The 72,089-nt window shown below is 38.1% G+C and overlaps 1 protein-coding gene across 1 annotated transcript; it reads right to left on the bottom strand.

Moving 5' to 3' along the window:
* Positions 1–18,357: 18,357 nt before the first annotated feature.
* On the bottom strand, positions 18,358–55,280 carry LOC115423553 (germ cell-specific gene 1-like protein). The gene is given in 7 exon segments (XM_030140405.1): positions 18,358–18,657; positions 18,659–18,688; positions 18,691–18,778; positions 18,780–18,824; positions 22,909–23,020; positions 34,958–35,110; positions 55,235–55,280. Coding segments are annotated over 6 exon segments (543 nt in total). The 5' UTR covers positions 35,043–35,110; positions 55,235–55,280; the 3' UTR covers positions 18,358–18,474.
* Positions 55,281–72,089: the final 16,809 nt, after the last annotated feature.

The raw sequence follows: 72,089 nt of genomic DNA, 5'->3' as shown, positions 1-72,089 counted from the left end.
AACATGGGGAACAAATTGGTAATTCCTTTTCTAAATGCTCCCAGTTCTTCCTCATTAGTGTCAGTCTGGTAGTGTCACTAAAGGCCTCTGGTGAATGAACTCCTCCCCCTGGTGGATTATCTGTGTACTGCATGTATCTGATTGTATACATCAGGTTTTTCAAGAAAAAAATGATCACACTGACCATGTAGAGGGCTTCAAAACTCCTGTGTCAAATATGATACGTTTGGTGTTAAAGGGTTACATATTAAAGGCGTTGAACTGGTTTTAGTTCAGGGATCCGATGTGATCGCAAGTAAAAAAATAATATAATATAATATAAGTAATGACATGTGTCTGTGTGTGTATATATATATATATATATATATATATAATATTTTTTTTTTTTAATAGTTGTACTGTTGTACCCAATGTGACTTGTGTCCTTCTGCAGATTCCTATCCAACTAAAGTCTCTCTTCCATAGAACAGGCATGTGTTGTATTGGAACATAATTTAATGTAAAAAGTGTGAAACTGAGGAGATACAAAATACAGAAATCCAGATAATTTCCCCTGAGATCAGATCAGGTGTACTGTCTCACATAATACATTAAAGACTGGCCTGATAGATGATAGATTTGTTGAGAAAAATCACTTTTTCTACAGTTTTGTCTGTTTCTGATATAAGAACCCTCAACTTTAATCACCGCTTTAATGAACATTCATGTGATCAGTAAATGAAATAGAGGAAAATACATGATTTTTACAGAAAAAAAACACAAACTACAGAGTATAATATTATTCTAAATCACTTAAAACGGTGAAATCCTGACAGAAATCCATTTGGGAACTACCTCAAACGCAGCACTGGGTCTTTATGGGTTAAAATAAGGCCTACATTCAGAACGCTCACCACAGACACGTCAGGAGTTAAAGGGTTAACTGTTTTTGTAGAAGAACTAAATAAATCAGATGAACCTGTATACATGCAGGGAGACATCAGAGTATTGGGGACAAATCCAGGTGTGTTAATCTGATTACTCATACTCAGATTACAGCTGTTATCTGATAAAACAGATCAGATTATCCTGTTTACATGATCACTGCAATAATCTGGAAGCTCCAGACATCTGATAATGATCAGAGTATTAGCGTGGATGTAAACAGACTCGGTGACCTGATGAAAGTGTCCCACATCTGTTCTTCTGCAGCGTCCTACTCGTCCACGTCCTCACATGAGATTCAGCTTCACTGGAACCTTTAGCACCAGGTCTGATGTCTGCCACCTGAAATGACTCAGGCCATTATTTATGACTTCCACAGTTCCGAAGCACCCCAAGTTTGTTTGTTTGTTGCTGGGACTGCGACCTGGAGGTGTGTTAGAGCACAGGTGTCAAACATGTGGCCCAGGGGCCAAATCTGGCCCACCAAAGGGTCCAGTCCGGCTCTGGGATGAATTTATGAAATGCAAAAATTACACTGAAGATATAAACAATCCTTTTAGTTCAGGTTCCACATTCAGAACACACTGTAAAAAAAAAAAAAAAAAGTAAAAAAACAGTATTATTCCAGCAGCAGGGGCACCAAAAAAACACTGTTAAATAACAGAAAATAACCATCTCATAAAAATACGGTAAGTTTCCATAATTCAAATACAGTTTTTGCTCTAACTTTACATGAGATTTTGCAGATTTGTTTGACTTTTTAATGTTTAATAAAGAATATTTACATGTATTAAAACAATCCAATTCCCTATAAATAATATAAATAATTTTCAGTGAGATAACTCAGTTGTCCAATCCACTGATAAAAACTGTATTTGGACAGTTTATCAGTGCTTATACATGTTTACATTCACAAAATACATTTATTCAACAGTTTTGTTGTGAAACCTCCTGTAATTACACAAGATATTTGTCAATGAACAAACAAGTCTGGTTCAACTGACAGAACAAATACTTCTGTTACCGTTAACTGTCAGTAATTTTATCTGGTTTTAATTTTTTTTTTTACAGTATTAAACTTTAAATTAACAGTTTAATCTCATAAATAGAAAAGAAATATTTGTGAAAATATGATACATTTGCAAATGCATTTTAACTGGATTTTTTTTTTTTTTAATTTCTTTTTTTAAAAAAATTAATTTTCTGGTTATTCAGTTACAGTTTTTTCATGTTATTTTACATTTTTCATGTAAAATCACAGTCTGTTTTTGTCATTTCATTGATATTTTCCTGTATCTGAAAAATACAGGAAAAATCTGTCAAATAAACAGTGAAAATTCTGTTAAATTACAGATTTTTCTTACGGTGCAATTCAGTCTGCAGTGGGCAGGATTCACTAAAATACTATCAGAATAACATATCAATAATGACAACTCCAAATTTTTCTCTTTGTAAATGTAAATATTTTCATGTATTTACACTAAAACAAAGTATAATTTGTAAAAAAAAAAGAAAAAAAAAGAAAAAAATGAATAACCTGAACAAATATGAACAACCAAGAGAAATAAGTCCAATTTTAACAATATTCTGCCTGTTATTAAATGTGTCTGTAGATCCACTGTGATCTGGAAGTTCTAATGTATATATGTAAATGATAAACTGAGGCTGAATAGTGTTAAAATTACACTGATTTGTTCAGTTTGTTCGTGTTATTCACATCTTTTGAAAGGACAGTTTGTAGATGGAAACCTTCTCATAATGTAAATTTACTTTTTTCACTGTCAAATATAGAGAAAAGTTTGGAGTTGACATTATGTCTATTTATTCTGTTCTTATTTTCCTGGTTCGGCCCACTGCAGATCAGATTCACAGATTTCTTTATTGTCATTTGACAGCACAGAGTACATCAAATGAGATTTCGATGGATGATTAGGGACACCGGCTGCAGCTGGTGCACCACCATAGAAGCCTTTTTAGCTGAATGTGGAACTGAACTAACATGAGTTTGACAGAAGTGTGTTAGAGAAAGAAGACAAATACTTCTGTAAAATGCTTAGAATTGCTTCTAAAAGGCCATTACAAGGAAGTGGCTCCAAACTGGCACACCCCATGAGGATCAGTGGTGAAAACCTACTGTCAGGACAGACGGATTATCTCCTACGGCTCAAGGAACATTTCTTCATAAAACACTGGAGAAAATGGAAGGACTATGAATAAAACCATGCATAATTACTACTGGGGATGCACCGACGCCCATACCAGTATCAGGTACTGGTCCAACTGTAAAGTCAAACTGGTTTTAATTCAGTGGGAAACACATGGAGGGAGGACAGAAGGTAAAAACAGTGTGTGAGCTTCAGAGGCCACAGCAGTCGGGTCAGTCCGGAGCACAGCGGGCTCAGCTGAGCGCTGTCGTCATGCACACTGCTGAACGACTGCAGGTGTGTCCAATCAGACAGCAGCAGAAACTGATGAAAGGGCGGAGCAGACGCCGCTGCAGCTCCTGTACAAACCACAGACGTGTGGACGGTGTGGAGGGGCCGCCGCTCAGACTGTCTGTGAAATGTGGAGTTTACGGCGGCACTAGAACTGTGATCTTTAATCCTAATGACAGTCTGACGTCAGTGTGCTGTTGTGTGTGAGCGCAGACAGGCTTTAAAGGGTCCAACTTAAAGCTGCGGTGTGGAACTGCAGCGGGGGTTCTGGTGAACAGGGGGTGATCTGGGCTTTAGATTCCACATAATCATGTATTTGAAATGGAACCAGCCTGGGCACAGGGTTTCAGTCGTCTAATTATGTCGTTAATTATAGTTCTAGTGGTGAGTGTGTTGGGTCTAAATAGTGTTAAGTGAGTTTAATTAATTGGATTTTCTGTCTCTGCTTATTCTATTTATTCAGATGTGTTAAATATATTACACTGGTCAACAACAAATGTATTAAGTTTTCTGAGCTGGTGTAGGATCATTTTGGTGCTGAATCCAAAACTCACATTCATTTTGCTCACTCAGGTCAACTTTCTGAACCATGCTCCATATTGGCTTTTGAACATTTGTGCTTACATTTATGGGCATTTTCACATCATATGATACAAAATTCTTTCATATTTCTTGCAATAAACGAGTTCTGAAGATTTTACTTTTGCCAATTTATGATTAATGTTTTTTTTAATATTACAGGTGAATGAAATGGCTTCGACGAGAAGATCTGGCAAAAATAAGCCTGACGTATTCTGCTCCATCTGCGCTGAATACACCGGTGTACCTAACAGGAATCCTGTTAGAAAATGATTTTTTTTTCTCTTCAAACCTATTTTGGGTGAGAACTCTATAAAAAATCAACTGATAAAGTCACAAAAATGTAAGCAATTTTGTGAGAAGATCAAATTTTTCAAAATCAAATTAACAAAAAAACCTGACCTGACTGAGAAAACAGATGTCATTTTGGATTTAGCGCTGCAACATGGTCCTGATTCAGCTGAAAAAACCTGGACAACTTGCAAAAAACATTTGTTTGTAACCCAGTGTAATATTTCTTGTTAATCAATTTAAATTAAAAATTTTTGTGCTGTATTTTATCTATATGTAATATCTATTTTTCTATCTAATGGTGATTATGTTGTACTTATTGGTCAATTAATAGTTGTTTGTTTCTGTGTTTATTGTTAAAGGTTTTCACCCTAAAGGGTGAAAGACCAGTACTGCATTCAGTGTAGGTGCACCAAACCACCTGTGCCTCTGAACTTTAATAACATAAAAAAAAAAACTGGAAAAAGTCGTCCTGGGAATCTTTGGAGTGAAGTCCAGTTGCACAAAACCTGCCTCCAGACGTTTGTGCCTTTTTCAGAGTTGGGGCAAAAAGCAAAAAATCAAAGAAACAGAACACTTGACACCAATACTGAGAGTGTGTATTTGTACTCGTACTCATAAAAGTACTCTGATACAAACACACTGATACCACTTTACAGCAGTGCGACGTTCAGCTCATAGTGCAGCAGGTACGTACACGACAGAGGAGTAGTGTCAGCAGAGAGGAGATTAAACTGAAGAAACAACGTGACAACAGTAACGGGTAAGGTTCTAACAGTTCTGGATTTTTCATTCTAGTTTAGTTTTATTTAGTTTGGACTTTTTTCTCTAATTCAGTTCGTTTGAATTCGTTTTTACAGCAGGTTTGATAGTTTGTATTAATTTTCATTTTTTTCTAAATGTTAAGTTTTAGATTAGTTTTAGTTCAGTGGTTGTTTAGTTTTAGTGTAGTTTAGTTTTAGTTTAGTTGTAGTTTAGTTTAGTTGTAGTTCAGTTGTAGTTCAGTTGTAGTTTAGTTCAGTTGTAGTTCAGTTGTAGTTCAGTTGTAGTTTAGTTTAGTTGTAGTTCAGTTGTAGTTCAGTGTTGTTTAGTTAGTTTAGTTGTAGTTCAGTTGTAGTTCAGTTGTAGTTTAGTTGTAGTTCAGTTGTAGTTTAGTTTCAGTTTAGTTCAGTTGTAGTTCAGTTGTAGTTTAGTTGTAGTTCAGTTGTAGTTTAGTTTTAGTTTAGTTGTAGTTCAGTTGTAGTTCAGTTGTAGTTTAGTGTAGTTTAGTTGTAGTTGTAGTTCAGTTTAGTTAGTTGTAGTTTAGTTGTAGTTCAGTTGTAGTTTAGTTGTAGTTCAGTTGTAGTTTAGTTGTAGTTCAGTTGTAGTTCAGTTGTAGTTCAGTTGTAGTTTAGTTGTAGTTCAGTTGTAGTTTAGTTATAGTTCAGTTGTAGTTCAGTTGTAGTTCAGTTGTAGTTCAGTTGTAGTTTAGTTTAGTTGTAGTTCAGTTGTAGTTCAGTTGTAGTTTAGTTGTAGTTTAGTTGTAGTTCAGTTGTAGTTCAGTTGTAGTTTAGTTGTAGTTCAGTTGTAGTTTAGTTTCAGTTTAGTTCAGTTGTAGTTCAGTTGTAGTTTAGTTGTAGTTCAGTTGTAGTTTAGTTTTAGTTTAGTTGTAGTTCAGTTGTAGTTCAGTTGTAGTTTAGTTGTAGTTCAGTTGTAGTTTAGTTGTAGTTTAGTTGTAGTTCAGTTGTAGTTTAGTTATAGTTCAGTTGTAGTTTAGTTTTAGTTCAGTTGTAGTTCAGTTGTAGTTCAGTTGTAGTTCAGTTGTAGTTTAGTTATAGTTCAGTTGTAGTTCAGTTGTAGTTCAGTTGTAGTTCAGTTGTAGTTCAGTGGTCTCTTTTCTCTTCTTCTCTGTGCTCCTATTCAAATCAATCCCAGACAGGACTCTGCTGCTTTAGTCTCCATGTTTCCAGGTAGAGTGGGGACCAGAAGACGACTGGAAACCACAAGTGAACACAAGTGACGGAGCAAAAAGTGTCGTATGGAGACAGCACAGAAAACTGAGAGAGACAAAGAAATCCATTGAACATCAATCTGACATTGACAAAGACCAAAACCAAGGGAATTAGATCCAGAATTTTTTCTGTTTTAGTTAGTTTAGTAAACACACAATACAGTTTCAGTTAGTTATGGTTTTTTCTTTTAATTCTAGTTTTTATTAATTTCAGTTAATGAAAATGTTTTTACAATTGTAGTTTTGGTCGTTTCATTAGTTTTCGTTAACGATAATAACCTTGGTAACAGTGACTGAAAGTTCCGTTAAAGACAGACGGATACAGAGCGTTCTGTCCGTCCTCTGCTCCATTCTGTACAGATTTGTCTGTTTTCCCAGGTGCTCACAGATGCCTACCCAGACGGAGGATTCCGAGGCATACCACCGAAAAATCGTGGAGGTCGTGGATCTGTTCAAAGAGTGACTGTGAGTTATGAAAAACTACTGACACATTTAGGACAACTACCCTCATCAGTACCAACATCAGTATCACAGTAGTGTTCCTCTGTCGTCTACAGGTTTGTTATTACTGACTTTCTTCTTCTTCTTCATTAAACTTTCCTCTTCTTCGTGGTATTTGTCCAGTATGGTTAATTCAGAGCGGCGCCCCCTGGTGGATTAACTGACAAACGCTCATTCCAACACATTAAATGTCAGCAGCAGCACTTTGTTCCAGTCAGACTAATGACAACGACAATAAAGCACATTTACAAAAGGAACTAACAACTGGAATGGGATTATTAAGGACTCGTATCGGTACTCAGTATCGGCAAGTACTCAAATGGAAGTACTCGTACTTGTGCTCGGTCTGGGTGCATCCCCAGTGTACGACTGTCACTGAAATACTTTGTGTTCAACCAGTGACCTCCAGTTTCTGTGTTGTATTGTCTATTGATAAAACAAATAAAGATCAAGTATAAAAAAGTCTGCGTCTGATGAGAACCCTGACGTCTATGGATCACAATCTGAAACATGAGACCAGGGTGAGCGATGGGCGGTGGAATATAAAGGGTACTGATCAGCGGGACGTCTCATTGGAAATGAAGTGCACTATAAATGTTAGCTTGTTTTTCATACAAACAGATCAGCTGTTTCCCCTTCGGCCGCAGGTTGTGTTCATTTGTTCCTATTACTGGTGTCAGTCCTGTATGAATGCGTCCGATGTCCACAGAGTTTGTGGCGCTGCAGTTCAATCTGTGGCGTCATTACGGGGAAGGTCACACACTGGGCCTGTTCACACGCACTGGAAAATGCAGCTCCACCTTGAGATGAAGCATTACTATGAGTAAGCCCCATTAAGTCCAGAGCTGCACACCCACATCCACCTAATGGATCCCCCAAGGACCGCAGTGGACTTCATTTACAACCAAACAACAGCTTCCTGTCATCGCTAAGAGCTGATGCGAAGTGTTCACTGTGACGGCGCTGACGGTAAATACACATGTGGACCACTGCACATAAACGGCACCGTTCTGCTTAGTTTAAGTCACTACTGTTCATGCACTGGCTTCTGTGGACTCTAAGGGGTCGTGTGCCCACCAGTAAACACCCCAGATAGCCCAGTCATTATGGCTTAAATCTGGCCCAAAACTGGCACGCCATTTGGCAAAGTTCTGGGCGGACGTATGGGCCCTAAACGGCCCAAAATAGGCCAGCCAAAATCCAACCAGAAGGAAGATAAAATTCACCCAAAACTAACTGTGTGGACTTCCAAAACACAGCCATAACTGTCCCAGAAAAGCCCCAAATCCCATAATCCAGCCAAAAGTACCAAAACTGACCCAAACAGAGGCCACAAGGAGAACAAAATTCACCCAAATGTGTGTTGATTGTGTTTTTAAATGAAGTGGGTTTTCTTCTGGGTAGAAACTCCCGCTCTTTGTGCAGTGTTTTGGCTTACAGAAATCTGCCAAACACAACCAGAACACATCCACATATGGAATCAGATGCCGGTGCTCTGCTCAGTCTGCTGTAAACATGCCATGCCATCCCTGTTCTGGATCTGCTCTGGGCCCAGTCTGTAGTCCACCACATGTGCCACAACTCACACTCATACTGCTGGAGGCCTCCACATCTGGTCTGGAGAACCTGAACCAGACCCCAGTTCACCCTAAAGGCTTTCAGAATGACAACAGAAAGACAAACAGGACACATTACGCCAGAATACTGCAGAAATATCTCCTATCTGGGACAGAAAATACCTGTACAAATGAACTTCAAAACATACATTTCTTATAAACTGGACTTCAGAGCCCAACACAGCACCTACTTGTATCACAGAAACCTGATCATGAGCCCGTACAGACCCCGAGCTGCTTTTGTAGAACTTCCCAAATGAAGTTTTCTGTGTTTTTTTACACTTTCTTAAAGCGCTCATATTTACCTAAACCCACTGTTCTTCGTCTGTGCTTCATTTCTTTGTGTATTTGGACTCTAATAGTTCAGCCTGTTTGAATTTGAACCCTCCAGCTGATGATAAACTATCTTTAGATTCATTTGGGCAAAATCCAGTGGATTTCTCCAACCGGTTTGAAATTCTGCTTAATTAGTTGCGTCTCTAACTGGTTCCGTCTCCACATTTGCTCATATCAGGTCCAGACTTCAGACCAACATTTCTCCAGTTCGACACAAATAGTTTATCAGCAGCAGCAGTTGGAGTAAAAACTGAAAATCTGTCCAAACTCTGAGCCCGTTACCTCAAATGTTCAGGTGTTGGTTGAACAGGACAGAGCAGCACAGCCAATAACCTGGAGGGGGCGGGGCCTGCAGTGTGTCCTGTGCATTTAAAGGGCCAGCGCTCCAAACCCCCTTTGTGGTGTCATTAGTCAGAAACAGTGTTGAAATGGACCTGTGGAGCTGATGAAAGAAGAATTCAGAGCCAAGCAGAGCATTTACAGTTTATGGAGACCACAGGGACATGAGGGAAAAGGAAGAATTCCATTTAAAACAAAACATCACTGCTTTAACTGATTTACCACCATTTATTCTAATATTACACTCTGTATTTTGTATTTTTACCTCTGCCAAGAAGGTTATGTTTTCATTGGGGTTTGTCTGTTATGAAGATAACAAAAAGTTATGGAAGGATTTGATGAAATTTTCAGGAAATGTTAATACTGGCACAAGGAATAAATGCTTACATTTTGGTGGTTAACGGGGTTGGGGGGGGGGGGGGTACTGATGTGCCTTGGCGGAGGTCTGCCCTCTACACTGTGTAAAAAAAAAAAAAAAAAAAAGGTAATATTCTGGCAGCAGGGAAAAAATACTGTAAAATAACGGAAAATAACCATCTCATAAAAATACGGTAATTTTCCAGAATTCAAATACAGTTTTTTTGCCCTAACTTTACATGAGATTTTGCATTTTTTTTTACTTTTTAATGTTTACTAAGAATATGTCCATGTATTAAAACAATCCATTCCCTATAAATATATATATATAAATAATTTCAGTCAGACTCAGTTGTCCAATCCACTGATAAAAACTGTATTTGGACAGTTTATCAGTGCTTATACATGTTCTACATTCACAAAAATACATTTATTCAACAGTTTTGTTGTGAAACCTCCTGTAATTACACAAGATATTGTCAATGAACAAACAGTCTGGTTCAACTGACAGAACTAATACTTCTGTTACTGTTAACTGTCAGTAATTTTATCTCATTTTATTATTATTATTTTTTTTACAGTATTAAACTTTAAATTAACAGTTCAATCTCACAAATAGAAAAGAAATAGTAGTGAAAGTGCGATACATTTGCAATGTATTTTTACTGTATTTTTCTGTGAAAAAAGAAAAAAAACATTCGTTTAAAAATGGAAATGTTTCGGTTATTCAGTTACAGGTTTTTTTCTGTTATTTTCCATTTGACATGTAAAATCAGTCTGTTTATGTCATTTCATTGATATTTTCCTGTATCCTAAAATAGAGGAAAAACCTGTAAAATAAACAGTGAAAATTCTGTTAAATTACAGATTTTTTTTTTTTTTTCCAGTGTAGTATAAATTATTTTGAGCTGTTCACTGATTTAGAACAATAAACCAGTGTCTTCAAATTGATAATAAACAGATAAATTTGAGCTTATCTGCAGGTGTATTTGTCCTGAGAGTCATTACTGACACCTCCTGCATATTTAATTTGTTTTAAATTGATACTGGACTTGCTTTTGTATGTGTGTGTCTTTTAACTTGACTGATTTTTTAATCCATATTTTTATTTTTGGCTGTTCTTAAAATTAACATTTTTAACACCATAGTAAAACAGTGACTCTCCATCTGTCATGTGTTAATAAATAATAATGAACGACAGAAAAGGTCTGTTATTGCTCACCCTGTGCGGGTAAATCCATGCTAACAGTAGGTTTTTAGTTTGAATTTTTCGTTTTTTGCTGAAGGTTTCAGACTTGCCAGTGTAAACCAGTCGTTTACAGTCAAAGGCTTCAGAGCTCGTGTTTGGATTACGTGGTTTTACAGACTCCAAACCGCCCTGTTTCTGCTGCGACTTCCCGGCCAATGTAATCCCAGCGTTTCCAATCCATCAGACCTTATGTAACATCCAGAGTGCTCCAGCATCTGAAGGAGCAGCGAACACGAGTGGTTTATGGTCATGACACGTTTAGGATTAGAAAACAACATCACATCAAATCCTGAAGCATTTGCTTAGTTTTGCTTTTTTTTTAAGCATGTCTGTTCTGTTTATTTCAGCCAATAAGCAAATAAACAGTGATTTATTTGATAAAAAAAATCTTTGTGTTGCTGAAATTTCATCATTAGATAATTTATGCCCCAATAAAACAAATACTCTACAATATAATTCAGTACATGTGAACTAAATTTATTTTATTGTGAATTCTTTGATTATAACTGAAATCTCAAATCTGTTATTTGTCTAAAATTTAAATGTATGGTTAAATGTATCTTAGGGAACAGTATTTTTGTTTGTAAATTCAAAGTGAACTGTTCTCCACATCCAGGCGTTCATGTCTTCTATTCTGTGTTTGACTCTGGTTCAGGTCTTTGAGGGTTGGTGGACTTGGTGCAGCCAGCTTGGATGAATGAATAATTAATATTTAAAACACCAATAAAGTTCAAATAACTGACAGTATATTAACCTTTTATCAGGCAAGTGACTATTTTTGGTCATTTCTACGCACATTACAATACAGGTGACAGCAATAGTTACAGTGAGGGAACAATCTGAGGTCCAATGTGGTCTCCAGGGTCTGTCAGGTCAAATGAGGTCTCCAGGGTCTGTCAGGTCCAATGAGGTCTCCAGGGTCTGTCAGGTCCAATGTGGTCTCCAGGGTCTGTCAGGTCCAATGTGGTCTCCAGGGTCTGTCAGGTCCAATGTGGTCTCCAGGGTCTGTCAGGTCCAATGAGGTCTCCAGGGTCTGTCAGTCCAATGTGGTCTCCAGGGTCTGTCAGGTCCATGTGGTCTCCAGGGTCTGTCAGGTCCAATGTGGTCTCCAGGGTCTGTCAGGTCCAATGTGGTCTCCAGGGTCTGTCAGGTCCAATGAGGTCCTCCAGGGTCCTGTCAGGTCCCATGTGGTCTCCAGGGTCTGTCAGGTCCAATGTGGTCTCCAGGGTCTGTCAGGTCCAATGTGGTCTCCAGGGTCTGTCAGGTCCGATGTGGTCTCCAGGGTCTGTCAGGTCCAATGTGGTCTCCAGGGTCTGTCAGGTCCAATGTGGTCTCCAGGGTCTGTCAGGTCCAATGATGTCTCCAGGGTCTGTCAGGTCCGATGTGGTCTCCAGGGTCTGTCAGGTCCAATGTGGTCTCGCAGGGTCTGTCAGGTCCAATGAGGTCTCCAGGGTCTGTCAGGTCCAGTGTGGTCTCCAGGGTCTGTCAGGTCCAATGAGGTCTCCAGGGTCTGTCAGGTCCAATGTGGTCTACAGGGTCTGTCAGGTCCAATTGGTCTCCAGGGTCTGTCAGGTCCAATGTGGTCTCCAGGGTCTGTCAGGTCCAATGTGGTCTCCAGGGTCTGTCAGGTCCAATGTGGTCTCCAGGGTCTGTCAGGTCCAATGAGGTCTCCAGGGGTCTGTCAGGTCCAATGTGGTCTCCAGGGTCTGTCAGGTCCAATGTGGTCTCCAGGGTCGGGTCTGTCAGGTCCACCTGCTTTGTTTGGTACCATGCAGTATGGAACTAATGTAAGAAATGATGTTCAAAGGGGTCATGTGGATTGGACAGGGGGTCTGGACCACAGGGTCTGGACCACAGGGGTCTGGACCACAGGGTCTGGACCACAGGGGTCTGGATCAGCACTTAGTTTGTCTAATGTTCTAAAATACATGCTCCTTTCATCTTACATGTTTTTATTGTTTTATTTTTACGTACATGTCCTGGATTTTTTTCCTGCCACTTATGGGTAAGGACTAAATATGTCACTTTGTTGACCTTGATTTTTTACATGACAATAAAAAATTTTTGAAACATTTCACATTCATAGCATTTTAATTCCTAACTGACTCAGGGCTACTATAACTGCACTGTATGTATTTATCCCGTTTTAGTTTATTTTAATTGTATTGTGCAGTGTAAAGCACTGAGTGGAAAAGTGCTCTTTAAATAAACTTTACTTACTAAAGTAATAAAGTCTTGTATGTCCTTCATAACACACTAAGGTTGAAAAGTTGAATTTCAGAGTATTTCTATGAGTGAACTATAAAGGGTTCATGTGAATATAAACTATAAAACTAACACGTACATGCCATCATTAAAGTATCAGTAGAACTAAATCCCTCTGTAGAAGACACACTGTGGTGGTTTTCTGTCCATCTTACATTTCCAGCTCTTTTTTTCTTTGTTGAATGCAGCCGTTGGACCCAGACACATTCAGAGTTTTTTCATTGTTCATATTTGCAGCACTCATTTTCTGCACACATTTCATTTTCTGCACACATTTCATTTTCTGCACACATTTCATTTTCTGCACACATTTCATTTTCTGCACACATTTCATTTTCTGCACACATTTATTTGCAGGTTTTTCCCCTCGACACTCGCAGACAGTCCATTCATTTCCAGAGGGCTCACCAGGGGACATTTCCACAAGGACACGGTGACGCTGAGCGCATTAGGGGGTTGAACCGCTGACCTGTGGGTGACGGAGCTGTCCGTCACATTTATCCTGTCAGGGAGGCGCTGCGGGTGGGATTCCTTCAAATCCGTTTCCAGTGACGGTGATGAAAACAGCTGTCAGGACGGTAAAGACGCTTCATTTAAAACAGGGGCGTTCAGGTGTCAAGTGGGTTGGACAGGAAAATATTAACATAATAGTCTATAATATGACAGTTCCAATTTTTTCTTCTTTGTTTTAGTGCAAACAGTCAAATTAATTCTGAAAGTATTTACATATAAAAACTATCCTCGCACAAACACTGAATAATGACAACAACCTGAAATTTCAGTCCATTTTAAAACCCCATTATGCCTCATCTTATTTACACGTGCATTATACCCCACAAAACTTTTACTAAAAGGCATAATATTGTTAAAATTTAGAGTTTTGGAATTTGGAGTCATCATTATTTATTCAATTCAGTTACATAAAAAAAAATGTTCTCAGGCAAAACTTTAAAAGCACATGTAAATAACATGATTGTGCAACACTTTTGTGGACACAGTTTAAGCTCACTTTCCAAAGGGCTATAAAGGTCATATTCTCCAAACCACATGGGGGCCGTCTGTATAGACCCTGAACAATACAGTGAAAAAAAGGATCATTTTCGTTTTAGAATTTGGACTGCGCTGTGATCTCATACAGTTGACCTCCTCAGACCCAAGCTGTGGGTTTCACTGTCCCTGTGTGGACAAGAGTTCCAACAAAACAAAAAAACCAACAAAAAACTGTCCCACTGCAAATGCATCTGTAAAAAACTGTTGCATCATGGTGTTTCCAACATAGGCAATTATTTCATTCAAATAAGCCAAAACTGTGTACTTTCCTGCGTCTCAGAAGGTTAAGTATCTTCTTAATAAAACCATAAAAAAAAAAAAAAACACCTCAAAATGCATTTCAACTTCAGCCTAATTTCGAGTAATTAAATTAATCTAAAAAAAAATCTAGATACTTTTTTTTTCATAATTCCTGCATGAAAGGGTTAATTAACGCATCTGCAGCAGAATGACTCAGAACGTCTGGACAACGCAGTTTGTCCAAGTAGAGTTACTGTCACACATGTGCACACGGACACAGGATCCAGTAGAGACAGGCAGCAGAACCCACCCATGAAGATGGAAGAGCAGAACCAGCAGAACCAGCAGAACCCACCCATGAAGGCAGAAGAACAGAACCAGCAGAACCAACCCATGAAGATGGAAGAGCAGAACCAGCAGAACCAGCAGAACCCACCCATGAAGATGGAAGAGCAGAACCAGCAGAACCAGCAGAACCGACCCATGAAGATGGAAGAACAGAACCAGCAGAACCAACCCATGAAGATGGAAGAACAGAACCAGCAGAACCAGCAGAACCAGCAGAACCGACCCATGAAGATGGAAGAACAGAACCAGCAGAACCAGCAGAACCGACCCATGAAGACAGAAGAACAGAACCAGCAGAACCGACCCATGAAGACCGAAGAGCAGAACCAGCAGAACCAGCAGAACCGACCCATGAAGATGGAAGAACAGAACCAGCAGAACTGACCCATGGAAGACGAAGAACAGAACCAGCAGAAACCGACCCATGAAGACGAAGAGCAGAACCAGCAGAACCAGCAGAACCAGCAGAACCGACCCATGAAGACGGAAGACAGAACCAGCAGAACCAGCAGAACCGACCCAATTGAAGACGGAAGAGCAGAACCAGCAGAACCAGCAGAACCAGCAGAACCGACCCAATGAAGACAGAAGAGCAGAACCAGCAGAACCGACCATGAAGATGGAAGAACAGAACCAGCAGAACCAGCAGAACCGACCCATGAAGACAGAAGAGCAGACCAGCAGAACCAGCAGAACCAACCCATGAAGATGGAAGAACAGAACCAGTAGAACCAGCAGAACCAGCAGAAACCGACCCATGAAGACAGAAGAGCAGAACCAGCAGAAACCGACCCATGAAGATGGAAGAACAGAACCAGCAGAACCAGCAGAACCGACCCATGAAGACAGAAGAGCAGAACCAGCAGAACCAGCGAACCAACCCATGAAAGATGAAGAACAGAAACCAGTAGAACCAGCAGAACCAGCAGAACCGACCCATGAAGATGGAAGAACAGAATCAGCAGAACCAGCAGAACCGACCCATGAAGACAGAAGAACAGAACCAGCAGAACCGACCCATGAAGACCGAAGAGCAGAACCAGCAGAACTAGCAGAACCGACCCATGAAGATGGAAGACCACTAAACAGCCTGTTGTTGCTGTGGATGGAAACATGAGGACAGAACCCAAACCAACCAGCTGACCCACATGAAACATTAGACACACTGCAGCAGGACTGTTCTTTCTCTGAAGCACTTCCATCTTAAACACCACATTAACATGAAGGCATACGTTAGTCGGGGCAGAAGTAACCACAGTGCCGAGGCTATCTAATGTTTCCACGTGTTGGCCGTGGCCACAGCGGCTCAGACTGCAGTGCACTGTGGGGTTTGGGCCGGTTTTTTCTCCATATTTCAGTTTTTTCTTAGATAATGGTGCACTACGTTTGGGCCAAACGCTGCGACCCCTGGAATAAAATGTACAGCTAGCTTTAAAAGTCCAGCCCAGCATCCACAGCCTCAGCCGCACTGCTCTGTTTTCTTCTGTCCCACTACACAGCGTGGGCGCGTACGTCCATACTAACGTGGAAACTAATCCACTGCTGAATTTGTTGACAACTTTTAAAATCTATTAATCAATTCATTGTTGCAGCACAAATCTGATAACTCTGTTTGATTTTAGTGCAACAGAGGGTCTGCACATCCGTCACTTCCCCCCCAGGCCACACCCCTCTAAACCCAGGCCACGCCCCTCTCAGTCAGACTGAGTGTCTTAAACCAACCTGCTCAACATGACAGAGTATAGCAGTAAACACAGCCAGAGCAAAGGAACATGGGAAATCTGAAATTAATGAAGGACAGTTGGACTGGACATGGATCTGTACGAGCTACCAAAGAACAAGTGGTCCATGACACTGACATGTGGACACACATGGAGGATCCAGACCTGATCCAGGGGTCCAAACTAGGGCCCAGAACCAGCTGATCCAAAGGGTCTAAAACTAGGGCCCAGAACCAGCTGATCCAAACGCTCCAAAACTAGGGCCCAGAACCAGCTGATCCAAAGGGTCTAAAACTAGGGCCCAGAACCAGCTGATCCAAAGGCTCCAAAACTAGGGCCCAGAACCAGCTGATCCAAAGGGTCTAAAACTAGGGCCCAGAACAGCTGATCCAAAGGCTCCAAAACTAGGGCCCAGAACCAGCTGATCCAAAGGCTCCAAAACTAGGGCCCAGAACCAGCTGATCCAAAGGGTCTAAAACTAGGGCCCAGAACCACTGATCCAAAGGCTCCAAAACTAGGGCCAGAACCAGCTGATCCAAAGGGTCCAAAACTAGGCCCAGAACCAGCTGATCCAAAGGCTCCAAAACTAGGGCCCAGAACCAGCTGATCCAAAGGCTCCAAAACTAGGACCCAGAACCAGCTGATCCAAAGGGTCTAAAACTAGGACCAGAACCAGCTGATCCAAAGGCTCCAAACTAGGGCCCAGAACCAGCTGATCCAAAGGATCTAAAACTAGGACCCAGAACCAGCTGATCCAAAGGGTCTAAAACTAGGACCAGAACCAGCTGATCCAAAGGTCATTTCCAGTAGGTCGTGGACTGACCCCAGTGAATCTATGCAGGATCTACTGGGACTGAGCAGATTTACTGAGTCTAGTTCAGATCCAGTCCTTTATCCAACACAGATACTACTGCTGTGGACCAGCAGGGCACCACTGCATTCTGGGAAATGAGCAGATTTACACCACCTGGTTTAAATGAACACATTATTCTGATCATATTATGGATTTATTGTCAGAATATGACGACTTTAATCTCATAAACCAATGACATTTTGTTAAATTATGAGTTTTTTTTAACTACGACTTTATTCTCATAACATTGTGATTCTTTTTGTATTCGACTTTATTCTCATTAAATTCCAGGTTTATCTCCATATTTCTGACTTTCTTCTGGTATGGCCCAGTGTTTTTCTTTTCTTCTGTGGTCCTAATACTCCGTCGTAGCTTTATTCTCCAGTTCCTCCGTATTTGTAAAACTAGGTTGGCCTCAGTTTCAGTTCGTTTACTAATCATGTAGGAGCACAAGGTTCACAATCACAAAATGAGACAAAAACCAGGAAAGATCTGATCATGAAACCAGAGCTGCACTAAGAAGGACCGTTAGCCAAAACAATAGGTCATTTCAGGTCTGATTGGACCAAAAATACAGCATCAGTGAATGTTAGCTGACACCAAACAGGATCCACAGATCTAGGTTTGGTTTCCTGGATTTGTGGATCCATCTCCTTCTGTTTTCTTTGTCTTTGGGTGTCTGTAAACGATAGCTCCCACTGCTTTAAGAACCTGAAATACAACCAACCAACAACAGCCTGCCCCAGTTTTTACTGAATACTGAACCACTCATCTTCCTCTTTCTGCCACTCAGTGGGCGGAGCCACGATGATGTCACTAGTGGTGACGTCACATGCACCCTCTACACAAACTGATAAACATTCTGAAAGAACTAACAGACTTTTTTTTCTTCTAAATGGACTGCACTTGTACCAACTCTCATAAAAGACCAACACAGCTGAAAAACTGAACAGACGTATACTTTTAATAGAGCACTAACAGTTTTCACATTCAGCGTCAAACACAGAGCCTGGACACGACCTACAGCTGAAATGCTATGTGTAGTATTTTCTGTTTGTGTTCCTGCAGGACAGGTGACGCTGTGGCCAACACATTACACATAGCACCTTTAAATATGCGAAGAACAACTGCTGTTCATCCACAAACGACTCACTAATCATACAGTTAAAGGTCCGTTTGTCACGACTTCTGTCGCTTTTCTATTCATGTACGGACAGTGAGTCAGGTCTGTTTAATTAACTGCCTCCTGTCAAGGTCCTTAACCTTCATTAAACAGAAAATAAGGACGGCTGTGCTTTTGTTTTTGGCGGGAAAACCTGAGGCCAGTCCAGACTTAAAGGTACAGTCCGCCTCTTTAACTGTCGTTAGCTCCTCCCCCTCTCAGCACTGCTCCTCCCCCAACGAGTCCGTGTTATCGCCCAGGTCTATGGAGGCCGACGTGGCTCTCATCTTCCCACGTCCCAGGCCCGGACCCGGACCCGGACCGCCGCCCCCCATCCCGGCCCTGGTCCCTCCGTGTCCCGGGTAGACCTCCACGGTGCTGGAGATGGACTGGAGGGATCGGGTCCCGGAAGTAGTGGAAGGCCTCCTGGTCCTAGGTAGTTTCTGCTCCTCGCGCAGACCCTGTTCGAACAGTTTCCGTTTGTGGCGGAACTCGATGACCGTCTTGGTGTAGGAGTTGAGGTGTGACGGAGGCGGCCATGCAGCAGGTGAAGGAGCCCCAGGCCATGCTGGAGGACACACAAGGAGGATCATGGGTGACAGTTTTTACACACAGGAGGCTCACTGGAAAAAACCAGACCCATGGCCCTGGAGCTGAGCAGCCAAATTCAAAGCTGGTGTTAAATGTATCCAGATCCATTTCTTCTGCCCCATTTCTGTGTATTTATTCTGTTACAGAAATAGTCCATGTTTTGCTCATATTCAATCAGATCTGTACAAATTCAAATTCACACTTGATATGATCGATACTGATTTATTGGATCAATCCACTTCCTATCTGTTAGAATGGGAACATTTTTCAAAGTGGCACCAATCCAGAATCAGATCCAGATCCAAATAATTTCACTACCTTTTGCTGACATCATCATACAGAAGCTGTAGACCAAGTCTGAAGGTCAATCGGAATTGTAGTTTCGGAGAAGAAGACGACTGACAGTTTTGTAACAGACGCCACATGACGACATTAGCTCCAGCCTGTGGGCCGCTAAGCTAAAGTGTGTTTAACCCTTCAAGACCCAGCGCTATTTTTGAGGCAGTTCCCAAATGATTTTTTCTCTATTTTAACTTTTCTTGAAGCGTTTATCGCCATTTATTCTAATATTTCACTCAGTATTTTGCATTCTTCGTGATCACATCTAACATTAGTCCCTTTTCCATTGGACATCTGCACAAACCTTTACCCAGATTTACTAAATGTCAAAAAAACAGAAGTGTGTAATGTCAATTTTTCCATTAAATCACAAACGCGATGATTTGTTATTTATTATCGTGAAATGACACGAGAAGTCATTCAGTAAACATGGTGACGATCGTAAATATGGTGCAGATTTACAGATGTGTTCATCATTATTATCCATGACTTCTATCCCGTCCTAAATGCAGGTTCAGGACACAGCGTTTATTAAACAGTTTGGTTCCTGTCGCCGTCACTGAGCTCAAGAAGAAACAGTGACACTGCACTGGATTTACTTATTTAGTTATTTATCCTATTTCTTCGCTCTATTTATTATTATTGTGACTTCTAATTCTTTAATTCTATGTTCTTATCCTGGTTTTTATCCCAGTCTGTTTTTATCTTCTTGGGTTTTTATTATGTTTTATTGCATCTTGTTTTTATTATTTGATTGTATTTATTGATTTTGTCCTTTTCTGCTGCTATACTGATGAATGGTGGAACACTGAACACTTTTTGTCTTGACACTTAATCCAGTTTCTGCTGAACAGGTTCAGTGTGTGTTTGTTGTGATGCCAAATGCAGTTCACTCTGTCTGCAAAACAAATGGACCCACAGGTGGAATAAAGGAACTTTGACCTTATTTGATAAATGCGTCAGTTTCCTGGTGTGTCCACACATACTGCACCGTGTTTCTTTTAAAACTCTTCTTCTTCACTTGTTGTAACGTCCGTCATCATCTGTTTTTTTTTTTTTCATTCATGTGACTCTAGTTGTGTAAAAAGGTCTTTCCGTTGCAGTTTTGCGTGGTACACCATTTCCTCTACACCTGAAAAACCACCTCCGTCCAGCGCAAAAACTTTTAATCGAACAAGAGTTTTGGTGAAATTGTCGTGTTTCCATTGGGTAACTTTTTAAACGCAAGTTATATTCATGCAATTTGAAGGTCAATGGAAAAGCGACTAATGATGGCATCTGCACTTTCCACACAGACTGAAACGGAGGTTCAGCTCCCAAACGCAGCGTGCTCTGCCATCACTGGAGCTAACAGAGTCACCTGATACGATGGAAACAACGCCACAGTCTCAGCAGGAGAACTGTTTTATCAGGCAAGATTTGAGGAAATTGTGTTCATAAAATGTAATGAGTAACAGCATAAACTGTAGTAGTGTAGTGGAGTAGAAAGTACAGAGAACTGCCAGAAAATGTAACCGAGTAAAACCAAAAGTATGCGTTATTATTTTTACTAAAGGAAAGCAGAGATACATAAAAATGTACTTAAGTACAGTGAAGAAGTACAAATACTTTGTGACATTCCACCACTGGATATAAGTTTATTTACAGAGTTAATTTCCCCAGCCTACCTCGTTATAAAAATAGACAGTTTGGGCTGTTTGACACCATTTTTCTAGTTGTTTTTTTTAGTTTTTACTGTTGTTTGCAGCATTGTGGTGATTATTTTGACCCCACCCCCCAAAGGGGAGGCAAGGGCTACTGTTTTTGGTTGGGTTTGTTTCTTTGTTTAACACTTTAGCAGCAAAACTATTGGTTGAATTCACACCAGATTGCGTTTATAGATTGCTGGTGACCCAGAGTAGATGCCAATACATTTTGGAAAAAGTAGGTCAAAGTTCAATTTTTTGATGAGTTTTTAAAATATTTTTTTTCTTCCATTTACTTATAATGGGCGAAATTTCAAACGTCTCTGAAAACATCAATTTTGTTTCAATTTACTTGAAACTTGGCACAAGTATAGAGGCAGCTGACTGTGCACAGCTCCAGTACTACCTGAACTTCAGATGGCTCCTTCATTTCCTGTCTTTCATTATTGGACACACTGTTTAATCCAGGTGTGTCTGCTGCTTCTTGTTGTGATACTGATTAATTAGACACACCTGGATTAATCAGTTAATCAGTGTGTCCAATAATGAAAGACACACTGTAAAAAAAAAAAAAAAGAAAAAAAAAAGGTATTATTCCTGCAGCAGGGGCGCCGAAAAAATACTGTAAAATAACAGAAAATAACCATCTCATAAAAATACAGTAATTTTCCATAATTCAAATACAGGTTTTTGCCCTAACTTTACATGAGATTTTGCGTATTTTTGACTTTTTAATGTTTAATAAAGAATATTTACGTGTATTAAAACAATCCAATTCCCTATAAATATATATATAAATAATTTTCAGTCAGACTCAGTTGTCCAATCCACTGATAAAAACTGTATTTGGACAGTTTATCAGTGCTTATACATGTTATACATTCACAAAAATACATTTATTCAACATTTTTGTTGTGAAACCTCCTGTAATTACACAAGATATTTGTCAATGAACAAACAAGTCTGGTTCAACTGACAGAACTAATACTTCTGTTACCGTTAACTGTCAGTAATTTTATCTGGTTTTATTTATTTTTTACAGAATTAAACTTTAAATTAACAGTTTAATCTCACAAATAGAAAAGAAATATTTGTGAAATTATGATACATTTGCAAATGTATTTTAACTGTAATTTCTGTGAAAAAAGAAAAAAAATTATTTTAAAAAATGTAAATTTTATGCTTATTCACAGTTACAGTTTTTTCCTGTTCTTTTCCATTTGACACGTTAAATCACAGTCTGTTTGTGTCATTTCATTGATATTTTTCTGTATCTTGAAAATACAGGAAAAACCTGTCAAATAAACAGTGAAAATTCTGTGAAATTACAGATTTTTTTTTTTACAGTGCAGGAAATAAAGGCTCCACCTGAAGTTCAGGTAGTAGTGGGCTGTGCATGGAGGTGATGACATCAGATGGATGGAAGCCAAACTCAGCTACAGTCCATGTGAGGGGCGGGCTTTGGAGTGAGTGGAACCACTGGTTTTACTGTTTTTACCAAGTTTGGACTGGGTTTGCAGCTCGAACACAAAAATCTGGGGTTTTTCTTTTGCTTGATATAAGTTTGTGGTCCAATTGTAATGAAATGTCTTTTTTCTTTTTGAAATAACAGAATATTTATTGACTTGTGCATCCTTTTTTCCAGACAGTCTGCAGATCGGTCCGTAAAATGACAGAAAAACACACATCCTTCCATTTATTGAGACAGATCCACCTCTCAGTTTGTCACTTCAGAGCCAGTTCACTCTTTATTTGTCCTGGAGGAGGGGTCTGGCCTTCAGCTGCAGCAGACTAATCATTCTACTAAATGTATTCCACTTTAACGATCTAAACGACTCCCTCTGGTGTTAAATGAGAGTGGAAGTGACTTTGGTCCACCTGGCCGGCAGCAAACAGCAGACAGACGGAACTAGAGATGAGCGCTGAACAAAGTGGAACATCCAGGAACTAAACAGGCATTTATCTAAGCCACTTAATGCAGCTTTAATAAGACATGTTTCATCCAAATGAGACGAGGTATCAGTCTGTGTTACTGACCAGAAAGACCAGCCATAGTCCCAGCTGTGAGGCCTCCAGTCTTCAGGACCCAGACTGACGGTGATCTGGAACACCTGAGTGTACATCATATGAGCCACCATACCCAGAAGACCTGCAACACACACAATACATATAGAAATACACACAAATACACACACAAATACACATACAGCACACAAAAATGCAGATACACTGACAATGAGAACCCGTTGTTTAAGGAAGGGTTCGGATCCCCTTTAATAAGTGTGTGTGTTAAATGCACTGTAAAAAATCTGTAATTTCACAGAATTTTTACTGTTTATTTGACAGATTTCTCCTGTATTTTTAAAATACAGGAAAATATCAATGAAATGACAAAAACAGACTGTGATTTTACATGCTTATAAAATAACAGGAAAAAACTGTAACTGTGAATAACCAGAAAATTTGCATTTAAAAAAAAAAAAAAAAATTAAAAAGAAAAATACAGTTAAAATACGTACATTTGCAAATGTATCATAATTTCACAAATATTCTTTTCTATTTATGAGATTAAACTGTTAATTTAAAGTTTAAAACTGTAAATAATAATAATAATAATAATATTAAAACCAGATGAAAATTACTGACAGTTAACTTTAACAGAAGTATTAGTTCTGTCAGTTGAACCAGACTTGTTTGTTCATTGACAAATATCTTGTGTAATTACAGGAGGTTTCACAACACAAATGTTGAATAAATGTATGTTTGTGAATGTATAACATGTATAAGCACTGATAAACTGTCCAAATACAGTTTTTATCAGTGGATTGGACAACTGAGTCTCACTGAAAAGTATTTATATATATATTTATAGGGAATTGGATTGTTTTAATACGTGGAAATATTCTTTATTAAACATTAAAAAGTCAAAAAAATATGCAAAATCTCATGTAAAGTTAGGGCAAAAAACTGTATTTGAATTCTGAAAAATTACCGTATTTTTATGAGATGGTTATTTTCTGTTATTTAACAGTATTTTTTCAGCGCCCCTGCTGCTGGAATAATACCATTTTTTCATGTTTTTTTTTTAGTAGTGTTGTAATGTTTCAAATAGTAATTAATTAAGTTACCCGTTACTGGAAAACAATAATGGCGGTAGTAACGCCGTTATTTTTAACGCCGTTATTCCCAACACTGGTGATAAATGTACTTTCACTGCATACAAACTTTTTCGTCCTCTTCAACTTGGAACCTCTGGAACTTTTGGTCTAATATTACACTTGATGCCTGGTTCTCCACTGAGGGTGTGTCTGTTGGAGCTGGACCTCCTGCTCTGGTACTGACTACTGGGAACAGGGGACACGTCTAACCCAGATTCCCCCTTCTTTCTGTCCCATATACCCCTGCCTCTGCTGGTGCCCCCAGCCCCCCCCCGGTGATTAATGGCACTCCACCAATAGAGCAGAAATACCTCAAATAAAAATTCATTCATTTTCTGTAACTGTTTAATCCTTCGTAGGCTTGTGGGGGGGTCGGAGTCTGTCCCAGCATACACTGGGGGGGGGGGGGGGGGGGGTAGACATAAGATAAAATAAGATAAGGTAAGATAAGAAAAGGTAATATAAAGATAAGATAAGGTAAGATAAGATAAAGATAAGGTAACATAAGGTAAGGTAGGTAAGATGAAGTAAGATAAAGAGAAGATGAGGTAAGATAAAGTAAAACAAAAATAAGGTAACATAAGGTAAGGTAAGGTAAGATAAAGTAAGATAAAGATAAGGTAAGGTAAGGTAAGATAAAGTAAGATAAAGATAAGGTAAGGTAAGGTAAGATAAAGATAAGGTAAGGTAAGGTAAGATAAAGTAAGATAAAGATAAGGTAACGTAAGGTAAGATAAAGTAAGATAAAGATAAGGTAATAAGATAAGATAAGGTAAGATAAAGTAAGATAAGCTAAGATAAACATAAGAAATGACTTTATTTATTCCATCATAAACTAAGACAAAATAAGTCAAATTTTACCACAAACACACTGAAAGTGGTTTCATTCAGGTTCGTTATGTGATAAATGTCCCTGTAGCTTTAAGTCCTCCACCTGTCCGTCTTCACATTCTATATTAACTCACTGTGGTTGTGATTTATTTTCATCAGTAAAACATTTCACAAACATCTCCACCTTCTTTCAGAAGTCCCAGCTCAGATGGAGCCTTTAACTGATGCTGAATAAACACATTATTTGCACAGTCATTATTTTTGCATGTGTTGAAATGATAAAGAACACAGAAGTGACAGGATGACAGAACCCTTATTTGGAAGCACTACTTCACACACGTCACCTTTTATTTTCACTGACATAAATGTAGTTCTGTTGATTTGTGGTGTCATTAGTGATCTGTGGTTGCAACACAACAGTAATAATGTGAGATAATTAACCAAACAAAACATTAATGAATCACATCGTATCTACTTCGTGGCTCAGCATATTATCAGTAATAAATCAGAACTGGTGTAATTATCATAATTAGTCATTACACTGTATCAATTGATTTAACGCGGTGGTTACAAGGCATTCGATCAATTAGAGACGGAGACGTAATCAGTCATAAAAACATTAAATCAAAGATGTGAATGATGTTCATGTGTGTGTGTGTGTGTGTGTGTGTGTGTGTGTCACATGAAGTGTGTGATGGTGGAAGCCACGTGTCGTCGTGTTGGTAATCTGTGTGTTCAGCGTCACAGCAGTAAATAAACACTGAGCGGTCCAGATTTACGACTGCCTGTGAACGCAGCATCATATCTCATCGACCTTGACTCATGACGACACAGATTTCTAGGAAATGTGTGTGTGTTGTGTTCAATGCACTGTAAAAAAAATCTGTAATTTAACTGAATTTTTACTGTTTATTTGACAGATTTTTCTGTATTTTTCAGATCCAGGAAAATATCAATGAAATGATAAAACCAGACTGTGATTTTACATGAAAAATGGAAAAGAACAGGAAAAAACTGGAACTGTGAAGAACCAGAAAATTCACATTTTTTAAAAGAATTTTTTTTTTCACAGAAAAATACAGTTAAAATACATTTGCAAATATATCATAATTTCACAAATGTTTCTTTTCTATTTATGAGATTAAACTGTTAATTTAAAGTTTAATACTGTAAAAAATATTAAAACCAGATAAAACTACTGACAGTTAACGGTAACAGAAGTATTAGTTCTGTCAGTTGAACCAGACTTGTTTGTTCATTGACAAATATCTTGTGTAATTACAGGAGGTTTCACAACAAAACTGTTGAATAAATGTATTTTTGTGAATGTATAACATGTATAAGCACTGATAAACTGTCCAAATACAGTTTTTATCAGTGGATTGGACAACTGAGTCTCACTGAAAATTATTTATATATATATTTATAGGGAATTGGATTGTTTTAATACATGTAAATATTCTTTATTAAACATTAAAAAGTAAAAAAAAAAAGAAAAAAAAAAAAAAAAGAAAATCTCATGTAAAGTTAGGGCAAAAAACTGTATTTGAATTATGGAAAATTACTGTATTTTTATGAGATGGTTATTTTCTGTTATTTAACAGTATTTTTTTGGCGTCCCTGCTGCCGGAATAATACAGTTTTTTTTATGTTTTTTTTTTTTTTTTTACAGTGTAAAATACCTAAAATAAATAAATGTGTGTGTGTGTTGTGTGTTCATGTGGACATAAATGTGTGTGTGTGTGTGTGTGTGTGTTCATGTGGACATAAATGTGTGTGTGTGTGTGTTCATGTGGACATAAATGTGTGTGTGTGTGTGTGTTCATGTGGACATAAATGTGTGTGTGTGTTCATGTGGACATAAATGTGTGTGTGTGTGTGTGTGTGTTCATGTGGACATAAATGTGTGTGTGTGTGTGTTCATGTGGACATAAATGTGTGTGTGTGTGTGTGTTCATGTGGACACAAACCTTGGTTTCACATTTCCTTGCAGACTCGACAGAAAGTACGATGTTAAGGCTTAAATGAGAGGATTAAAGTTGGACATGTACTTAAAGGACTGTCAGACCCATGAGTACAGATACTTCAGAATGTGCAAAAGTGTTTCAGTACCCCCCCCCCCATATCACACTATAAGCTAATACATTGTAAATATGTGTATAATATTTAATCCTGTAAAGAATGAACCATTAAATCCTTGACAGAACATTCCAATTCTTTAAACCGGAGCCTTTATTGGTCCTTCTGAACAACCAAAAACATTATTTTTTTCAAACATTAATTTCCATGTATGAGTTTCAATTTTGTATCATATTTGATACATCGGGTCTCAATTCTAAAATATTATTATTTTTGAACAAACAAAAAATATAATATAACACAAACCTGTTTGATAAATTGTTAATTCTTTGTCAAAATGGTCCCAGTCCTTCCTCATTAATGCCAGTCTTGTAGTGTCACTAAAGGCCTCTGGTGAATGAACTCCTCCCCCTGGTGGATGATCTGTGTGTTGTATGGATCTAATTGGATACATCAGGTTTTTCCCACTGACCATGTAGAAGGCATCAAAACTCATGTATCAAATATGATACATTTGGCGTTATAGGGTTAAATTTAAATCTAAATTGACATAAATGCTGATACAAATAGCAGATTTCTTTTTTCTCCTTATATTTTATGTTTTACACACGTATATTTTCTGTTTTTTGGGTTTTGTACACTTTAGTTTTCTATTTGTTGCTGTCAGCTGTGAAATTTCCCCATGATAGGATCAATTAAGCCTCATCTCATCTCATCTCATCTCATTTTTAGGTTAAGTCACGGACCAACTTCACATCTTCATTGGTACTTAAAAACAAAAACAAAACAAAAAAAAAAAACGGTATTATTCTGGCAGCAGGGGCTCCACAAAAACCTGTAAAATAACAGAAAATAACCATCTCATAAAAATACAGTAATTTTCCATAATTCAAATACAGTTTTTTGCCCTAACTTTACATGAGATTTTACTTTTTTTTTTTGACTTTTTAATGTTTAATAAAGAATATTTACATGTATTAAAACAATCCAATTCCCCATAAATATATATATAAATAATTTTCAGTGAGACTCAGCTGTCCAATCCACTGATAAAAACTGTATTTGGACAGTTTATCAGTGCTTATACATGTTATACATTCACAAAAATACATTTATTCAACAGTTTTGTTGTGAAACCTCCTGTAATTACACAAGATATTTGTCAATGAACAAACAAGTCTGGTTCAACTGACAGAACTAATACTTCTGTTACCGTTAACTGTCAGTAATTTTGTTTTATTTATTTATTTTTTACAGTATTAAACTTTAAATTAACAGTTTAATCTCATAAATAAAAAACAAATATTTGTGAAATTACGATACATTTGCAAATGTATTTTAACTGTATTTTTCTGTGAAAAAAGAAAAAAAATTCTTTTAAAAAATTTCAATTTGATGGTTATTCACAGTTACAGTTTTTTCGTGTTCTTTTCCATTGGACATGTAAAATCCCAGTCTGTTTTTATCATTTCATTGATATTTTCCTGTATCTGAAAAATACAGGAAAAATCTGTCAAATAAACAGTGAAAATTCAGTTAAATTACAGATTTTTTTTACAGTGCATAATGCACGCCTAGCATTAGCATTAGCACATTAGGAGCTGCCACTGAAAGCCCTCATGGACCGACTTCACATCTTCATTAGTACTTCTGTCCAGAAAAACGGAGGATTAACCTCTGTATACTGGGGGTGTACTGGTTATCCACAGCTGGGTACAGTGTTGTGGTTCTGGAGTCATGGGTTAGGGTCCGGTTCAGACGCAGAGGCCGACTGGAGCCCAGCTGTGCACCGAAATGTAACTGATGGAGGCACTTCAGCTGTTTTTTTTTTAGTATTTGAAGTTCTAGTTTCAGGATTTCCCTTCTTTTTTCTTCCAGGGGTGGTTTGAATTGTTGTGCCCTGGACACCACAGGCTGCTGCTGTGGACACTGGAGAACACTGAACTGACAGTTCTGTAAATATTCTGTCAAACTGTGGAAGCGTCTCAGGGATGTGTGTGCATATGTGGGTGGGAGGGTGGAGGCTGGGTGGATGCACTAGTGTGTTCATTTGTAATTGCTCTGTCTTGGATCCTGAACAAACGCTCTCATCTGTCTGCTCTGCTGTCGTATGAACAGCAACAAGACAATAAACTGGATCTGATTAAGGCTGCTTTCTGTTCGCTGTACGTCCTTAAATATGTGCGTCTGTTTCTAACGTCGTCATGTGGCTTCACGCTGCCACGCCTCATGTACGTTGGAATGAGTGTTTCTTAATCAATCCACCAGAGGGCGCCGCTCTTAATTACCATACTGACTGAATACCATGAGGAATAAAGAGTAAAGTTTTATGAGAAGAAGAAACTGAATAATGAGGCCAGTCATCCAGGTGAGTAAACACAGACAGAATAATGGATTACTGGTAATTAGGATATCACTATGGTTTCACACATTTGAAAAACATTGTGATGAAAGTCTTCCGCTGCTTTAAGAAACGTCTTCAGTTTGAGTGGAAAGTTAACGACCTTCCCTTCCTTTCAGTGACACGTGCACTTTGGAAGCACAGGCTGAGCTGAGCTCGCATTCATCTGTGGATGTGGTTCCGTCTTCAGTGAAGGGATGTTCTATATGCACTGAACCTCCCAGGTCTGCAGACCGGGTCAACTCACAGAAAACTCCTCCAAATGGATTTTTCTGCCTTGAATCTTTAATTCTGCTCTGCACAGTACAGGCTGAAAGATCCAAATCCCCTCTTGTTTTTCTTTGAGGATCCATCTCTCACATAATTACAGGCAAAATGTCAATACTTTACACTCAGTAGATTATTCTTTGATGGTACTTTTAGATCAAATCCTCATTAGTACCTTCAGCCGACAGCAGCTGCTTCAGATCATATTTGATGATGCTAATCTGTCCATTTCCAACCTACACTATATGGACAAAAGTATGTGGACACGTTGAATCCAGGTGTTTCTTTTCTAGCAGGAGTCTGGGATACAAAACATTACAGACTACTGTCATAGTATACATTTAAATTAGGATAAACATCATTGTATTACATTGGTTAGTTTGGATTAAATTGTTATCTTTGCTTCCAAAAGGCCTCAGAGAGTTTTTACTTAATTTCTCTCTTTTTTAAAATATCCATGACTATGATTTTAAATGTTCTACCTCTACATTTCTAAAATATTTGTCACGCTCTGTAAATAATAATTTTCTACCAAAACTAACCATCTACTTTCTTCACTTCTCACTGAAGAAGAAAAATCTTCCATTAAACTTCAAATAAATATTGATGTCAATATAAACCACAGGGACAAAAATATTGGGACACATCATGTCTACAGCTGTAAGATGTCCTGTTCATGGTGATTTGAGATAAAAACATCAATATTTTAATATTTATCACAATATAAAACTATATTATGACATTTGTCACTTCAGTTCAAAATGTCCCAATACTTTTGTCCATATAATTTATAAACATCAATATTTCCTTAGAGTTTAATGGGAGATTTTTCTTCCTGAGATGTGAAGAAGTGGTTAGTTGTGGCAGGAAATTATTGTTTAAAAATATTTTATAAATTTAGAGGCAGAAAATTTAAAATCATAGTCATGAATTTAAAAAAAAGGAAAAAAAATCAGTGTTGAGAGAAATTAAGTAAAATCCATCTCTGAAGCATTTTAGAAGCAACAATAACAATTTAAACCAAACTAACGAATGCAATGATATTTATCCCAATATAAAACTATATTATGACATTTGTCATTTCAATTCAACATGTCCCATTACTTTTGTCCATATCTTCCCAATATTGTATAATTTGATCTACAAAAACTCTAAGGAAAGATGCTAACATTAGCTCTGTTAGCATACACTCCAATTAGCCATAACATTATAACAACTGACAGGTGAAGTGGTAGTAATATTATTAAAACATCCATATTTCTAATATTTGCCGTTGTTTTGTATTTCAGACCCGTTAGAAAAGAAACACTTGAATTGAACATGTCCACATACTTTTGTCCATATAGAGTATTTTTTGATTATTAGAAATAGACAGAACATTACATACATTTCATTCTCTGTAATAAAAAAGGAATTAAAGCACATGTACACTGTAAAAAAAAAAAAAAAAAAAAAAAACGTAATAAAAACAGTATTATTCCAGCAGCAGGGGTGCCGAAAAAATACTGTTAAATAACAGAAAATAACCATCTCATAAAAATACGGTAATTTTCCATCATTAAAATGCAGTTTTTTGCCCTAACTTTACATGAGATTTTGCATATTTTTTTACTTTTTAGTGTTTAATAAAGAATATTTACATGTATTAAAACAATCCAATAATTAAATTAAGTAACAATATTTATTTTTATTTTTTTTACACACATTTTGGTTATGCAATGTAAATACTGTCAAATGAGTTGATTCTAATTTGGTTTGGGCCTGTTTTCTTCTATTTAGTTCATTGTTCTGGGTTGAAGTCGAAGGACAGGAGTGAGGATTTCAAATGTTCTTATGTTCAGGTATTGATAATGAGAATGGGGGTGGGATTAATCAGTTTTTCTTCTTCCCACTCCTTTTCGAGTATAAATGAATGATTTTTTGGGGGGGATTGTGAATTTGTTTGTATTCTATAAATCCTGGAAATAAACAAACAAAATGAAATTAATCCAATTCCCTATAAATATATATATAAATTAAAGCTGCAAGCAGCGTTGGGCGGGACCTCGCACTGGGCGATCCGCCTCCCATACGTTCTGCCTCCCCTACGTTCCGTCTTCTGTACATTCCGCCTCCTGTGAATTCCGCCTCTTGTGCATTCCGTCTCCCGTGCACTCTGCTTCCCATGAATTCTGCCTCCCGTGAGTTCCGCCTCCCGTGGGTGTTGACACCTCAGCTCCACTCACACCTCTCCGTCCAGACACCAGCCCCCTCCCTTTTGCATCCGTCCTCCTTTCATCCCTACAGAACACCTGCGCCCCTCTATTGAAACCACCATCACCTTTTAATGCGGCTTTTATTTTGAAAAGAGTGTGCAAAGCAGTCATCTGAGCTAAGGGTGGATACTTTGAAGAAACTAGAATATAAGAGATGTTTTCAGTTATTTCACACTTTTTTGGTAAGTACATAATTCCACATGTGTTCATTCATAGTTTTGATGCCTTCAGTGAGAATCTACAATGAAAATAGTCATGAAAATAAAGAAAATGCAAAGAATGAGAAGGTGTGTCCAAACTTTTTGCCTGTACTGTATATATGAGGGTTTTACTTTGAAAGGCAATTTTCTGACTTCCTCTTGGACAGAGCTCATTGCGTCCTCCTATATTTTTTGTAGTGCTGATGTAAGGAACATTTTCACATTGGTTTCATGTCTCTTGGACATTCCTGCTGGCCACTATGGTGGTTTCTGTGTTTTTTGACATCGGTGGCGCTAGAGAGTGCATTTTGGCACCTACGAGGTTAATTTTTGCATTTTATCAAAATTTTCACCGGACCTGACATATGTGCCAAATTTGGTGAGTTTTGGAGCATGTTTAGGGGTCAGAATCCAGTTCAAAGTGGCGGACAGAAAAGAATAAAAAACGAACTAAAAACAATAGGGGCCTTGGCTTCTGGCCTCTCAGCTCGGTCCCTAATAATTTTCAGTGAGACTCAGTTGTCCAATCCACTGATAAAAACTGTATTTGGACAGTTTATCAGTGCTTATACATGTTATACATTCACAAAAATACATCTATTCAACAGTTTTGTTGTGAAACCTCCTGTAATTACACAAGATATTTGTCAATGAACAAACAAGTCTGGTTCAACTGACAGAACTAATACTTCTGTTACCGTTAACTGTCAGTAATTTTATCTGGTTTTATCTTTTTTTTGTTTACAGTATTAAACTTTAAATTAACAGTTTAATCTCATAAATGGAAAAGAAATATTTGTGAAATTACGATACATTTGTAAATGTATTTTAACTGTATTTTTCTGTGGAAAAAGAAAACAAATACTTTTTAAAAAATGTAAATTTTCTGGTTCTTCACAGTTCCAGTTTTTTCCTGTTCTTTTCCATTTGACATGTAAAATCACAGTCTGTTTGTGTCATTTCATTGATATTTTCCTGGATCTGAAAAATACAGGAAAAATCCTTAAATAAACAGTGAAATTTCTGTGAAATTACAGATTTTTTTTACAGTGTGGATGCTGTTTGGATCCTGTTTCAATGCCCTTCTGCTTCGTTGTTTCAGCTCTTTGTGATTGGATGTGGGCGGGGCTTCAGTTTATCTCTGTCCTGTGACTCCACACTGCCGTAATATCGATTTCTAAAACGTCAATGCACATTTCACCTGGGAAGGATATTCATCAGCGTGTCCTGCCGATATGAAACACGCTCCAGATCCGATCCTTCACTCGTTCTGTGACGGCTGAGGAATTTATGAGCACGTCTTTGCAGCAGCAGCTAAAAACGCCTGCGAAACGTCCACAGACGAGGCCACGGGCGCCAGCGCCGCGCCAGCGCCTTGTGTAAGAGGTTTAACAGGAGTTTGGAGGAAAAGTCCCTGGCAGCCCACAGCGCCCAGGCTTCCAGGGGATAACCTCTGACCCCGGATGACCCCGGATGACCTCTGCAGCCCGTAAATCTGTTTCTGAATGTGGGGAGGTTATGAAGTGGCTCTAAATGCTGAACGAACCATTATTGTCATGATTATTAAAGCCAAAACCCACTGGGACCAGAAAACTCTCCATATATACAAGACTAAAAACACTGAAGCTGCTTCAGAATGGTCCACAATTTTATTAATTCAGTGGATTTTTAGTTTTATTTTTAGCTTATGATAGATTTTTATGAAAATTAATGTATAAAAACCCAATTATACACAGGAAGTAAGAAATAATACCCACAAATTCTTCTATTATGAACTATAAAAACACTAAAGCTGCTTCATAATGCTTAACAATTTTATTAAATCATCTGATTTTTACTTTTATTTTTAGCTTATGGGGAATTTTTATGCAAATTAATGAATTAAAACCCAATTATACACAAAAAGTAAGAAATAAAAGCCAAAAATTCTTCTACTATAAGCTAAAAATACTAAAGTTGTTTCAAAATGGTTCATACTTTTATTAATTCAGTGGATTTTTAGTTTAATTTTTTGCTTATGGCAGATTTATATGTAAATTAATGTGTAAAAACCCAATTTTACATAAGAAGCAACAAATACCAGCCGCAAATTCTTCTATTATAAGTTAAAAATAATAAAACTGCTTCAAAATCGTTCATATTTTTATTAATTCACTGGATTTTTGTTACATTTTGTGCTTTTGACAGATTTTTATGTAAATTAATGTGCAAAAACTCAATTATACATAGAAAGTAAGAAATAATAGCCATAAATTCTTCTATTATAAGCAAAAAAAAAAAATACAAAAGCTGCTTCAAAATAGTTCGTACTTTTATTAAATCATTGGATTTTTTGTTTTATTTTTAGTTTATGTGAGATTTTTTTTATATAAATTAATGTGTAAAAACCCAATTATATGTAGGAAGCAACAAATACTTGCCACAAATTCTTCTACTATAAGCTAAAAATACTAAAGTTGTTTTGAAATGGTTCATACTTTTATTAATTCAGTGGATTTTTAGTTAAATTTTTAGCTTATGGCAGATTTTTTGATGTAAATTAATGAGTAAAAACCCAATTATGCATAGAAAACAACAAATAATAGCTGTGAATTCGTCTATTATAAGATTAAAAAAAAACAACAAAAATACTGTATACAGTATATGTATATATATATATATATATATATATATATATATATATATATATATAAACCAAATGCTGAATACATCTACTCTAAAATTGAATTCAAACTAAACTGAAGTTGAAAACAAAAGGTGGAACAGAAACAGATGTTGAATCGTAGAAGAGATGAAAGGGTGAATATTCACACAAAGTCAGTGTTTGATGAACTCTGGGTCAGAGTTCAAAGTGAATTTACCGAAAAAAAAGATACAAAAGAAAGAAGAATTTACCGGAGAGGACGGTGAAGACGGCGGCGAAGGCGTTGAGTTTGAGTCCGTCGATGACGTTACTGGAGTGGAAAAGTTCCAAACACATGAGACTGAAGCCCACGACCAGCAGCAGGATGTAGAGCACCTCCGACACCACCGACAACCACAACACACCTGCACACAGAGGACACACAACTGAGACACACAACACACCTGCACACAGAGGACACACAACTGAGACACACAACACACCTGCACACAGAGGACACACAACTGAGACACACAACACACCTGCACACAGAGGACACACAACTGAGACACACAACACACCTGCACACAGAGGACACACAACTGAGACACACAACACACCTGCACACAGAGGACACACAACTGAGACACACAACACACCTGCACACAGAGGACACACAACTGAGACACACAACACACCTGCACACAGAGGACACACAACTGAGACACACAACACACCTGCACACAGAGGACACACAACTGAGACACACAACACACCTGCACACAAAGGACACACAACTGAGACACACAACACACCTGCACACAAAGGACACACAACCGAGACACACAACACACCTGCACACAAAGGACACACAACTGAGACACACAACACACCTGCACACAAAGGACACACAACCGAGACACACAACACACCTGCACACAAAGGACACACCACTGAGACACACAACACACCTGCACAAAAAAGACACACAACTGAGACACACAACACACCTGCACAAAAAAGACACACAACTGAGACACACAACACACCTGCACACAGAGGACACACAACTGAGACACACAACACACCTGCACACAGAGGATACACAACTGAGACACACAACACACCTGCACACAAAGGACACACAACTGAGACACACAACACACCTGCACACAGAGGACACACAACTGAGACACACAACACACCTGCACACAGAGGACACACAACTGAGACACACAACACACCTGCACACAAAGGACACACAACTGAGACACACAACACACCTGCACACAAAGGACACACAACTGAGACACACAACACACCTGTACACAAAGGACACACAACTGAGACACACAACACACCTGCACACAGAGGACACACAACTGAGACACACAACACACCTGCACACAAAGGACACACAACTGAGACACAAAACACACCTGCACACAGAGGACACACAACTGAGACACACAACACACCTGCACACAAAGGACACACAACTGAGACACACAACACACCTGCACACAGAGGACACACAACTGAGACCTACACACAGTCAGTAACACACTATTAAACTCTATTACATTGTGGATCTAGTTTGTTATTATCTGTGGAACCCTGGAGAACAAAAGGAACATGCACAACAGACCACTGGAACACCATCATATATTATTATTATTTTTTTTTTTTTCATAAATCTCTTAAACCACTTAATCTCTGCAAAAAACGACCAAAAGTTCCATTTTTTTCCCAGGATTTTTTCCTTTAAATGCCAGTTTGAATGCGTGATATGACTGGTAGAATGACAAAACCAACAGAAACAGGAGCTCTTTTCCATAGAACTCACACTGGGGGGATGTTCTACTGTGTATATCAGAGTCTTGGACATGTCACAGGTTATCAGTAACAGATTTCATTGCATTAGTCGTTTTTGTTCAGTTCAGAACCCTCATGGAAAAAAGGGCTCACTGACTTGCATTGAAATCACATTTTTTAATCTCACAAAAAAATGGAAATGTTTGAGAAATGTAACAGAAAAAACAGATTTATGCAGGAAAAAGCTGAAAAATACCGACAGATGATGATTTTATAGCAGAGGGTGTACAAAGTTTGCATATGAAAGTGTATAATAGAACTATGACAGCAACTGACATTAGATTCGATGCGTTTCAATTCATTCATTCATTCAATTGCAATATGTTTAAAAAGAAACATCCTTGCCATAAGCTTTAACACAACCATAATGATCAGCAAACGAACAAAGAAAAACGTAGAAAAATGGCCAAAGGGTTAGTCATTGTCAGATAAACCTGTATGCAGATGATACTCTACTGTACTTCTGTGTCCAGTTCACTCCTTAAAGGCTGCTAAATGAAAAGCCCAAATATGATTCCGTTATGAATTTACATGATGTTGCACATGAAAATAAATGCAGGTTCAAACATGATACAGATGGAGCAAATGGACGAGTTTATTTAAATGTAGTTAATGTGTAGTTTGTTTCATAATCCTGTGAAATGCTATAAACTGCTGCTCTAAAGTTAAATTAATTAGGTAATTGGATTGCTATTTCAAAACTGTAGCCTAAAAATGTGACTATTATCTGTTGCCAATTATTATTTGTTATGTTCTGTATGACAACATGATAAATAACTAATTAAATCTAAGTGTCAAAAAACATAATATGACACAATGTGAAGGTTTTGTAACAGGATGCGGTTATGAATCATTTATGTCAGTGGTTTCCAAACTTTTTTTACTCCTGACCCACTTTTAACATCACAAATTTCTGGAGACCCCAGACATTCAAAATGGAGACTTTTTTTTTGTTTTGCTAAAATTAATTAATTTATGATCATATAATAGTTTGCTATACTATGTTGCAAATAAACATAAATGTTAGAGGACATTTAGTCTGTATAATGTCTGTTACTGTGGACAGAGGCAGTAAATCCAGGTGTAGATTAAAGGTCAGGATCTGTCCAGTCAGTCCAGCTGGGATTTACAAGGAGGACAATTAATACTGAACAAACAAGAACTGAAACTATGAATGATGAAAGAGCTGCAGCATCTGAAACTGACCACAGTGAACATGTGACACAAACAGAAGCACAGAGCTGCAGTTTCACAACCACAGTTTGTCTGCTATGGATTGGGATTGTCTCTGTCAACTCACCATATGTTTTTATTAGTATGGTTTTTTTTGGGGGGGGGTTAGTAATTACTATAAATTTCAGGCGACCCCATGTGAATTCCAGGCGACCCCATGTGGGGTCCCGACCCTAAGGTTGAAAAACACTGATTTATGACACAAGTGTTCTTACAGTAAAAGGTCTGGTTTCAGGTCTCAGACAGAACACCAGGCACAGATGGAAACAGATGAAGACGGTCAGTGTCAGAATTAAAAGTGTTCACGTTCTCAGTTAAAAATCTCTTAAATTGGTCTCATGCTCGGTGAGTGTGGAGGAAACAGAGGTTGACATTCAGAGGAAACACAGACTGGGATGAAGGCCAGAGGAGGAACACCCGACCCAAGGACTCATACACAGACCCCATCCTGCATTTAGTTCTGTCTGTGGCAGACAATAGTATTTAAAATATATATATATACACTGTAAAAAAAATCTGTCATTTAACAGAATTTTCACTGTTTATTTGACAGATTTTTCCCGTATTTTTAAGATACAGGAAAATATCAATGAAATGACACAAACAGACTGTGATTTTACATGTCAAATGGAAAAGAACAGGAAAAAACTGGAACTGTGAAGAACCATAAAATTTCCATTTTTGAAAAGTATTTGTTTTCTTTTTCCACAGAAAAATACAGTTAAAATACATTTATAAATGTATCGTAATTTCACAAATATTTCTTTTCTATTTATGAGATTAAACTGTTAATTTAAAGTTTAATACTGTAAAAAGAAAAATAAAACAAGATAAATTTACTGACAATTAACGGTAACAGAAGTATTAGTTCTGTCAGTTGAACCAGACTTGTTTGTTCATTGACAAATATCTTGTGTAATTACAGGAGGTTTCACAACACAAATGTTGAATAAATGTATTTTTGTGAATGTATAACATGTATAAGCACTGATAAACTGTCCAAATACAGTTTTTATCAGTGGATTGGACAACTGAGTCTCACTGAAAATTATTTATATATATATTTATAGGGAATTGGATTGTTTTAATACATTAATTATTCTTTATTAAACATTAAAAAGTAAAAAAAAAAAAAAGTAAAAAAAAAAAAAAAAAAAAAAGCTAAATCTCATGTAAAGTTAACGCAAAAAAAAAAATTACCATATTTTTATGAGACGGTTAATTTCCATTATTTGACAGTATTTTTTTGGTGCCCCTGCTGTTAGAATAATACTGTTTTTTTTTTTTTTGTTTTTTTTTTACAGTGTGTGCATCATTACAAAAATAGGAATGTTTGCAGTAAATGTGTTGCTTTAGAGCAGGACTGTCAACCTCAGTTTAGTTCAGGTTCCACATTCAGCCCAGTTTGATCTCCAGTAAAAGAAAAACATAGTAGCCTACAGATAATGACAGCTGCAGTTCTTTCTGTTTGTTTTAGTGCAAAAAAATAACATTAAAATATGAAAATCTTTACATTTACAAACTATCCAAACAAAAAAGTTCTGAAATAACCTGAACAGTTTCTCATTTCCTAAACAACTGTGTCAGAATACGTATCCAGTTGTCATGGAAACGATATAACTCCGATGCAGGTCAATAATTTGTCTCTTCTGAAATAAATAAAACTGAGGAACCACTAAAGTTACGACTTAGGCTTTTTAATTGAGGTATTTTAATTATGGAAAATTACTGTATTTTTATGAGATGGTTATTTTCTGTTATTTAACAGTATTTTTTGGCACCCCAGCTGCTGGAATAATACCGTTTTTTTACTGTTTTTTTTTTTTTTTTTTACAGTGTACCATGCTGACCGAGGCCTCTGGCTGCACGGAGGGAAAAACAATCCCATGTGAGGGACGGGGACGTTACAGGAGGATGATGAAGCAGCAGCGTGTCCTCCTTCACAGCCTGAAATGTGCACATTTTTTACAGCAGAGCAGAGTTGTCATCGCTGCCCTCAGGACTCACTGGCACCAACCAGACTTTTCTCTTTTGACTTCTTTTTTTTCTTCTTTTTTTTCCTCAACAGCTCTCCATATTCTGAATGTCTGAGAAGCAGCAGCTCCTGTTGAACATGTGAGACTTCAACAGGATTATGCGCTCTGTTCTGCTCTGAAGCTCCAGGCTCAGTTTGGCTCATTTCAGCATCATCCACTCAGAGGAAGCCACAGGATTCCACCACAAACATGAGCAGTCATGTCGTGTCTTCAGGCGACATCGACTCATTTCTGTTTTTAAAGTGTTTTACATAAAAGACAGCGAAACAACTGAAGAAAAGAGCAACATTAGGAAAAAGAAAGGGGGTTTGTTCCACATTTGTCCAACTGAAGACAGCTTCAGTGAACCTGCACTGGAAAGAACTTTCAAATCTAAACATGTATGGAAGAAGTTTGACACAAAGACAATCTAACGGAAATTATAGGGCAGGAATTTACAACAGAATATTACACTATATTTGTCTGAGGGGGATTAAAAGTGCACAGCAGCTTATGTTCATATGTTCCATCTACTGTTCCACACTTTACGTTATTTTAGGTGGATTTCACACCTAACAGTCCAACACACTCAGTTCACTGGTCTGAGTTTTATTCACACTGAACTTTGTCAAACCAACCAGGCATTTTGAATAATGTACTCCCCTCCTCACCTGTGGGGGCGCTATATCTAGAATTAGCAAAGGAGAAAACAAACCAAGACAAGAAGAACAAGCATGTGAAGAAACAATTAAAAATGGTAAAAAACAAAAACAAACAAAAAACAGAAGTTACATAGTCAAACATGAATGGAAGACAGTCACAGGAAGTTAGATTCTACCATCGCTACGTACGTATGAACTCTGAAAGAAATCTGATAATGGACCGAAGCGACTAGATTATCACATCAGGTTTGGTTATTACAATTATCTGATTACAGTTATCAGACTTTTATACTCATGTAAACACACTGGAAAAAATCTAAATCTGACCAAATGTATTTGTCTCATTTTTAGTTCAAATATCTCATCACACTTAAAATCAGACAGAATCGCCTAAAGAGTTGCTTAATTCAAGGTTGTTGTTTTTTTTTTTTTTTTTTTTTTTTTTTTTTTTTTTGCTTAATTCAAGATTGTTTTGTTTTTTTGTTTTTTTTGCTTAATTCAAGATTGTTTTTTTTTTTTTTTTTCTGAATTCAAGATTTGTTTTTCTTAATCCAAGCAAAAGAAAAATCTGCCAATGGAACAGGTGAAAATTATCCTGGTAAGATTTCTTGAAATCAGATTTTCCAGCTCTACTGTCTAAAAATAAATTCTTACATTTCACTGAAAAGTTACTGTTTAGGTGATTCTGTCTGATTTTAAGTTAAACAAATGAAAGGATACACTGGAACAAACGCCTGTAAAAACAGTCCATTTGTCCAGTATCCTGCTGTTCTTTGTAAATCCAGTCTAACGCTGTAAATAATGAGGTCTGTAAGGGGCACATTTAAACCAGTCAGCTCCTGCTAAATGGGACAGGGTTCTCCAGTCTGTTCTTCAGTTCCTCCACTGCTGTCCACCCACAACTGACCCGAACTAAATCATCTGGTATCAAATCCCACCAGCTCATTTAGAAAAGATTCAGTCCAACCAAAGTGAACTCCAGACGGTCTGCACCAAAGGGAAGGGCTTCTTTTACAAGCAGAAGGAGAAAAGAACAAGAGAGAAGAACTGAGGAGGACGATTTTCAGCTGGACTCAACCCCAGACAGCAGACCCTGACCCTGACCCTGACCCTGACCCTGGCCCTGACCCTAACCCTGGCCCTGACCCTAACCCTGGCCCTGACCCTGACCCTGACCCTGGCCCTGACCCTAACCCTGGCCCTGACCCTAACCCTGACCCTGACCCTAACCCTGACCCTGACCCTGACCCTGACCCTAACCCTGACCCTGGCCCTGACCCTGACCCTAACCCTGGCCCTGACCCTAACCCTGACCCTGACCCTGACCCTGACCCTGACCCTGACCCTAACCCTGGCCCTGACCCTAACCCTGGCCCTGACCCTAACCCTGGCCCTGACCCTGACCCTGACCCTGGCCCTGACCCTAACCCTGGCCCTGACCCTAACCCTGACCCTAACCCTGACCCTAACCCTGACCCTGACCCTGACCCTAACCCTAACCCTGACCCTAACCCTGACCCTGACCCTAACCCTGACCCTGACCCTGACCCTGGCCCTGACCCTAACCCTGGCCCTGACCCTGACCCTGACCCTGGCCCTGACCCTAACCCTGGCCCTGACCCTAACCCTGACCCTAACCCTGACCCTGACCCTGACCCTAACCCTGACCCTGGCCCTGACCCTGACCCTAACCCTGGCCCTGACCCTAACCCTGACCCTGACCCTAACCCTGACCCTAACCCTGGCCCTGACCCTAACCTGACCCTGACCCTAACCCTGGCCCTGACCCTAACCCTGACCCTGACCCTGACCCTAACCCTGGCCCTGACCCTAACCCTGGCCCTGACCCTAACCCTGGCCCTGACCCTGACCCTGACCCTGACCCTGGCCCTGACCCCTAACCCTGGCCCTGACCCTAACCCTGACCCTGACCCTGACCCTGACCCTGACCCTGGCCCTGACCCTAACCCTGACCCTAACCCTGACCCTGACCCTGACCCTGGCCCTGACCCTGACCCTAACCCTGACCCTGACCCTGACCCTGACCCTGGCCCTGACCCTAACCCTGACCCTGACCCTAACCCTGACCCTAACCCTGGCCCTGACCCTGGCCCTGACCCTAACCCTGGCCCTGACCCTGACCCTGACCCTAACCCTGGCCCTGACCCTGACCCTGACCCTGACCCTGACCCTAACCCTGACCCTGACCCTGACCCTGGCCCTGACCCTGACCCTGACCCTAACCCTGACCCTGACCCTAACCCTAACCCTGACCCTGACCCTGGCCCTGACCCTGACCCTGACCCTGACCCTGACCCTAACCCTGACCCTAACCCTGACCCTGACCCTAACCCTGACCCTGGCCCTGACCCTAACCCTGGCCCTGACCCTGGCCCTGACCCTAACCCTGACCCTAACCCTGACCCTGACCCTAACCCTGACCCTGGCCCTGACCCTAACCCTGGCCCTGACCCTAACCCTGACCCTGACCCACAGAACCACCTGCTTCTGCCTACACTGCCATCACTCCGCTCTGCTCCAGTTGTTCATTTATCAGGTAAATGTGATTTGATCAACATAACTGTGGCATTTTGGGTTCATTGAACATTAAACTGCCTCCATAAACTGCGTTCACACAGGACACAACTTGCACAGTATAACAGGTGTGATAATACTGCTTCATATTTTAGGGTGTTAGCCGTACGTAGCACACATGCAGCTCATTTAAGTTGAAGCATTTTTGCTCGCTGCAAAGTGGACACCGTCAAACTAAACAGTGTGTCAGTTTATGTGGTTATATGTCATAAGGTCATCTCTTGTTTGAGCTTTTTCTAGCAGTGTTCATGATTTTGTCTTTTAAAATGTAATTTGAAATGTTAAAGTCCTAGCTTTTTGCTGTTATACTGTAAATATTACATTAAATACATTTGACAGTAATATATTGTTTCCTGGAATACAGTAGTTAGTGTAAAATGCAGCAGCTGTGGCTAACAGTATTTGACTGTAAAAGGAACATTATTTACAGCCCAGTACTGGAATACTTTTTACAGTAAGTAACTGTAGTTGTAGATTACAGTTGAGATACTGTAGAATAACAGTAACATGTTGTCAACTCTAGCTGACAGTATTTGACTGTTATTTAACAAATTTGTTCCAGTGTACAACCAGATAAATAAACCCTGTACAGCGGTGTTCCAGACCCAGATGAACCACAGGAGCTTTGTGTCCTCAGGTGGTCAGTGCTCATTTGGGACGGTGTCCTCAGGTGGTCAGTGCTGATTTGGGACGGTGTCCTCAGGTGGTCAGTGCTGATTTGGGACGGTGTCCTCAGGTGGTCAGTGCTGATTTGGGACGGTGTCCTCAGGTGGTCAGTGCTCATTTGGGACGGTGTCCTCAGGTGGTCAGTGCTGATTTGGGACGGTGTCCTCAGGTGGTCAGTGCTGATTTGGGACGGTGTCCTCAGGTGGTCAGTGCTGATTTGGGACGGTGTCCTCAGGTGGTCAGTGCTGATTTGGGACGGTGTCCTCAGGTGGTCAGTGCTCATTTGGGACGGTGTCCTCAGGTGGTCAGTGCTGATTTGGGACGGTGTCCTCAGGTGGTCAGTGCTCATTTGGGACGGTGTCCTCAGGTGGTCAGTGCTGATTTGGGACGGTGTCCTCAGGTGGTCAGTGCTGATTTGGGACGGTGTCCTCAGGTGGTCAGTGCTGATTTGGGACGGTGTCCTCAGGTGGTCAGTGCTCATTTGGGACGGTGTCCTCAGGTGGTCAGTGCTCATTTGGGACGGTGTCCTCAGGTGGTCAGTGCTCATCAGCTCCACCTGCTGCGGTCCACCTGCTCGGATCAGTCCAGTTTAAAAGGAGCTGGAGTTCAGCAGCTCCGATGGAATGAGCTGTCCAGGAAACAGCAGCCCCTTTAGTGGGCTGGCATTCGTCCCTGTGTTTGGTTGGTCCTGTCCACCCCTTCTGTCCAGACCAGACCACTGACTCCCACTTACACCACCACAGTTGAAGGCCCACCTGTTCAGTTTTTCTGGGTTTAGACTTCTGCTGCATTCCAAAGTGTTGGGAGGCAGAATATATGTCACCTGGACTTAACTACAGAACACCTGAAAGTATTCCAGGTGATCCATGTTGAACATAAACAACAAATATGGAGATGTCCGCTCCTGTTTGCTTTGTTACTGCAGAGGCATTTAGACTGTGGACAGTACACTGTAAAAAATATGGAATTTAATAGAATTTTCACTGTCTTCACCGTCCTCTCCGGTAAATACTTCCTTCTTTTTTTTAATCTTTTTTTTCGGTAAATTCAATATGAACTGTGACCCAGAGTTCATCATTGACTCACACTGTAACAAAAAATCTCCAATTTAACAGAATTTTCACTGTTTATTTTACAGATTTTTCCTGTATTTTTCAGATACAGGAAAATATCAATGAAATGACACAAACAGACTGTGATTTTACATGTCAAATGGAAAAGAACAGGAAAAAACTGGAACTGTGAAGAACCAAAAAATTTCCAATTTTTAAAAGAATTTTTTCTTTTTTCACAGAAAAATACAGTTAAAATACATTTGCAAATGTATCATAATTTCACAAATTTTTATTTTCTATTTAGGACATTAAACTGTTAATTTAAAGTTTAATTCTGTAAAAAAAAAATTAAAATGAGATAAAATTACTGACAGTTAACAGTAACAGAAGTATTAGTTCTGTCAGTTGAACCAGACTTGTTTGTTCATTGACAAATATCTTGTGTAATTACAGGAGGTTTCACTACAAAACTGTTGAATAAATGTATTTTTGTGAATGTATAACATGTATAAGCACTGATAAACTGTCCAAATACAGTTTTTATCAGTGGATTGGACAACTGAGTCTCACTGAAAATTATTTATATATGTATTTATAGGGAATTGGATTGTTTTAATACATGTAAATATTCTTTATTAAACATTAAAAAGTAAAAAAAAAAAAAAGCAAAATCTCATGTAAAGTTAGGGCAAAAAGCTGTATTTGAATTATGGAAACTTACCGTATTTTTATGAGATGGTTATTTTCTGTTTTTTTACAGTATTTTTTTGGCGCCCCTGCTGCTGGAATAATACTGTTTTTTACAGTTTTTTTTTTACAGTGTACAGTGTTCTCATGTACGCAAACAACATGGAAGAGGTGAAATGACGGATGAGCTACTTATACGTGTCATATCAGTCCCTGGTCTTTTTCTTGTTTTGTGTGTTTCCTGTTTTATTTTGTTAGTTTCCCTCATGTGTCTTGTCTGGTGTCTTTACTTCCTCTTTGTGTTCACCTTTGCCCTGATTACCTGCCTCCTCCCTGATTGTCTCCACCTGTGTCCAATTGTCTTCCCGCCCTCTTGTGTATTTAAACCCTGTGTTTCCCCCTGTTCGTTGCCAGTTCGTTTTCAACCCTTGGTGTGATTACTTACCAGCGTTTTTTGATCCTGCCTGCCTGTTGTGACCTGTTTTGCCCCTCGACCTCCGACTCTGCCTGTTCCTCGTCTGCCTGCTCGTCTGTCTTCGACCTGGTTTGTCATCACACCTGAATATACGCCTGACCCCTGTCTGTTCCTCCGCCTTGGTGCCTTTTCCTGGTTTGACCCCTGCCTGGACTACTGGTACGTGAGCCTGCCTGACCCTATGTACGTTTGCCTGTCTGATAGTCTGCCCGTGTATGACCTGGTCTGTCCACTGACTCTCCTGTGCTCTCTCCTAGTCGGGTTCCCCTCGTGTGCTCCCGACCTGGGCCGTAACGAGGTTCACTTAAGATCCGAAGCCGAGACGATTCCCCATCTCAGTCCAGCTGAAGATACATTCATTACCATTCTGTGTGAACCTGTTACTCTGATTATTTCTAATAAATCCATTTTAATTGTACTCCTGTCTGAGGGTCTTGCATCTGGGTCCAGTACTCGTACAATCTGTCCTAACAGTACGATGTGAAGTTTTTTTTTCATTGTGAACTTGAACACTGCGCTGCCGTTGTTGTGTTCATGTCACGTTGTAGTTTGTGGTGGGGTCGGGGTCCTTCCATCTGGACCCACTTTACATGTAGGACCTTCTGCTTGGACAGGTGTTCTAATGCTTTTTATCGAGTTGGACGTCGGAAACGTCCCACCTCCAGCACTTTGGAATGCAGTGTTGTGGTGTGTAGTGGTGACTGAGCCTTCCAGTTTCCTTTGAGGACCTTTTTAAAAGGACCCTAGTTTGGTTTCAGCCCTTTTCCTTGGGTTTGCTGTTGTTTTGTTGGTTTCCCAACTTGCAACCCCAGTCCATATTCTGTTGGATTCTGTTTAAAGGGGAAACATAATAAGACTAAAAACAAAAACCTAAGCCCCAGAGCTTAAAAAAAAAAAAAAAAAAAAAGATTTATAGACTTTACGAAGTGACAAGAGAAAAACAGAAATATCATGGCGAAAAACACAAAACATGTAAAAAAACAAAACAGAAAACCTAAAGATGTTTTGTTTTGCTGCTTCCACACAAACTTTTCAGACCAACTATTCTTTTATTCTGGAAAATGAGCAACGATGTAAAAATGTAAAGACAAGTGTGAAATAATTAAAGATGGAATAGATTTAAGTAATAAAACTTAAATGAAATAAAAAAAAAACTTTAATCTTCAAACCATTGTTCATCTTCTACAGTTGAGACAGAAATAGTGACAAGTGTTTGGGAAATTCTAGGTGAATGTCCTCAAATCCAACCTGCAGAAGTCACTAAACAGATCTGATGTTAAAATAAATCAAATAAATAAATACAGTGGGCCTCCTGTTGGAGGTTTTTGGCAGATAAACTGTCTGTTTATTTGATGTGACTGTCGCCACAGATTAGATTTTAATAAACGTTCACTCTCTGGTTTCTCGTTAGACGTGGCTTTAATTTCCAACCAGTCGACGGGAACGAACTCCAGGAGCATAAAACGCCTGAGAGGGAAACGAATAAAGCAACAATATTCAGCCCAATAATTTTTCAGCCTGTTTATGTCTGTGTGAATATGTATCAGGAGACGGAGCAGACTGAGATTCATTAAACTGAGGACGTAAATAAAATGTGTTTTTGAGGGATTAAGCAGCAGCAGCAGCAGCAGCAGCAGCACTGACACCAGGAAGGAGCTGAGTGGATCTAATTACACAGAATGGATGAGCCTCTTCTGTCTGTCATACACTTACATACAATGAGGAGCTGCTTTAGTCACTGTTTCCATGTTAAGAAACTAATTTTTTTTTATGTTTATTTTTTGATATAATAAGGAGCTGCTTTTTTCAGCGTTTCCATGTTAAGAAACTAAATTTAATCAGATTTACTTCTCAGGAGAACTTCATTAACAGATTATGGATGAATAACTTAAACACAATCAGAAAAGTACTTTAATTCTCTAATGCAATCAGGAAATTAAAGCCTGAACTCATGATACTGTAAGATTTTCACATTAATCGATAAATAATTGACTTTAAAAAGTGGAAAAAGAAAGTCAAAATGAATGAAACTTATAATTAAGTTCCAAAAGAAGAAACAGAAAATACTTTTGTGTTGAAGCTGCAGTTAATGTTCATATTTGGGACGCACTGATACCACTTTTTTCCAGACTGAGTACAAGTACTTCCATTTGAGTACTTGCTGGTACCGATATGGGTACTTAATAATCCCATTCCAGTTGTTGGTTCCTTCTGTAAATGTGCTTTATTGTCGTTGTCATTAGTCTGACTGGAACAAAGTGCTGCTACTGACATTTAACCTTCCTCTTGTGTTGGAGTCGGCACCAACCCATGTTAGGTTTTAAATGCGTAAAAGAACCACATAAAATGTGTTTATTGCATCCAGGCTTTTTGACTTTGTCAGGAACCTCATTTCAACAAAGTAATACAAAACTTTTTTTTTTTTTCACTAAATTATGAAATACTGTGGTTGAAATTATGACCTTTGTGTTGTTAGGGTCGGTTTCAACCCCGTTATAGAAAAATGAGTTTATAAACCAATAATTAGAGCGAAAACTGAAATCCTAAGTGCACTGTCAGTCAACACACTGACAGCCAGCCCCTCTCCCAATCATGTGAGCTTTAAGGGATTCTCATTTTGCCTTGTTATCCAGTTTACCTGCACAAAAACAAAACAAGCAAAGACGGGCACGGCCACACATGTGACGTCAGTTCAGTTTAGAGTTGGTGACTTGCAGAGTGCACATCAAGGGGTATACTGACCAAAAAAAAGGCCAAGATGCTCACACCAAAAATATTAAAACCAATATTTTCATGGATAAGGAAACCTAAGAAGGTAGCCAAGAGATGAAAAACTGATTGGATGATAGATCATTGATTTTTGTGTATTTTACAGCTGATTTAAGACATGGGTCAAAACCAACCCGTTAGCATAAGAGATGGTAACAGAAAGCTAACACAAGAGGAAGGTTCATGTGTTGGAATGAGCGTTTGTCAGTTCATCCACCAGGGGGCGCCACTCTGAATTAACCATACTGGACAAATACCACAAAGAAGAGGAAAGTGTTTTGAAAAGAAGAAAGTCAGTAATAATAAACATGCAGACGACACAGTTGGCCCTTTCGTATACGGTCGTCATGTTCCAGATCTCATCTACACATGTGCACACATCTGTCAGAATGTGTCAGAACGGCAGCGAGTACCAAGTGGAAGAAACGAACAGGCAGGAAAATATTCATGTGAACAGTCGCACAAGTGCACAGTCATTGTATTCTTTCACATTTGAACTTTTATTAATTGAACTATTTTGAAGCTAACAGCCATCCACTCTGTCATAGAAGCATTCAGCGCAGGTCAGAGGCGGGGCAGGACTCTGCCGGTCCAATCAGGACCTAGAGCTGCAGCAGGGGTTGGTCCAACAGTTGTCATTTACTTCACATTCATTCAACTGTAGTCAGAGGAAGCCAGCAATGAGCTCAGCCTTTCTGTAGAATAGATGGGAAAAAGTTCAAATGTCAACAAATACAATGACTGTGCACTTATGCTACTGTTCACATGAGTATATTCCTGCCTGTTCGTTTCTTCCACTTCGTACTCGCCGCCATTCTGACAGATTCTGACAGATTCTGACAGATATGTGCACATGCGTAGATGAGATGTGGAACAGAACGACCACATATGAAAGGGCCAACCGCAGAGATGACAGAGGAAACACTAATGTCACACTAATGTTACTGATGAGGGCAGTTGTCATAAACGTGTCAGTAGTTTTTCTCTAACGCACAGTCTGGAAAAAAACCCTGGAAAACAGATGGAACACACGCAGAGGACGGACAGAACGTTTATACTAAAAACGGTTGATTGTGTAAATCTGACTGTGTGAGGCGACTAAAAAAGTGTGTGAATGGTTTGTATGGATGTTTGGTGTTATTGCAAAAATATACGGAAGAAAAGGTGTGTTACCAAAGCAAAGGAAGTGGATTTAATTTAATTAGTTTGTAAAAAGGGGTGGGAGTTCATTAGTTATACTTCTGCACACTCCTTTTCGAGTGCAGAAAAATTTGGTTTGACCACGTTGTATGGTTCTGTGTGATCTGACGGTTCTGTGTGCAAGAAATAGAACTACACTACTATGAAGAAAAGCAAATAAAAAACTCTATGCATATGAACTCCATATACCAGTATCAGCTACATGGAATATAAATGTATTGTGTGTATGTATAGATACTTTTAAAGTCTGTATTGTATATTAGTTGTATAGTGCACTGTCACTGGACATATATAATCTGTGTACTGACAAAGTCTGTTCTATTCTATTCTATTCTATTCTATTCTGCTCTACAGTTAAAGTGCAGTTGTGGATTTTTATCTAGACTCTTGTGGACCTGCAGAAGGTTACTGGTGTTCTTCTCTGAATTCCACATCCTGTCTGACCTCAGCTGCCTCAAACTGTTTTTATTTTGGTGTGGACTTGGATCTGCCCGAGGAGCAGCTGCATGTTCTAAAAAACAGCAGTGAGCGTTTAAGGCTCAAAGGACGACTCATGAACATATCGCATCCTGGTGTGTGTGAACCAAGGTCGCCGTGTTGGCTGCATCCACCGCTGCTCTTCTTCCAGATGGCATTAACAGATGAAACCATCAGAGAACTTCATTATTAAGTACCTGCTCTGCATGGAGCGGCCAATTACAGGCTACGCCCACATGCAGCAAAAATATTCCCTTTCTTCAGGACGTTTAAGTATTCCTTTAGTGAGCTGCTGGAAATAACCTGAAACTATTCTGTTTGGAGGAAACGGCAACGAGAAGAAGAAAAAAAACAGACGTGTCTTACATGGGAGTGTTTTTATGATCCAAGAGTTTTTGGTATTGACTATTTAACCCTCCGGTATCCAGGTGTGCCTTTTACGCACACTTTGCACTTTGTGTTAAAAAACTTCATATTATTTTTCACAATTTAAATAAGGTTAGAATTCAAAAGTTGTTCATTTGTGCATGATCTTTAAAATTCTGTCCACCAACTCAAATGTGCACATTGTAAACAAAAGAAAATGACCAGACTAGCATCTGTCTGCCAAGTGTGCAGAAAACGCACTATGTTTTCCATCTGATCTGTATGATTAGGACTGAGCTGGATTTACCAAAACAAAATCAAATTAGAGCAGAAAAATAAATCAATATATAATATTTAATAGTTTGATTTATAGGTGTGCATTTTATGCACACTTGGTGACAGATGCTAGTATTTTTGAACATTTGACCTAGCACCAAAAATAATAATGTAAATTAACCAGTGTTGGAGTTAATCACTGACATATGCCAGGAGGAAAAAATCTAATAATATGTGATCCACTTTTTATGGAGTACATTGAAAAAAAATTTTTTTTGTGTTTTTTGCATCAAAAAAAAAAAAAAAGGTTTGTTTCCATTACAAACACGGCACTTAAAGGGTTAAAAATGTGACAATTATTGAGTATTTGGTATTTTTATTTATGGCTCAAGTTGATGAAATAGAAAAAAGTGTAAAAGAATTAAAAACAAACTGCATGAAATTTCTTTTGACATTATTCCACAAGTGTGTGAAACACTTGGTGTTTAGTAAGAGCCTTGGTGGATGGGATACCAGAGGGATAACCCTAATACACAAGGAACTACAAATCTATACAACCTAGATGCTAGTTTTTGTCACTCTCTGAACACTTTTAATAGCTTTCTGACAAAAACAGACCATCACATGCATCTGTATCAGCGTGGCCCACCCTGTCACATGCACCTCAGGTGTAAAGTATGGACATAAACCACTCATTCTAAGGTACTTTCATTTCATTTATTTGTTTCTCCATTAGCTTTAGCTTTAGCTTAGGCTATCACTATTCTTCCTGGAGTCCACACCCAACACAGCTGTCTTTATACTGCAGTACACACATGACCAAAAACACAGAACAAAACTCAAACCGCTAAAAACCATTCATCACAATTACAAAACCAAAACAACATCCATATAATACAGGACCTGCTTCTGTTAACTGGACCTCCCAAAAAGAAGATTTCATCATACTTTGTAAATGGTCAGATATATTTCATAGTTATAATGTAATGTCAACCACCTGAACATTAGCAGACACTGAGCACTGTTTTGCAAATAAACTCTCAGTCATTCTTTAAATAGTTTGACTTGTCCTGTAAATTACTGGGTGTTGTACCTGTGTGTTGGGTTCATGCTGCCTTTTTGTCAGGACGCACTTGGAAAAGAGGTTATCAGTTCTTTCTTTCTTTTTCTTTCTTTCTTTCTTTCTTTCTTTCTTTCTTTCTTTCTTTCTTTCTTTCTTTCTTTCTTTCTTTCTTTCTTTCTTTCTTCCTTCCTTCCTTCCTTCCTTCCTTCCTTCTTTCCTTCCTTTCTTTCCTCCATCAGCTGTACCATAGATACAGCTGTTCTTCCTGGGGTCCGTACAATAATCTTTACAACTTGTCAATGCCAATCACATACAATAGAATCAGACAAAACAATTTTCCCATTCTACACAACGTACAAAAACCAGACACACATACAGACAGGACAGCTCCTTTAGGTCAGCAGCGGTATAATACAGTACATATTAGGGCTGTGCAATTAATCGAAATTCAATTATGATTTCGATTATTACACACAACGATTACAAAAATTATGTAATCGAGAAAAAACGATTATTAATTTTGAGTCGTTTTAATTCACGCGCACACAAGCTACCATGAGCTGCTCTGCCCCGCCCCCCTCTAAGCTACTGCTGCTGCTAGCCGGCAGGTCCACCCCAAGAGGACAGTTGTACCTAGCAGTCTGGAAAAATGGCAGGAGAATCCCAGCAGAAGTGCTTGGTAAACAAAAAAGGCAAGTCCAATTCAATTGTATGGAATCACTTTGGGTTTGATGAAGAAGACGAAGAGCAAAAACACATCACGTGCAAAAAGTGTTTGGTAGTTGTGTCCGCACCGACCGCTAACACAACAAACCTTTGTAACCATCTAAAGTTGAACCACCGCCACCTTTATCATAATCTTATGAAAAACTAAAACACATAAAAACAACTTCGTCCGCAATGCAATCTTCAGTTTCCGAATCTCTTTACGCTGTAACTCCCGTATTAACCTAACCCTAACCTGTTTAACCCTAACGTACATACTCTAGATGGCTGATGTATACAGAAGGCCTGAACTGAAACCTCACAGCACGCCACTGAATTTATTATGTTTCATACTACATTGAACATACTTGAATTTATAATTTGCACTTTACGTGAGCTTTTTTTTTATTTTTTTATTATTGCTACTGTTCTATGGCAAGTCTATAGCAGTTTAATTCCAGTGCACTATTTATTTACAAAAGGAAACATACTTGAATTTACAGTACACTTATTTGCATTCAAAGATTTTTTTGTTTCATACAAAAGTGAACATACTTTGTTTTAGTGGTTAAAAGCTTTATTTATGTTTAAAGAGAATATTTTACATTGCTTTGCAAGAAAAAAATAAACAACTTTAAGGTTAATAAATAATCGTTTTTAATAATTGTGATTTCAATTATTGCTAAAATAATCGTGATTATTTTTTTTCCCTATAATCGAGCAGCCCTAGTACATATATTTAATTAACCCAGGTTTCAATCATCTATGGTCAATAGATGTTTTTCACTGATTTCTTAAATTTCCTTTGACACTTTTCTTGTGTGTTGTGTTCCAGTCGTTTGTTCCATTCTTCCATTCCTCTGTTTATTTCCATTCTTTTCACTGCATTTGTTCTTGTTTGGGCCTGTGTTAAATTCCCTCTGGTTGTCCGTCTGGTTGCACAGCTCTGTCTATCTGAACTAAAACAAACATTTTTGTACAAGATGGATGTTTTTTTTGTTCTAATAATATTTCTAAAGAAAACCAGTCATCTTTTTTTAACACAGAGTCAGTTCCAGTGGTTCTGCATCTCAGTAACATTTGTTCTGTAGACACACTGTAATGCAGTACGAGCAGCTCTATTTTGTACAATTTGAAACTTTTGAATATTTTGTAGTGTTGTATTTGAGCGTACTGCTGCACAGTAATACAGCACTGACAGTACTAAGGACTGAAGCACCAGTTTAGTTCGACTGGTGGCATAAAAGCTGCACAGGTTTGACCACACAAACAGCGTTTCCATCTTGGTCATCATATTATCGATCTGTTTAGTCCAAGATGCTTTATTATCTAACAGAACTCCCAGTAATTTTGTTTCTTGAACTTGTTTCACAGATATTTGATTTAATGATGAGGTTCAATCCAGGCTGATGATGTAGAGTAAGAGTGGAGCCAAATATAAAAGTGTTGGTTTTTAATACATTAAGAAGCAGCTTATTTTTCCAGATCCATTCACTCACAGATTTCAATTCCTGCTGAAGGCACAGATGTAACTGCAGACATGTGGGTGCATGGGTAAATAAAGGGCAAATAAATAAATATATAACTCTTTGCACTTTGCGTTAAAAAACTTCATATTATTTTTCACAATTTAAATAAGGTTAGAATTCAAAAGTTGTTCATTTGTTCATGATCTTTAAAATTCTGTCCACCAACTCAAATGTGCACATTGGAAACAAAAGAAAATGAGCAGACTAGCATCTGTCTGCCAAGTGTGCAGAAAACGCACTGTTTCTAACATTTGATCTGTATGATTAGGACTGACCTGGATTTACAAAAATAAAATCAAATTAGAGCAGAAAATAAATCAGTATATAATATTTAATAGTTTGATTTATAGGTGTGCATTTTACGCACACTTGGTGACAGATGCTAGTATTTTTGAACATTTGACCTAGCACCAAAAATAATAATGTAAATTAACCAGTGTTGGAGTTAATCATTGACATATGCCAGGATGAAAAAATCTAATAATATGTGATCCACTTTTTATGGAGTATGTTGAAAGAAAAATATTTTTTGTGTTTTTTGCATCAAAAAAAGGTTTGTTTCCATTACAAACACGGCATTTAAAGGGTTAAAAATGTGACAATTATTGAGTATTTGGTATTTTTATTTACAGCTCAAGTTGATGAAATAGAAAAAAGTGTAAAAGAATTAAAAACAAACTGCATGAACATTTTTTATTCCACTAGTGTGCATAAAAGGCACACTTACATACCAGAGGGTTAAACTCTTTAAGGGAAAATGAGCTCCTGAAAACACTTGGAGCGTCTGGAAAAGAGACGTTATGGAAGAGTTTCTGATTTTTGCAGTGTTTTCCGTGGGCCTGGTGAACAGGTGGGGAGCAGCAGGGAGCAGCGGCGGCGCTTAATGACGCTCATTACTCACCTCTCTCCGACGCCGGGGCCAGATCAATGAAGCTCCGACACTTCTCACCTGAGGGGGAGGAGGGGGAGTGGGGGGGGGGATATAAAGAGGGGGAAAAGAGGAAGGAAAAGGTGAAGAATGCAAGGTGAGACAATCTGAGCGAGGACAGAAGACAATAAAAACAGTACGAGACGATGGAGACGAATGAACGCGCCAAAACAAGACACCAAAGATGTAAAGCAGGGGCGTCGAACATACGACCTGTGGACCACAACTGGCAACAAAGAGTCCAATCAGCCCAAAGGATGGATTTAGAAAAAAATACACTGAAAATATTACATTATTTTAGTTCAGATTCCACATACAGACCAATTTAATCTACACTGTAAAAAAAAACAACAACAGAAAACATAAAAAAACAGTATTATTCCAGCAGCAGGGGCGCCGAAAAACTATTAATTACCTGCGCTGTGAAAAAAAAAAAAAAAAAAAAAAAAAAGTAAAAAACAGCATTATTCTAGCAGCTGGGGCGCCGAAAAAACTACTGTTAAATAACAGAAAATAACCATCTCATAAAAATATGGTAATTTTCCATAATTCAAATACAGTTTTTTGCCCTAACTTTACATGAGATTTTACATATTATTTTGACTTTTAATGTTTAATAAAGAATATTTACATGTATTAAAACAATCCAATTGCCTATAAATATATATATAAATAATTTTCAGTGAGACTCAGTTGTCCAATCCACTGATAAAAACTGTATTTGGACAGTTTATCAGTGCTTATACATGTTCTACATTCACAAAAATACATTTATTCAACAGTTTTGTTGTGAAACCTCCTGTAATTACACAAGATATTTGTCAATGAACAAACAAGTCTGGTTCAACTGACAGAACTAATACTTCTGTTACCGTTAACTGTCAGTAATTTTATCTCATTTTATTTTATTTTTTTTGCAGTATTAAACTTTAAATTAACAGTTTAATCTCATAAATAGAAAAGAAATATTAGTGAAATTATAATACATTTGCAAATGTATTTTAGTATTTTTTCGGCACCCCTGCTGCTGGAATATTACTGTTTTTTTTTTTTTCCTTTTTTTTTATTTTTTTTTACAGTGTATGTGTCTGAATTTGCGTGGTTGAAAAGATTTAATGTTTTATATTAAAGTAAAACAAATAAAAAAACTTGAATTTGTCATTATTTATAGACATTTATGTTATTATTTTACTTGAGGTCAAATGTGGAACCTGAGGGTAAATGAGTTTGACTCCCTGGTGTAAAGCGAGCGTCGGTCTCATAGTTAAAACAGTGAAAACACAACATAATACTGACACAGCGCTTATGAAATCCTCTGTGTATTTTCCCAAACTTTATAGATTTTCTGCAGTAAAATGACAGAATAACAGGCTGCAATCACCAGTGATAAACAACAGCAGCCTCCTCGACACACACCTCCCAGCAGATCCAAACATCCACGGCACAAACAACCGTAATAAATGAGACCGACAGGAAGGTGACGGTACCAACAAATGGAGAGGAATCCCATGGGAGGAACTGTGTGGAGGTGTGGAGTCGGAAAAGCACCGTACGCTCGTAATGTGTTCGACAAAAAAAAAAAAAAAAAGGCTGAAGCCCTGAGGTTTGGCTGTGGTTCACTACGGTTCACAGACACCTCCAAGAAGAGACTGAGTGAAGGTTTGGTTTCATCACCACTATCATTGGGCCTTTTGTCTGAACATTTTAACCCAAAAACTATTTTTATGGCGACTTCCACATGAGTTTTTCTCTGCATTTAACCTTTTATAAAGTCATGTGTCACCATTTATTATAATATGATGCTCATGTTTTTACTGTGTTTAATGTACTGACCATACAGATGTGTAGTAAAGCTCAGTATTAATTCAAAGCGTTTATCAAAACAGAGAAAAATGGGACTTTTTCAGCATTAATTGAACATAAAAACAGGAGTTATTGATCCAACTCCATGGGTTTGACTGGTGAATCAATGTTGTAGAAGATGTCGGTGTTTCCATGGTAACTACAGAGCCTCTGAACATCCAAATTTATCACCATTCATTATAATATTGTCCTTTGCATTTTACCTTTTTAGTGTAAATCATGTATTTTCCTATATTTGAGCTTTTACGGACATCTACATGATCAGTTAGTTACAGTAAATTCAAAGGTGATTATATCAGAGCAGAGAAATGGGAAGAAAAGGGACTTTTTTTTTTTTTTTTTTAGAAAAATATCATGAACTGAACATAAAAATAAACATTTCCATTCACTGTCATTGATCCAACTCCATGGGTTTGACTGGGGAACCAGTGTTGTAGAAGATGACGGTGTTAACTATGGAGCCTCTGAACGTCCAAATATGGTCATATCTGATGAATGTGAAAAGATGAAGAACTGTATTTTACACCAATTATTGACATGTATTGATATGATTAATGATTGATAAATTATTTAATATTAGATAGATTTATTTAATGTTTGTTTTGATCGTTCCATGTTTTCTTTTCTGTCTGTTTTAGTCACATGATACACACAGGAGTTAGTACACTGTAAAAAAAAAAATCTGTCATTTAACAGAATTTTCACTGTTTATTTGACAGATTTTTCCTGTATTTTTCAGATAGAGGAAAATATCAATGAAATGACACAAACAGACTGTGATTTTACATGTCAAATGGAAAAGAACAGGAAAAAACTGGAACTGTCAATAACCATAATATTTCCATTTTTTAAAAGAATTTTTTTTCTTTTTTCATATAAAAATACAGTTAAAATACATTTGTGAATGTATCGTAATTTCACAAATATTTCTTTTCTATTTATGAGATTAAACTGTTAATTTAAAGTTTAACTGTAAAAAAATAATAAAAGATAAAATTACTGACAGTTAACGGTAACAGAAGTATTAGTTCTGTCAGTTGAACCAGACTTGTTTGTTCATTGACAAATATCTTGTGTAATTACAGGAGGTTTCACAACAAAACTGTTGAATAAATGTATTTTTGTAAATGTATAACATGTATAAGCACTGATAAACTGTCCAAATACAGTTTTTATCAGTGGATTGGACAACTGAGTCTGACTGAAAATTATTTATATATATATATATATATATATATATATATATATATATATATATATATATATATATATATATATACATATATATTTATAGGGAATTGGATTGTTTTAATACATGTAAATATTCTTTATTAAACATTAAAAAGTCAAAAACATATGTAAAATCTCATGTAAAGTTAGGGCAAAAAAACTGTATTTGAATTATGGAAAATTACCGTATGTTTATGAGATGGTTATTTTCCGTTAACAGTATTTTTTTGGCGCCCCTGCTGCCGAAATAATACTGTTTTTGTTTTTTTTTGTTTTTTTGTTTTTTACAGCGTACTTGATTGCATAACCATTGTTTTGATGACTTTTCATGGTTTCTTTTTGTATATTTTAAACCCATTCCCTGTTTGAGGACGACAGAGGCTGAGCTTAGGACGATAAAAGAATGTTTTTGGATGAAGTTCAGGCTCATGTTGGGATAAAGTATGAATATTCACAGAGAAAGGAGATTTAAGTCAGCGATGAACTGATGAAAAGGAGATTAAATGATGAAAACTACAGTAAGACACAGTTTTGTATTTTTCAGTGTTTATCTGTAACAGTGTGAACCGTCAGAACAGGAGGATGGAGTCAGGAAATGTAAGGCTAAACAGACAGGACATGGAGGGTACGAGGCTCCCAGGTGAAACTAATCCCAGTCAAATAGTCCTTCCAGTTGAAAATCCTCAGATGAGACTTTAAACACTATCGACAACAGCTGTCCAGTAAAACGTCCCATTAATTGGACTGAGAGGACGGCCTGTGAAGTACAAATTAAAACCCTACCTTCATGTTTCACAGTCTCCACATCACATTAATATGACTGAAAAACGTCCTTCAAAGGCCGACTTCTGTCTTGTACACCTTGAAAACATTTGCCACAGTAATGAATCCATAAAAAACAACAGACACCAACTTGACAATACTGATGCTGAATTATCAGTCTATTAGTGCACTGTAAAAAAAAAAAAAAATCTGTAATTTAACAGAATTTTCACTATTTGACAGACTTTTCCTGTATTTTTCAGATACAGGAAAATATCAATGAAATGACAAAAACAGACTGTGATTTTACATGAAAAATAGAAAAGAACAGGAAAAAACTGGAACTGTGAAGAACCAGAACATTTCCATTTTTTAAAAGAATTTTTTTTCTTTTTTCACAGAAAAATACAGTTAAAATACATTTGCAAATGTGTCATAATTTCACTAATATTTCTTTTCTATTTGTGAGATTAAACTGTTAATTTAAAGTTTAATACTGTAAAAAAATATACACACACAGGGTGGGGAAGCCAAATGTACACTGAACATTTAGTTGTTTTTTCTCAGCAGACACTGCGTCAGTTGTTTTGAACCCAAACATATACTGATGTCATAATCATACCTAACACTATTATCCATACCTTTTCACAAACTTTGGCCCATATGAGTAATCAGGAAAGCAAACGTCAAAGAGTGTGTGATTTGCTGAATGCACTCGTCACACCAAAGGAGATTTCAGAAATAGTTGGAGTGTCCATAAAGACTGTTTATAATGGAAAGAAGAGAATGACTATGAGCAAAACTATTACCAGAAAGTCTGGAAGATACTATTAAAGAAGAATGGGAGAAGTTGTCACCCCAATATTTGAGGAACACTTGCACAAGTTTCAGGAAGCGTGTGAAGGCAGTTATTGAGAAAGAAGGAGGACACATAGAATAAAAACATTTTCTATTATGGACATTTTCTTGTGGCAAATAAATTCTCATGACTTTCAATAAACTAACTGGTCATACACTGTCTTTCAATCCCTGCCTCAAAATATTGTACATTTTGCTTCCCCACCCTGTATGTATATAAAACCAGATAAAATTCCTGACAGTTAACGGTAACAGAAGTATTTGTTCTGTCAGTTGAACCAGACTTGTTTGTTCATTGACAAATATCTTGTGTAATTACAGGAGGTTTCGCAACAAAACTGTTGAATAAATGTATTTTTGTGAATGTATAACATGTATAAGCACTGATAAACTGTCCAAATACAGTTTTTATCAGTGGATTGGACAACTGAGTCTGACTGAAAATTATTTATATATATATTTATAGGGAATTGGATTGTTTTAATACATGTAAATATTCTTTATTAAACATTAAAAAGTCAAAACAAATATGCAAAATCTCATGTAAAGTTAGGGCAAAAAACTGTATTTGAATCATGGAAAATTACCGTATGTTTATGAGATGGTTATTTTCCATTATTTTACAGTACTTTTTCGGCGCCCCCGTTGCCGGAATAATACTGTTTTGTTATTTTTATTTTTTTTTTTTTACAGTGTGTCTTTAATGTCTTTTTTGTGACCATAAATATAAATGTTAGTGTGTGGTGAATATTTCTGAGTATTTCTTTCATTTTCAGTGTAAATACGTTGCCATGGCTGTGAAATAAAATCCTCTTAGTTCAGTTCAGTGTAAATGAGGGCAGTTTTCGGTGGTGCTGGGTCCTACACTGGTGTGTGTTGGTGTTGCAGGTGCTGTTCCACACAGTGTTCACAACCTCAGTCTGGTTCAGTTCTGCTGCTGCAGTCGCACACACACGTCACAGATCAGCAGCTGGAACCCCAGCAATAAGTCACAGTCCACAGTGTCAACCACAGAGGGAGGAGCCATCTGTAAGTGGAGCAGGCCACGCCCACCAAAGACACACAACTAACACACAGCTAACACAACTAACACAACTAACACACAGCTAACACAACTAACACACAGCTAACACAACTAACACACAACACAGCTAACACAACTAACACACAACTAACACACAGCTAACACAACTAACACACAGCTAACACAACTAACACACAACTAACACACAACTAACACACAACACAGCTAACACAACTAACACACAACTAACACAACTAACACACAACACAACTAACACACAGCTAACACAACTAACACACAGCTAACACAACTAACACACAACACAACTAACACAACTAACACACAACACAACTAACACACAACTAACACAACTAACACACAACTAACACAACTAACACACAACACAACTAACACAACTAACACACAACACAACTAACACAACTAACACACAACTAACACAACTAACACACAACACAGCTAACACAACTAACACACAACACAACTAACACAACTAACACACAACTAACACAACTAACACACAACACAACTAACACACAACACAACTAACACACAACACAACTAACACAACTAACACACAACTAACACACAACTAACACAGCTAACACACAACTAACACAGCTAACACACAACTAACACAACTAACACACAACTAACACAACTAACACACAACACACAACTAACACAGCTAACACACAACACACAACTAACACAGCTAACACACAACTAACACAACTAACACACAACTAACACACAACACAACTAACACAACTAACACACAACTAACACAACTAACACACAACTAACACAACTAACACACAACACAACTAACACAACTAACACACAACACAACTAACACAACTAACACACAACTAACACAACTAACACACAACACAGCTAACACAACTAACACACAACACAACTAACACAACTAACACACAACTAACACAACTAACACACAACACAACTAACACACAACACAACTAACACAACTAACACACAACACACAACTAACACACAACTAACACAGCTAACACACAACTAACACAGCTAACACACAACTAACACACAACACAACTAACACAACTAACACACAACTAACACAACTAACACACAACTAACACACAACACAACTAACACAACTAACACACAACACAACTAACACAACTAACACACAACACACAACTAACACACAACTAACACACAACACAACTAACGCAACTAACACACAACACAACTAACGCAACTAACACACAACTAACACACAACACAACTAACACAACTAACACACAACTAACACACAACACAACTAACACAACTAACACATAGCTAACACAACTAACACAACAAACACACAACACAACTAACACAACTAACACAGCTAACACAACTAACATACAACACAACTAACACAACTAACACAGCTAACACAACTAACACACAACACAACTAACATAACTAACACACAACACACAACTAACACACAACTAACACACAACACAACTAACGCAACTAACACACAACACAACTAACGCAACTAACACACAACTAACACACAACACAACTAACACAACTAACACACAACTAACACACAACACAACTAACACAACTAACACATAGCTAACACAACTAACACAACAAACACACAACACAACTAACACAACTAACACAGCTAACACAACTAACACACAACACAACTAACACAACTAACACAGCTAACACAACTAACACACAACACAACTAACACAACTAACACACACAACTAACACACAACACACCTAACACACAACACAACTAACACACAACACAACTAACACACAACACACAACTAACACACAACTAACACAACTAACACAGCTAACACACAACACACAACTAACACAGCTAACACACAACTAACACAGCTAACACACAACTAACACAACTAACACACAACACACAACTAACACAGCTAACACACAACACACAACTAACACAGCTAACACACAACTAACACAACTAACACACAACACAACTAACACATAGCTAACACAACTAACACACAACTAACACACAACACACAACTAACACACAACTAACACATAGCTAACACAACTAACGCAACTAACACACAACACAACTAACACAACTAACACAACTAACACACAACACACAACTAACACACAACTAACACACAACTAACACACAACACAACTAACGCAACTAACACACAACACAACTAACGCAACTAACACACAACTAACACACAACACAACTAACACACAACTAACACACAACACAACTAACACAACTAACACACAACACAACTAACACATAGCTAACACAACTAACACACAACTAACACACAACACAACTAACACAACTAACACATAGCTAACACAACTAACACAACAAACACACAACACAACTAACACAACTAACACAACTAACACACAACACAACTAACACACAACTAACACACAACACAACTAACACAACTAACACACAACTAACACACAACACAACTAACACATAGCCAACACAACTAACACACAACACAACTAACACAACTAACACATAGCTAACACAACTAACACAACAAACACACAACACAACTAACACAACTAACACAACTAACACACAGCTAACACAACTAACACACAACACAACTAACACAACTAACACACAGCTAACACAACTAACACACAACACAACTAACACAACTAACACAACTAACACACAACACACCTAACACACAACACAACTAACACACAACACAACTAACACAACTAACACACAACTAACACAACTAACACACAACACACAACTAACACAGCTAACACACAACTAACACAGCTAACACACAACTAACACAACTAACACACAACTAACACACAACACACAACTAACACAGCTAACACACAACACACAACTAACACACAACTAACACAGCTAACACACAACACACAACTAACACAGCTAACACACAACTAACACAACTAACACACAACAGACTCGTCTTTAACTGGAGGAGGCTGACACCCACCGCAGACACACAACACACAACTATCCCCCAGCAAACAGTACAACAAACACACAACTAACAACACAAATGACAGATGCACAACAAACGACACAAACAACCCAACACACTACACACGACACACAAACAACAAACAGCTCATATCCAGTACATGTGTGGAAACAGTACAAACAACACAACTAACACACACAACACACTCATCCTGACCACAGACACAACACACACACAACACACACACACAAGTATAAAAGTTTTCATCTGTCAGAACCTTCAAGATTCAACACACACTTTAGTCCAGTTTAATGTGTAGTGTGTGTTGGAAATGTGAACACACACACACACACACACACACACACACACACACACACACACACACACACACACGAAGCCTTTGTGTTGCAGAAAATACACATTCTTCTTCTATAAATTCTTTTCTGGAAGGTGTTTCCCTGTTTTTGTTTTTTTTGTTTGTTTTTTATGTTTCCGTTTTTTTTTTATGTTTCCCTGTTTTTTTTTTTTTATGTTTCCCTGTTTTTTTTTTTTTTTTTTTATGTTTCCCTGTTTTTGTTTTTTTTATGTTTCCCTGTTTTTGTTTTTGTTTTTTATGTTTCCCTGTTTTTTTTTTTTTTTATGTTTCCCTGTTTTTGTTTTTTTTTTATGTTTCCCTGTTTTTTTTGTTTTTTATGTTTCCCTGGTTTTTGTTGTTTTTTATGTTTCCGTTTTTTTTGTTTTTTATGTTTCCCTGTTTTTTTTTTGTTTTTTGTGTTTCCGTTTTTGTTTTTTTTTTCCCTGTTTTTGTTTTTTTTTTTGTTTCCCTGTTTTTGTTTTTTTTTCTGTTTCCCTGTTTTTGTTTTTTTTCTGTTTCCCTGTTTTTGTTTTTTTTTTATGTTTCCCTGTTTTTGTTTTTTTTTGTTTCCCTGTTTTAGTTTTTTTGTTTGTTTGTTTTTTATGTTTCCGTTTTTTTTTTTTATGTTTCCGTTTTTTTTTTTATGTTTCCCTGTTTTGTTTTTTTTTATGTTTCCCTGTTTTTTTTTTTTTTTTATGTTTCCCTGTTTTTATTTTTTTTTGTTTCCCTGTTTTTGTTTTTTTGTTTGTTTGTTTTTTATGTTTCCGTTTTTTTTTTTTTTTATGTTTCCCTGTTTTTGTTTTTTTTTTATGTTTCCCTGTTTTTGTTTTTTTTATGTTTCCCTGTTTTTGTTTTTTTTTAATGTTTCCCTGTTTTTGTTTTTTTTTTATGTTTCCCTGTTTTTGTTTTTTTTTTATGTTTCCCTGTTTTTGTTTTTTTATGTTTCCCTGTTTTTGTTTTGTTTTTTATGTTTCCCTGTTTTTGTTTTGTTTTTTATGTTTCCCTGTTTTTTTTTGTTTTTTTTTTATGTTTCCCTGTTTTTTTTTGTTTTTTATGTTTCCCTGTTTTTTTGTTTGTTTTTTATGTTTCCCTGTTTTTTTTTGTTTTTTATGTTTCCCTGTTTTTTTTTTTTTTTTTTTTTATGTTTCCCTGTTTTTTTTTTTTTTTTTTTTATGCTTCCCTGTTTTTGTTTTTTTTTTATGTTTCCCTCTCTTAGTGCCGGGTGGCTAAAACAGACCCAAAAACACACATTCATGACTGAGGCCTTTCAGGCTGCAGTGCATCATGGGTAATGGTGTGTGCACATAATCCAGATCATGGTAGTCTCTAATCGCCGCTGTGACATGTTTGGACGCTTCAGTTTCAGCCTCTTCAGCGTTCACAGAGTGTGAGGTGTCGAAATAAAACTAAACTAACTTTAACACAGTTGAACTCAGATGAAGTTCATCCATAAAAACAGCTGAATGTGATGGTAAATAAATAAACCTCCAGAGGAAAACAGAATCAGAAAAAGGTCCGTAAACATAGAGATCAAATCCTAATAAAGAAAATGAAACAGTGTTTAATTATGAATTTAATTTAATTATTGAATTTAAAGTCATTCAGTGAAACCAGAGCTGATGAACAGTTCAGTCACAGACACATGAACTGTTTGTTCTATTCTTAAATTCTCCTCGTTTATCTTTGAGATAAATGTCCTTTTGTTTCTCCTGACCACTGTTCCTCTTTTATTATTGTCCGTATTAATGTTCATTCTTATTTCCTATTAAATCCCTCTGTTATGGGAGTAAATGTAGATCTGATGTGGATCTTTTCTGATCATGTTAACTCTTTAAATAAATAAATCTGGCACCTAAAGGGTTAAACTGATCCATACGAGGTCACAGATTCGAAGGACTGTGGTCTGAGAAGGAAGAAGAGTTTCAGATTTTATTTCCTGTGTTTTTGTGTTTTTAGTTTTGACTTTCATCATCACTCTTGATCTACAACCCTGCTACCTTCATTAATTTAGTATTAAATTAAAATGTGTTTATTTTAACAACATGTTTTTGGGTAAATCACTAAAACGTGCTCGTTGTCCACTTCTGTTATTACTATAATTCACTGGTTCCTAACCTTTTTTCCTTACCCCGCCACTGAAGCTGTCCTGTCCTTCACTAAAACCAAAGTTACAGTAACTCTTGACTTTGTTTTTTGATACTGGTGAGTAATCGGCATTTTCCTGACCTGGTGTTTCTACAGCACAGAACCTGCACAGGGTCAGAGGAATGTCAGAACGGTTTTCATACAGTTTGTTTTGAACTTTTTTTTTTTTTTTTTTTTAAATTTTAATGATTTCATGAATTTCATGATTTTGGTGATATGGTGACACACTGACAACAGGAAAAAAAACAACTCTAAATTCTGCATCTGACCTGACGACTGTTCCTCTGGCTGTGGGGGTCACAAAGTTTCAGAGGTCAAGGGGGCGTGGCTACTAAATAGCTTTGATAGTTTTGGACAAATTATGTTTTGAGTGGGTTCATCCAGACTTTTGATGATCTTCCATCCATCCATTTTCTCCTGTTTTATCCAGGGCCGGGTCGGGGGGGCAACAGTCTACTGCCACGTTTCCACTGCGTGGTACCAACTGGACTGGACTAGACTGGACTGGACTGGACTGAACTGGACTGGACTGAACTGGACTGGACTAGACTAGACTGGACTGGACTGAACTGGACTGGACTAGACTAGACTGAACTGGACTAGACTGGACTGAACTAGACTAGACTAGACTAGACTGGACTGGACTGGACTGAACTGGACTGAACTGGACTAGACTGGACTGGACTGGACTGGACTAGACTAGACTAGACTAGACTAGACTAGACTAGACTAGACTGGACTGGACTGGACTGGACTGGACTAGACTAGACTAGACTAGACTAGACTAGACTAGACTAGACTAGACTAGACTGGACTGGACTGGACTGGACTGGACTGAACTGGACTGGACTCGGCCTTTTTGCGTTTCCATTACAAAAAAGGACCTGGAATCTGGTACCTGGTACTAGTTTTTTGAATCTGGTACCTGGTACTAGTTTTTTGAATCTGGTACCTGGTACTAGTTTTTTGGTCTCACCTCCGCCGAGGTTCCAAGTGATACTAAACTGTGATGTAAACACTGCAGACCACTGATTGGTCAGACAGTTTTCTGTGTGCCCCGCCCTTTTATAAACACAGATACGTTAGTGGACAGTAAACCTGTGGGCCCATGAATCCACATGAGAACAGATAAACTAGACCAGGGTCGGTCCAGGAGGTTCAGTCTGTGGTGGAAGACAGAAACATTCAGACCAGACAACAGGCAACGAGCGAGTTTATCAGCAACTGTGAGCAGACGAAACACACATAACGCACCGCATCGCTATGACGACCAGGTACTGTAACGTCTGTAGTATCTGGAATGGAAACGGTCTGAGGAACACTGAGCTGAGCTGGTTCCATGAAGTGGAAACGCAGCATAAGCAGGGACGTCCAGACTTCCCTCTCCTCAGACTCCTCCTCCTGGTGGGACATGCCCAGGACACCTCCCCAGGGAGGAGTCCAGGAAGGTCTGAACCACATGTCTGATCCACCTCAGCTGGTTCCTCTGGATGTGGAGGAGCAGCGGTTCTACTCTGAGCTCCTCCCACATGACTGAGCTCCTCCCCCTATCCCTAAGGGTGGACCCACCCACCCTACAGAGGAAACTCATTTGGACCGCTTGTATCCTGGATCTGGTCGTTTGGGTCCTGGATCTGGTCCTTTGGATCCTGACCCACAGGTCAGGACCACAGGTGAGGGTCTGAACGTAGACTGAGGGTAAATCCAGAGCTTCTCCTTTGGGCTCAGCTCCTTCTGAACCACAACAGACCCATACAAGTACTGCAGATGCTGCACCCACCCACCTGTCAATCTGAACCTCCACCCACCCACCTGTCAATCTGAACCTCCACCCACCCACCTGTCAATCTGAACCTCCACCCTTCCTTCACTGTGAACCAGACCCAGATACTGGAACTCCTCCACTGGGGGCAAAGACTCCCCCCCGACTCAGAGAGGGCAGACCACCTTTATCTGGTCCAGAACCATGGTCTCAGATTTGGAGGTGCTGATCCTCATCCCAGTCCAAACCGCCCCAGGTCACGCTGAAGGTCCAGGTTCCATGAGGCCAACAGGACAACGTCATCTGCAAAAAGCAGAGACGAAACCCTGCGGTCCCCAAACCGGACCCCCTCCGGCCCAAACTGGACCCCCTCTGGCCCAAACCCAAACCCTCTGGCTCCTGGCTGCACCCAGAAATTCTGTCCATAAAAATGATGAACAGAACCGGTGCCACAGGGCAGCCCTGCAGGAGTCCACATGGACCTGGAACAGGTCTGACTGACTGCTTTATCTTATCAGGTGTGTGTGTGACAGGTTAAAATGCCTTATTTTTTTTTTTGTAGGTTAAAAAGTGGATTATTTCTTTGAAATGTTCTCCATGGGTCATTAAGAAGTCTATTTGTTCTCAGGTATTATTATAACTTTATATATATTGGTACTGAACAGGTACAATATAATTACATGTATATTTAATTCATGAGGGAAAATACAGGTTTATACAAATGTAATATTACATTTAAAATGGTTGTTATTAAAATCATTACATATTTTGTTTAAAAAGCTGATGCATTTACACAGGTTTAATTTAACACAAACTGCACTGCTTTGTTCCATGTTTCATGTCTGACTGATACTGTCTCAGAGGAAGTTGTTGTACACATGCGTCGTTGAGGCTATTATTGTAACGGCTGTTGTTCAATAAACTACAGACGAGTGAGGACATGTAGGTAGTTGGTGCTCTTTTCAGAAACTCACACAGCGCAGACATCTCCCTCGAACCTCCAGGCAGAGAGCGCAACATATAAGTATTTTTTCTTTAACGTCCACAAATAGAATTTTCACAACTTGTCACCTCAAAGTAAAGTCGTGCGCCCCCCTGGGATCTCTGGCGCCCCCCAGGTTAAGAACCGCTGCTATATTTCATGTATTTGTTAATTTTATGATAGAAACTCCGTCCTGTTACTTTCACTCCTGTCGTTACTCATTAGAAATGTAACTTCATACTGATTAAAACATTCAGATTCAGTCAAATTTTTCCACCAGTAGCATTAAAAGTACTCGTTTTCTTTGTTTTTATTTGATTCCATATTTTTTGTCCCTGCATGTCTCACTCCTCATATTGTTTTTTTTTTAAAGTTTGTATTTAAGGTTAAATTCTGCGGAGAAAAAGGTCTCTTACTGTTTGTCACTTTCATTAATCTGCATCCAATGTAAAAGCTTAATAACCCCCGTCGACATCTGTTTACGACTCTAGTTAAAAATACGTTGCGCTCTTTGACAGATACTGCAGAGGAACTCAACAGAGACGGTTATAAGTCATGTTTTCAAGGTTAAAACTCGGGGGAAATGAAGAGAAAACAGATGAATGTGTTCCTGATGTGGTGAAAACCTGCCTCAGCCCAAAGGTGAGCGGCTCAGCGTCTGATTAGGACGTGAATCTAAAATGTAATTAAAGCCTGAGAGGGTCGGACTGTGACCCGACGACAGCAGGAACTAAAACACAATCAGTATTCCTCCTCCTCCTCGAAAATGTCAATTAACCAAAAAACTCCCAGTTCTGGCGCTCCCAGTCTATCAGCGCTAATGGGATGGATTCATGTGAAAGAGGCTTCAGGTGCTGTTTCTTCTTCTTCTGCTGTATTTTTAGTTGGTAGAAACTTTGCAGCCATCTATTAGTGCGTCCCTGCAGCTCTGCAGTCTGTTTAATCACTGATCCGCTGTCATCTGGGGCTAATTGCAGCTGTAATGAGTATGAATGGTTGTGTGAAACAAAGCCTATTGTTTCACGTCTGAAGTTAAAGGATCAGTCTGATGAAACACAGACTGGTACGGAGGAAACATCTGAAGAACAAGACACACATAACAGCGTATTTTTGCAACTGGAGCCGATTTTTCAGTGTTTCTGTTTAAGCTAGCAAAGAAAATCCACTACTAAGACCCTACATCAGACCAGAAACGGACCAAACGTTCCAGTATCCATGAAGAATGAAAGTATTATCTCATGGTAATGTTAGATTGAAGTACAACAAAGGCTTCCACACTGTAAAAAAAATCTGTAATTTAACAGAATTTTCACTGTTTATTTGACAGATTTTTCCTGTATTTTTCAGATCCAGGAAAATATCAATGAAATGACAAAAACAGACTGTGATTTTACATGTCAAATGAAAAAGAACACGAAAAAACTGTAACTGAATAGCAATAAAATTTCCATTTTTTAAAAGAAATTTTTTCTTTTTTCACAGAAAAATACAGTAAAAATACATTTGCAAATGTGTCATAATTTCTCTAATATTTCTTTTCTATTTGTGAGATTAAACTGTTAATTTAAAGTTTAATACTGTAAAATAAATAAATAAAACCAGATAAATTTACTGACAATTAACGGTAACAGAAGTATTAGTTCTGTCAGTTGAACCAGACTTGTTTGTTAATTGACAAATATCTTGTGTAATTACAGGAGGTTTCACAACAAAAATGTTGAATAAATGTATTTTTGTGAATGTAGAACATGTATAAGCACTGATAAACTGTCCAAATACAGTTTTTATCAGTGGATTGGACAACTGAGTCTCACTGAAAATTATTTATATATATATTTATAGGGAATTGGATTGTTTTAATACATGTAAATATTCTTTATTAAACATTAAAAAGCCAAAAAAAAACCCCAAAAAACTAGAAGCACTCGGAGAGCGCAGACCTCCACCAAGGCTGATCAGTGGCCCCCCCCCCCGTGGGCCCCCCCACCCCCGATCACCACCAAAATTTAATCATTTCTTCCTTATCCCATTTCCAACAAACCCTGAAAATGTCATCCAAATCTGTCCATAACTTTTTGAGTTATGTTGCACACTAACGGACAGACAAACAGACAGACAAACAAACCCTGGCAAAAACAGAACCTCCTTGGCGGAGGTAAAAAGCAAAATCTCATGTAAAGTTAGGGCAAAAAACTGTATTTTAATGATGGAAAATTACTGTATTTTTATGAGATAGTTATTTTCTGTTATTTAACAGTATTTTTTGGCGCCCCAGCTGCCAGAATAATACTGGTTTTTTCCTTTTTTTTTTTTTTTTTTTTTTACAGTGCAGGTAATTATTATGCCTGTTTATCAGTGTAAGCTAATGTTAAAAACTCCACTTCCTGGTTGAGGAGGGGCGGGACCTGACCTGGCCTATCAGCAGTGTTCTGAGTAGCACGTTACAAAAGTAATGCATTACAGTAATAGATTACTTTTGGCGTAATGCAGTAGTATAAGGCATTAGTCATTAATTTTCAGTAATATTTTATTTGGTACATGTTCAATAGTGCTCAAGTTACAACACACTTCTTTAATTTAATTGCTCAAATGAAAAAAAACAAAACAAAACCAAAAAAACAGCAAGACCATGAGACCTATTTCCTGTTTCTGTTTCCTGCTGGTGTTCAGCCAATGGGTGCAGACGGCAGAAGACAGTCCACTGTCCACATGGACGGATGCCCAGTACTAACCCTAACCCTGCTTTAAGAAGACAGTTAGCATTAGCATGATCCCTGTGATCATCAATGACAAGGTAAGCTAACGTTTCTGTGACT

Source organism: Sphaeramia orbicularis, chromosome 8, assembly GCF_902148855.1.
Source record: "Sphaeramia orbicularis chromosome 8, fSphaOr1.1, whole genome shotgun sequence".
Taxonomy (NCBI): Eukaryota; Metazoa; Chordata; class Actinopteri; order Kurtiformes; family Apogonidae; genus Sphaeramia; species Sphaeramia orbicularis.
The sequence above is the reverse complement of the archived record's forward strand: the minus strand, read 5'-3'. Positions and strand labels throughout refer to the sequence as shown.